General features: G+C 35.4%; 1 protein-coding gene, 1 long non-coding RNA gene and 1 pseudogene across 3 annotated transcripts; all 3 read right to left on the minus strand.

The window, feature by feature from the left end:
- Nucleotides 1-12: 12 nt before the first annotated feature.
- LOC129898551 (protein disulfide-isomerase-like) lies at nt 13-3,800 on the minus strand (annotated as a pseudogene).
- A 3,733-nt stretch (nt 3,801-7,533) lies between these two features.
- Nucleotides 7,534-12,903, minus strand: LOC129898586 (protein disulfide-isomerase-like). The gene is made up of 11 exons (XM_055973179.1): nt 12,705-12,903; nt 11,183-11,213; nt 10,770-11,057; nt 10,503-10,688; nt 10,291-10,416; nt 9,962-10,096; nt 9,747-9,866; nt 9,505-9,622; nt 9,265-9,377; nt 8,628-8,833; nt 7,534-7,778 (listed from the first exon to the last, which is right to left on the minus strand). The coding sequence occupies exons 1-10, from the start codon at nt 12,869-12,871 to the stop codon at nt 8,630-8,632; spliced, it is 1,488 nt and encodes a 495-aa protein (XP_055829154.1). The 5' UTR covers nt 12,872-12,903; the 3' UTR covers nt 7,534-7,778; nt 8,628-8,629.
- A 23,490-nt stretch (nt 12,904-36,393) lies between these two features.
- Nucleotides 36,394-59,643, minus strand: LOC129901618 (uncharacterized). Of its 2 annotated transcripts, XR_008769883.1 has the most exons (4): nt 59,431-59,643; nt 56,500-56,566; nt 37,002-37,064; nt 36,394-36,517 (listed from the first exon to the last, which is right to left on the minus strand). It is a non-coding gene; the product is annotated as an uncharacterized LOC129901618 (long non-coding RNA). The 2 variants fall into 2 exon arrangements; XR_008769882.1 differs by lacking the exon at nt 36,394-36,517 and having other exon boundaries at nt 36,809-37,064; nt 59,431-59,636.
- Nucleotides 59,644-66,798: the final 7,155 nt, after the last annotated feature.

The raw sequence follows: 66,798 nt of genomic DNA on the forward strand, positions 1-66,798 counted from the left end.
AGTACACCACCTTCTAGAGTATTCTTCCTTATATACACACTGCCTTTCTATCTTGGATATTTTACTTAGTTGGCTAAACTAATTACTAACAACTAACTACCATTTACCACAACCAAATAACAACTAACCACTATTTACAACAAACCAATAACAACTAGTAACTAACTAATTAAGTCACAGCCCCTATTTTATCACGTCTTACTTTCATTTTTAATCTGTTTCATAAAGAATATCTCTTTTCTTTTGTAACAGCTCTTTAATTTCAACTTTCCACATGACATGTTTAATAGAATGAGATTAAAGGGCATTTTCATTGTAATTGACGCTTGAAGAAAAACAATCAAACCTCTAAAGTTCATCCTTTGCTGAATTGGCTTTGGCAGAGTCTAACTGAACAGGCTTGTCACGATTCTTCTCGATAAATTCGATGATCGCCTCTTTTGTTCTCTCACCGTTGTACTTTGACAAGTTCCCGGAGGCAGATCTGAAGTACATAGTAGGGAATCCCTGAACGTCGAATTCACCATAGGTCAAAAAAAGAAAACCGCTTTCCATACTCCCAATATACTCTACATTAACTCTGACTTTGTCTTGCAACGTCTCATAACTAGATCCATAACAGGGGAACGTAACAAAATTCTTACCAGTTTTGCAATGAGAACATCCGAATGGCTTTGAAATGATACAGCTACTTCATCCAAAATTGGAGCTAGATTCCTGCAATGGACACACCAAGGTGCATAGAACTCTAACAGTACTGAACAGATCAAAAAAAAAATAATGTAAGTAAACACAAAGAGGCAATAGTATACAAAATGGTGTAACAAAGAAACGACTCTCCCAACCAAAACGCGGAATAATTAAAAGAAATATGACATTTGGATAGACACGAACCATTTTTTTCCGAGTTGAAAACCATATCCTGGAGGGTATCCCTAACAACCACCTTAACAGGTTCGTCGTTGGTTTCAGGTATAGGCTGTGATTTTACATATGGCTTCAGTTTTCCATCCTGTAACGACACGGAAAATAAGAGGACAAATGTTAGCTAGTTAGCCTTCCCTTCAATGTAGAATATTGATCACGATTATTACGTACCTTGTAATCCTTGAACCAAGCAGCAAGAGCATCAGGTTCTACGTGCTCCTTACGGTACTTGTGATCATCAGGACTGTCAACTATTGTGACCACAGGCGCCTGTTCGGGCTTCAGTCCAAAGTACTGCAATCCAAACAATTTTTTTTTGAATGTTACGTTCAATGTCATGCCTTTCTATGTGATCATCGGTAAAATGATAGTTGAAAATTTTAACTAACCTGAAAAGCCTCTTCACTAGCATCAACATCACCCAAGAGAAATCCTATACCGTCCCCCTTATAAAGCGCAGCAACATCATTGTACTCGGACTTAAAAACATCAAGCTCAGTACTAAAGTTCACAAATAGCAATGCCTGTAGATTTGCAAATGTCAAATGGAAAACAAAATAACACAGGTACCAAAATTGTAACTCTAAATTTCATTAGAAAAGCATAGAATTGCTTGACGATGTTGAAATCCAAGGTAAAAATTGCAGCATTACAGCTCGCGGAATCAAGTACCTAGGCATTGGTACGACGAAAGAACTTTATCATATAAGGAAGGCTGTTTGATTCATTGTCTAAAATAGTAACAATAGGAATACTAGCTTCCTTAACGAACTTCACCATTTCATCGACTTGAAAATCCTGCCAATTAAAAGAGTTAAGCCTCATAACCATAATGCAAGGAGTATTCATACACAATTGTACACAGATAAAGGTAATACCTCAAAATCAACAAAGAGTTCATCAAATGGCTTTAGAAGACGAAGAGTGGGCTTATCGACTGGCCAACGCCGAGGTAGGAATTTAGCATCAACAGTGTGAGCAAAATCGATGTCAGCTCGCAGTTTTTCAGCTACTGTTAAATAGTTCTCAAATTTCTCTCCAGAGGGATCTGGAAATATACCAACCTAAAGAAACATAAATAGATTTTAGACGATACTTTTGCTACGAGATTTGTGTTTCATCACTAAAAGTATATGATTCCATAATGATGATGAGGAAAAAATCAAAAGTAACACCAACTTACAACAAAGATCTTTTGCTCATCAATAAGGTTTGCAGCAGCATCCTTGGACTTGATTTCAGGAGATACAGGACCGACTTGTTTCTTCAAATACGCCACGATACCAGTTGCTTCTCGAGGTCCGTTATAGTTTTGAACATTCTTTCCACCATCCCGCAAGATCTTAATACTTCGGAAATCCTTGATCCCGTGTCGTGCTGCAACTTCTCTATTGGCTTCATCACTTGCATCAGACTTAGCTAGAACTATTGAAGGGTCATGACTACTTAGCTCTGAGGCCGCGTTTTCATACTGGAAAGAAACATAATTTACCATAAATCAGTGGAAAATGACAAGAAAAATTTATATAACGACGGAGAAGAATGATCTTTCCCTTCATTAGAGAAGAAAGTAGTACCTCAGGGGCAAGAGTCTTACACGGCGGGCACCTGTTATTGCAAGTATATTATCAGATGCTGATAAAATTGAAAAAAATAAGGAGGCTAGACATTTGTTCATTACGCAATTGCATCTAAAGTTGATACTTTATTTGTTAATACACTCAAAAAATCCAATTGAAGATTTTGTAAGATCTAAAGTCTAAAGTCAAAACATTTTCATGCCAAAGAATAACTAAGTGAACTTTTGACAAAGTTGTATGTCAAGATATGGCATATATCTGGATGTAACTCAATAACAGGAGATAGCTCATGACGGGAGGATTACTCAACTCCATATAAACAAACTACTAGTTCATTCCCCAACCAATGTGGGATTCTATCCCTTCATGTCCAGCTCCAACTGGAGCATGGACCGGGAGTCCAAACTACATGGACTTGGCTCTGATATTATGTCAAGATATGACATCTGGGTCTAATTCAACCTCAGAAGTTAGATCACGAGGGAAGAAATATCCAAGTTCATATAAGGAAGCCACCGGTCCATTTCCAACCAATGTGGAATTCTAAACCCACTCTAGCATTGTATAGCGATGAAAATTGATTATCAATACCATAGAAAAGATTGAACCTAATGTCAAGTTGTTAATCCAACCATCTCAGGCACGTCATGTCCTCAAGTCCTATAATAACTTTGCAATTTTAGTGAACTTTTACTTATAAATTTATGCTCCGTATCAAAAGTACTGAGTTCAGATGAATCTGATACCATAACACTAGATCCGCCCCTCCACATAACTAGAATTTCTATGTAACACGGATGACCAAAGCTTTACCAAAAATGCCAGAACCTACACAAATTATATCTAAAGCTTATAGCAGAACCTACACAACTTGTATCAAACGTTGACACTTTAACTTGATCTCAACTGACAACTAAACACTTCAACTTTGAATATACACTTCCAATTATATGTCATATCAGCGGTCGAATGTCTACGTGACACGGTGAGGATGAATTTGAAAGTTTAGTTAAGGTAAGGTGTATAGAGACATGCCCTCTCAATGCTGGAGTGCATACTTGTCAGCTGAAATCAAGTTAGAGCTTGTGTTTATGAATTATACCGCAAAGAAAAAAGACCATTAACTTACCCAGGTGAATAAAGATTAAGGACAATGAAATTGTGCTTTGAAACAGTATCAGTGAGGTTAGAACGGTCCAAAGTCAACACATACTCCTTCTCATCTGCTGCAACAACACAAACTGCAAGAACAACAAGAGCTGATACAATGACCAAAATGCCCCTATTTTCCATTCTGAATCAAATTGTCTGAACTATGAAGTGATTTGAGTCAAATTTTATTTATATTTATAAAGATAAGAAAAAAAGTGCTCTAATGGGAAGAGTGCCATGTTAACATGTTAATATTACGTGTAAAGTTGTGATTCGTAACAAGCATGTGTTAATACATGTAAGAGTTTGGAATATCAATATGGATTGTGGTGCAGTGGTGTGATTGTTTCACCCATAATTAGAGGTCTCGAATTCGAGACTTGGGTATCTAGAAAATCTTGTTGGGAACATATGCGTTCCAAATTTAATTGAAGCTCCACGGGCTCCGAATATCAAGTAGGAAACTGAGAAAAAAAAAAGAGTTTGGAATATTTGAGGAATACAATACTAGATTTTATATTGATTCCCCTCCTAAGTCCTAACCCACCCCACCCCCCGCATCACACGAGATATTGCCCCCCTTCTGAAGATTTGCTCTTTAATTCCAAGTATCTAAATGAATTAAGTTCTTGTTAAGAACAAATAATAATGTGTCATGCAGAAGCTAGCAAAGCAAACCTTGAATGACCGTGAGTAAGAAGACAAACGAGAAATATACCATAAGAGACACAAACATTTAACGTGGTTCGGTCAACTGACCTACGTCCACAAGAGGAGATGAGCAATCCACTATAAATATGAGAGTACAAATAATCGAGAGAAATAACCTCACACAATTCACTCGGAATAAAAAGAGGTTCACACAAGTGTTAACTTAACACTTGTGTCTCACCGTTTCTCCCCCTACACAAAACTCTCAAAGCCCTTTAGGACTACATTGTGAATGCTACTAAGTTAGAAGGAATAAGCCTCTATTTATATAGTCATTAACTTTTTCCTATAAGAAAAAGGACTAGCCAAATATGAAGATATTGTGTTTTCCTATTAGGAAAAGAAAAACCTAATTATACTAGAAAAGTCAGGGCAAACACCTAACAGTTTTATAGCTTACTGAGGTTAATATATATAATTTAAAAAGACGACAAATTATTAAATGAGGAACTTATGTAGGTAATGGGCACTTGAGAAATGCATGAAAATTTTCTTAATATTTGAATTAGAAGAGTTTGATAGAAACATTTTATCATGTGTTCAATTGATACATACAATAATATTCCAAATATCTAAATGAAATTTATTGACTGATTTAAAGAAATTGTATTCCATCTACTATTTTGAAGTCATACATGTTCTTTTCATAGTATTTTAAGCAGATATATATTTAAGGGGTCGTTTGGTTTGAATACAAGTTATGTTGGGATAAGTTATGCTGGGATAAGTTATGATGAGATTAGTTATATTGAGAGTAATTTTTATTGCTTGTTTGGTTGATCATATTCAAAGTTATATTCATTGCATAATTTCTAAGAATAAGTTGTTTGTCTACGAAAATACCCTCTATCTTATTTAACCTTTTTTTTACATTTTCTTTGCAAGCTTTAGTTATTGATTCCTAAAAATAAAATTTTCATCTTATTTAACGTAAATATTTTTATTTATGCATTTTCATGATTGTGCCACGTGTTTTTAAAATAAAACTTTATCTTATTTGACTTAAAAATAAAACATTCATCTTTTTTAGCTTTAAATAAAATTTTCATCTTATTTAACTTAAATATAAAACTTTCCTCTTATTTAGCTTAAAAATAAAACTTCTATCCTGTTTAGCTTAAAAATAAAACTTTCATTTTAAGTTTATTAAAGTAAAAGAAATTTTGTTATTAAGATTAGCTATATTTTAAAGTTTACATTTTAATTGATATATAAAATATAACTTTTAAGTTAGTAATAAACTATTTAATTAAAAATATATAATTTAGTAGTGGAGTGAATATTTTAAGAGAAATCAAAATATAAATAAACATAAGAATTAGACAAATAAATTCAACTTATAATATATTCATAAATAGAAATTGTATTTATAAAATATAATTTTTTAATAGAAAAATATATTATCATAAAAACAATAATTAATTAAAGTTATGAATGTTATTATAAATGTATTTAAAAATTATATAAATATATGAAAAAGTGGTATATGAAAGAGAGTTTAAAAAGGTATTTTTGTTATTTTACATTTTTATCCTGGAATTAATATTCCACCCCAAGGAGAAATAATTTATCCAAATACTACTTATTAATCCTAAGATAAGTTATTCCAATCTTTACAACCAAACAAAAAATTAAAGACCACTTAAAAATTATTTTAGAATTAATTTCTCTTATCCATCACATCAAACGATCTCTAAGTAATTAACTTATCTAGACAATAAACGCTTGAAAACTCGCTTGATATTAATATGGGAAAGAGTGCCATGCCAACATGTAATATTACGTGTAAAGTGGGGATTGGTTCGGTCATGTATCAATACTAAAATTTTATTTTTGTCTTCTTATGTATTAATGACAATTGATCAAACCTAATTTTTTGCGTTAAAATCGCATCTTCCCTCCAACTTAATAAAATATTTTACATTTTTACTTGTCTATTTTTGAATTTTGTATCCTCTTTGAGAAATAATAATTAATTTCATCTTTTATTATAATATTTATATTAATTAATATATAATTATAAATTTTAAAAAATAATTTTAAAAATAAATAATTAATATTGAAGATAAAATACAAAAAAATAATTATCTTTTCTTTTAGGTTAAATGAAACAAGTAAAAATAAAAAAAATATTTTCAAAATATTAAACAAGTAAAAGTGAATGGAAAAAGTATTACACATTTTAGATTCAAATTTTTGAAAAGCTTTTATGTTTTCAAACACGTAAATAAGTTAATTATATAAAATATGTGTGATCTTTTTACTAATTAGTTGTACACTCTATTTGATATTCATATATGCATAATCAATACATGAAAATTCATAATATTAATTAGTTTTAATGTATGCATTAGCATGATTAAAGACATAATTGTCCCTCAAAACTTTTTCCACATTCTTTCCATCATATTTGGGAGGTAATTTTTTTAAAAAAAATTACGCATCGTATGTTATTTTTAATATACCAAATTAAACACTACATAAAAATAATTTCAACATAACTAATACAACATATTCAGTATCATTCTTATACACTTTACCAAACTTGGTTGGAGACAACTTGTTCTGAAATTAATTATCTCAAAATAAGTTATTCCATTATATATATATAGAATAATGTATCCCATCACTAAAGTATAAATGATGAGATAAATAATTTAATAATTACCTAATATCTCCAACTTAACGCACGATAAAATAATCCTACATTTTATTCTAAAATTATTATACTTTATACCTCACACGAAACGACTCCTTTACATGTTCACAGAACTCCCTAAACTACCGTGAAATTATTGTGCCATCATTTTAAGACTTCTTTCATCTCTCTTATGCCTCCTTACAAGTTACTCCAAACATTTTGCCATATATTCAACCAGGGAGTTTTAAATCTAAAGCAAATTATAGTCTAAGAGGATGACAAAAACCTCCAATAGTTTAGACACGAAACTCGCAAAATGATGATAGTTCACGGAATTTTAGTTCAAGTACGAAACTTGCAAAATGATGATAGTTTACGGGAATTTTAACCTATTTACTCATGCAACTATGCTATGCAAATGACATTTTGTTGTCATGTTACAGCCAAAAGCCATTAGACAAATGTTCCAACTTGTCATGAAAGAAACTGTAAACTTAGAAGAAGCATTCTGGGCAAAGAAGATACTAAAGTTGGAGAACTTCTCAACAGATAATAACTCATAATCCAGCTACATTCGATACAGAGTAGATTACATACAACCGTCTTATTGGCGCTAAAAAACACCAAAAACTAGAAGGGAAGCATCAGAGGACGCGAAAAGTGCATTGGGAGAGCAGCAGTCGGGGAAGGGGGTCGGATAGGAAGATACAGAAACAGCAAATCCCCAACAAAATTTGAATTCACCAGTACACAATGTTCCCAGAGTCCTGAACAAGAGAAGATCAATATACATTACAATTTTTGTTGAACAAAGAAAGAAAAATCATATAAAAAAATAGCACGTGAAGAGTTTGCAAGCTTATGGGCATGTTGTTCAAATTTCCTTGTGGGAGTTGGGGGTAGAGTGAAGGTGGACGGATAAATTTGGCATCCTTCAAATAAACAAGAATAGATAGAGAAATTTCCACTATGTTTCTCCTCTTTATAGGTGACAAATATAGAAGTATTAAGAGATGGGAAAGACCTTTCAAGAGAATTCATCTTCTAGTTGTTGAAACCAAGTAAATCTCTAATCTAGTACACCACCAAGGGGGAACCATTGGTCATTTTAGGGTGTTTGGTAGGAAGGAAATGGATTTCTTACTTATTTTCGGGGGTTTGGTACATAAAAAGAGACTATTGTCCCAAAATCATCTCATCTAATATTATGGGATGGAGATGGAGTGTAGGAGAGCGGGGGTGGAGGTGAGGTCTGTTGGAGGGTGGGGAGAAGACGATTAACGTGGAATGACACTTTGGAACTTGTTTTCCCTACTTCCACTTGGGAAGTCATTTTCTTCATTTTAAAGAACTTGTTTTCCTAATGTTCTCCAAATATTTTGACCAAATGTTTTCCTCTATACCAAACACACCCTTAGACATAGTTATCTTCTGCTAAATCAAAACAGTATTTCTCCCATTTTCTTCAACATTTTCCCTCTTTCGGGATTCCTTCGCTTCCTTAGTTCCCAAAGGATGGACGAGATTGTACTCAACAAGTATGACACTAATTCTGTTGACTATAATATCAATAATTGCAGATATCACAATTGATGCTCTAAGGAAGACAATCAAACCTCTAAAGTTCATCCTTTGCTGAATCGACTTTGGCAGAGTCTGACTGAACAGGCTTGTCACGGTTCTTCTCAATAAATTCAATAATTGCCTCTTTTGTTCTCTCACCATTGTACTGTGACAAGTTACCGGAGGCAGCTCTGAAGTACATAGTAGGGAATCCCTGAACGTCGAATTCACCTTTTGGGAGATCATTTGCGGTTGCGTCCTGTAAATGGGGAGGCAGGTGAGGAAATGACCAATACAACTAATACATGTGCTGTGCATTACAGGTAACCAACTGCTAACGCATTCATCTGTTATTATGGAGACGGATATTTTAGATATCTACACACGTGTTTAAGCCATACAAACCTTCTTTTCTGATGCACTTTACAACCGTATTCTACTCAAAAATCAGTAAACAAAATCTCTCTTCTCTGTGTATCATTTTGTGAATGACGAAATTCATTACACAAAAAAACAAATCAAATGTCCACTCCATTCTTTCTGCTTTTTATGCTAAAAAAGGATTTTAACTCTATACATTTTTTGTGGTTATTATGCCGTTATCTCTCCACTCCATTTATTTAAGATCAGCTAATAAGTAATGTAACAAAGGCTGAAGATACATGCGTCAAATATCCTTGTTTAGCTTACCAGTTTTGCAATGAGAACATCCGGATCACTTTGAAATGATACAGCCACTTCATCCAAAATTGGAGCCAGATTCTTGCAGTGGCCACACCAAGGTGCATAGAACTCTAAAAGTACTGAGCAAACCAAAAGAAGAATAATGTAAGTAAACACCAAAGAGGCAGAACGAAATGGTTCATCAAAGAAACGACTCTCTCCCAACCAAGACATCAAATAAAGATTAGAACATTGATAGACACGCACCATTTTTCCCCGATTTGTAAACCATATCCTGGAGGGTATCCCTAACAACTACCTTAACAGGTTCGTCATTGGTTTCAGGGATGGGTTCTGACTTTACATGTGGCTTCAGTTTTCCATCCTGTAACAATGTGGAAAATAAGAGGACACAGGTTAGCAAGCCTTCCCTTCAGTGTGAGTATTGTTCACAATTGACAACGCTTTTATTCCAAAATATATCCAAGAAAAAGAAGAGGATGCATCACCTTGTAATCCTTCAAATAAGCAGCAATGGCATCAGGCTCTACGTGGTCCTTAACATACTTCTGATCATCACTGTCCATTATGATGATCACAGGTGCCTGTTCGGGCTTCAGTCCGAAGTACTGCAATTCCAAATAAAATGAATGTTGATCATGCCTTTTTATGTGATCATGGGTAAAATGATATGCTAATCAGATAGTTGAAAATTTTAACTAACCTCGAAAGCACCTTGACCAGCCTCAACATCACCCAAGAGAAAGCTCACTCCATTCCCTTTATAAAGCACAGCAACATCATTGTATTTGGACTTAAAAGCATCAAGCTCAGAGCTAAAGTTCACAAATAGTAATGTCTGTAGATTTGCAAATGTCACAAAAATAAAATCAATACCTTAAATTTGAAGTTAATTCTCAAATATTAGTAAATGAAAACAAAATAATACAGGTACCAAAATTGTAACTATATAATTCATGAGAAAATCCTAGAATTGCGTGATGTTAAAATATAAGGTCAAATTGCAGCATTACAGCTCGCAGAATCAAGTACCTTGGCGTTGGTGCCATCAAAGAACTTGTTAACATAAGGATGGTTGATTGGGTCATTGTCAAAAATAGTAACAATAGGAATACTAGATTCTGCAATGAACTTCTCCATAGCATCGACTTGAAAATCCTGCAAGAATATAGGATAAGAGTTAAGCCTCATAACCATAAAGAATGGAGTATCAAAGAAAAACTTTATAAAGATAACCAAGATACCTCAAAATCAACGAAGAGCTCATCAAATGGCTTTAGAAGACGAAGAGTGGGCTTACTAACTGGCCCACCCTGAGGGAGGTGTTTGGCATCAACAGTGTGAGCAAAATCGAACTCACCTCGCAGTTTTTCAGCTAGTGCTAAATAGTTCTCAAATTTCTCTCCAGAGGGGTCTGGAAATATACCAACCTAAAGAAACATAAATAGGTTTTAGACAGCAAGAAGCTATGGCATGCTGAGAATAAATCTCCATAAAATATCACCACTTACAACAAATATGCTTTTCTCATCAATAAGGTTTGCGGCGTCCTCCTTCGACTTGATTTCAGCAGATGCAGGACCCACTTGTTTCTTCAAATAGGATATGATACCAGCTGCATCACGAGGACCGTTATATTCTTGAACTTTCTTTCCTCCATCCCGCAAGATCTTAATAGTTGGGAACCCCTGGATCTCGTACTGTGCTGCAAGTTCTTTATTGGCTTCATCACTTGCATCATACTTAGCTAGAACAATTGGAGGATCATGACTACTCAGCTCCGAGGCAGCTTTTTCATACTGGAAAGAAAAACAATTTATACCATAAGTCAGTGGGATTGGTTGACAATGCCAAGAAAAATATAAACGACGGAGAAAAATGATCTTCCCTCCTTTATTAAGCATTTTAGAGAAGGAAGTAGTACCTCAGGAGCAAGACTCTTACAGTGCCCACACCTGTTATTGCAAGTATATTATCAGATATTGTATAGAGATAAAGTCAAGAGTTTTTCATGTCAAGGAATAACTAAATAGCATTTCGACAACAATATATAACCACGGAAATTGATACCATAGAAAAGATTGAAACTAATGCAAGCTGTTAATACAACCATCTCAAGCATGGCATGTCCTCGATTCATATAGCTTTAACACAAACTCAGTATCCCTTTCATGGATTCATGTCTATTATTTATTGAAATTTTAGTGTATTTTTACATATAAATTTATTGTCCGAGTTGAAACTAGTGGGCTCAGATGAACCTGATACCGTAACATTGGATCCGCCCCTGCACATAACAAGACTATTTGGCATAAAGAAGCACTATGTAACACAGATCACTGGAGTCTATTGAAAAAAATACAAATACACACACAATAATACAAAAAATAGATATTACATTCCAATTAGCCAGTCAGATCAACAAGCAAACATTAACCATTAACTTGCAGTAACACAGAACACATAAACAAATCTTGGACATACAGATACTAAAACCAAAAAAAACAAGCAGCAAACATTGATTAAAAAAAAGAAGCTTTTTACAGAAAAAACTTATAACCTAGAACTCATCAAACAAATCCAGATTATTTTTCTTTTCTAAAATTCTGCATATACAGATTTTAGAACCAAAAAGAGGCAGCACACATGAATTAAAAGAAGAAGCTTTTCACAGAAAAGGCTTAAACCTCAATCAGTCCACAAACCCAAATACATCCTTGATAAACCCTTTCAGACAAATTAAGGTCACCAAAAAAAAAAATTACAGCAAATCGAACTAAAAAAAGAAACTTTTTACAGAAAAAACAAACCTTAAAACCCCAAGAAATCACCCAATCATGAAATCTCTCATCTACTCAAAGATTCAGAAAACAAAAAAAAGATCAGAAACAAAACCCCTTTACAGAACAAAACCTTAAACCCCCCAAAAGAAAACGAATCAATCTTGATTTTCTTCTGCGCATACAGATTCTAAAAGCAAAGAAAGAAGCAAAAAATGAACTTTTGAAAAGAAAAAAAACACCAGAGTAGAGCAAAAAGGGTCCTCAATAAAACCCTTTCAGACACATTAAGGTCAATTTTCAAGAACTGATCTTGATGCATTCCTCACACAGCTTGTGAAAAACAAAAATTACAGCAAAAATTCACTAAAATAAATAAAGAAAAGATCAAAAACAAAACCCCTTTATCCAATCATAGATTTTATTCTACAGATACAGATTCAAGAAGCAAAACAAACAGCAAAAAAAGGAACTTTTTTTCAAGAACATAAACCAAAAATTACAGCAAAAATTCACTAAAATAATAAAAGAAGAGATCAAAAACAAAACCCCTTAATCCAATCACTGATTTACATCCTGTACATACAGATTCAAGAAGCAAAACAAATAGAAAAAAATGAACTTTTTTTCAAGAACTTAAATAAAGGGAAACATCAGATTAATTACCAAGGTGCATAGAATTCAAGAACAATGAAGTTGTGCTTTGCAACTGTTTCAGTGAGGTTAGAATGGTCCAAAGTCAACACATGTTCCTTCTCCTCTGCTGCAAAAACACCACAAACTGCAAGAACAACAAGAGCTGCGACAATTACCAAAATGCCACTCTTTGCCATATTTGTCTGAAAAAGTATTTTCTTGATTCATTGCTCTAAAAAAAATTATTTATATTTATAAAGAAAAAGTTCAGACTGCCATGTCAGCATGTAAATATTACGTGTAAAGTCAGGATTGGTTTAGACATGTGTAACTACGTGTTTGAAAAATATCTGAGGAAAATTTTGCTCTTTTGCCTTAAAAATCACATGTTCGTACACATACATTTTGGTACTACTTGTGAAAGTACCTTTACTTATTTTCTTTCTTTTTTCCTCATTTTTTTCTTTTTTTTTTCTCCATTTATTTTTGTCTTCCTATGTTTTCTTTTCTCTTTGGCTATAAATTGTCATAATTTTGCAATGAAGATTGTACACACAAATTCACTAAAAAATTCTCTTTTTCTCTTACTATTTCTTCTTCTTATTAAATTATTAAGTTAATTTATTTAATAACACGTTATCAGCATGAGCCTCCATTACTTTGAATTATATTTTTAAGAAAGTAACAAAAGGGATAAGAATTTTATTTTCTTAATATGTCTAATATTTCTAAACTTGAATTTATTACTTTTGACATATCTAGAAAAAACTACTCATCATGGCACTAGATGTCGAAATACATCTAGAATTGATGGGTCTGACAGACACCATCAAAGATGACAATACAACATGTAGTCAAGACTGTGCCAAAGCCATAATATTTCTCCACCGCAATCTTGACGAGGGATTAAAATTACAGTACTTTACATTAAATGATCCTCTTAAATTGTGGAAGAATCTAAAAGAAAGATATGACCACCTGAAGTTGGTCATACTTCCACAGGCACATCATTATTGGCTCAATTTGAGATTAACGGATTTTAAAAATATAACTAAATATAATTCTTCTTTGTTTAGAATTATAGCTCAGTTAAATTTATGCGGAGAAGAAATCACTAAGCAAGATAAACTTGAAAAAACATACTCCACATTTTCACCCGTGAATATGCTCCTGCAGCAGCAATATCGCGAAAAGAGATTTTAAAATATTCTGAATTACTTTCTCAACTTCTGATTAATATCGCGAAAAGAGGTTTAAAAAATATTCTGAAATACTTTCTCAACTTCTGATTGTTGAACGCCACAACGAACTGCTAATGAAAAATTATGATAGTCGGCTCGTTGGTTCTTTGTCACTCCCTAAAGTGAATCAGACAAATTATAACCAATGGAAAAGAGGCCATTTCCTCAGTCGTGGTCGTGGTCGTAGTCATGGTCGAAGAAGAAATTATAATCATGATGCTCGGCTGGCACCGAGAAATGATTAGCAGTTCAAATAGAAGAGTGAAAAGACAAAAGTTTTACCAAAAAAAAATTCAGAAAGTATACGTCATAGATGTGGAGGTATGGGGCACTGGTCACGGACCTACCGGTCATCAAAACGTCTAGTTCAGCTATATCAGGCATCCTTGAAGAGGACAGAAAATAATTCAAAGACAAACTTTATCTCTGAAGATAATATTGAGCATATGCATCTGGATGTAGCTGATTTCTTTAATTTTTCAGAAGAAAATATGAATATTGATAAGCCTAATAATATATAAATAATTTTCTTTTTATTTGTGTGTACTAAATAATATGTTTGTATTTTTTAGTCTATGTAAATAAATAAAATTTATATAATGGACCATATTTTAATTATAATATTTACTTTATTTCTTTTTGAAAAAAAATATGGATATGCCTCAAATTTTATTTGGATCAATGATCAATCACGAAGATATTTGAATAATTGATAGTGGAACAACTCATGCCATTTTTAAAGACGAAAAATATTTTTCTAACTTGCTTAGAAAAAAAGAAAATGTTACTACAATTTCTGGTAATTCGAAAATGATTGAAGGCTCCGGAAGAGTTACTATATTTCTACCTAAGTGGACAAAGATTGTTATAAAAGATGCATTTTTCTCTTCTAAATCTCCAAGAAACTTATTAAGTTTTAAAGATATCAGCAGAAATGGATATCATGTTGAGACACAATATGAAATGAATATTGAATACCTTTGTATAATCAAAAGTGTCTCAGGCTAGAAATATATTTTGAAATAATTACCAACTTTGTCGTTTGGCCTATATTATGCAAAAATTAGTGCAATTGAAGCACATATGATCGTAAATCAGAAGTTTACTGATCTAAATACATTTGTGCTATGTCATGATCGAATAAGTCATCCTAAATCAATAATGATGAGACGAATTCTTAAAAATTCAACTAGACATCCGTTAAAGAACCAAAAGATTCATACGAATGATGAATTTTCATGCGTTACTTGTTATCAAGGCAAATTAATTGCCAAGCCATCGACCCTGAAGGTTGGCATCGAATCTACTGGCTTTTTAGAGCGTATACATGGAGATATATGTGGACCTATTCATCCACCTAGTGGATTGTTTAAATATTTTATAGCTCTAATAGATGCATCAGGTAGATGGTCTCATGTGTGCCTCTTATCATCTCGCAACCTAATGTTTTCAAAGATGTTAGCACAAATAATAAGATTAAGGGCGCAATTTCCAGATTATCCAATTAAGACTATTCGCCTTGATAATGCTGGAGAATTTACATTTCAAGCTTTTGATGATTATTGCTTATCAATTGGGATAAAAATTGAACATCCTATTGCTCATGTTCATACTCAAAATAGCCTTGTAGAGTCATTTATTAAGCGCCTACAATTGATAGCCAGACCTCTACTAATGAAAATAAAATTGTCAATTACTATTTGGGGTCATGCTATATTACATGCAGCAGCACTTGTACGTCTCACACCGACACATTATAATAAATATTCTTTGTCACAATTAGTATTTGGTCATGAGCCAAATATAACCCATCTACGAATTTTTAGTTGTGCAGTATACGTGCCTGTAGCACCACCACAACGTACAAAGATGGGCCATCAACGAAGATTGGGCATATATGTTGGGTTTGACTCACCCTCCATAATTCGCTATCTTAAACCATTGATAGGAAACTTATTTACTGCTCGATTTGAAGATTGTCGGTTTGATGAAATAATTTTTCCGCCATTAGGGAGAGAAAAAAAGGACCCCGCAAGAGAAATTACGTGAAAGATTTCATCACTATCTCATTTTGATCCACATACCCACACATGTGAACAGGAGGTCTAGAAGATCATCCACTTACAGAACATAGCAAATCAAATGCCAGATGCATTTATTGATTTAAAACGGATAACTAAGTCACATATCCCTACAGTGAATGTGCTATACGGATTGATGTCCTAAAAGGACCATCTACTAGTATCATAGCTTCTGAATTTTAAATACGCCGAAGCATGGTAGATCATTGGGTCCAAAGGATAAAAATACTAAAAATAGAAGTGTAAGGAATAAAAAAAATGATACTACAAAAGAACCCCCCGAAGAAAGTCAAGATTTGAGTAATCCTGATATTCCTAAAGAAATCAGTAAACATGAGACTCAAGTGAATGAAGAACTTTCAATAAGTTCTACCGGTGATGAGATAAATTTAGATCGATCAAAAATTACGGTGGATAATATTTTTGCATATAATATTGCAATTAACCTCATACGAGATAGTGAAAGTCTTGAGCCTAATTCCGTCGAAGAATGTCGACATAGATATGATTGACCAGAATGGCAAAAGATAATTCAATCAGAATTAGACCCACTTGCTAAATGTGAGGTTTTTGGACCTATAGTCCAAACCCCTGAAGGTGTAAAATCAGTTGGCTATAAATGGATTTTTGTGCAAAAATAAAATGAGAGAAATGAAATTGTAAGATACAAGGCACGCCTTGTTGCACAAGAATTCTCTAAAAGACCCGGGGTCAACTATGAAGAAACATATTCACCTGTTATGGATGGAATAACTTTTCGATATCTCATCAATTTAGTTGTACATAAAAATCTTGAAATACATCTAATAGATATAGCTATAGCTTACCTTTATGGTTCACTTGATAATTAAATTTACATGAAAATCCAGAAGGATTAAAATTGTCTAAATCATGTACTAAGTCTCGGGAGATGTACTTAAATGAAACTGCAAAGATCATTATATGGTCTGAAACAATTAGTGCGTATGTGGTATAATTGCCTTAGTGAGTACTTGATAAATGAAGGTTATACAAAATGATGCCATTTGTCCATTTATTTTTATTAAGAAAATAGAATCAGAGTTTGTTATACTCGCTGTTTATGTTGATGACATAAATCTCATTGGAACCCCTGAAGAGGTACAAAAGGCGATTAAATATCTAAAGAAAGAATTTGAGATGAAAGATCTTGAAAAGACAAAACTTTTTCTAGGTCTGCAAATTGAACATTTAACAGACGGGGTCTTTGTCCACTAATTTGCCTATACTGAGAAAATATTAAAATAATTTTATATGGACAAAGCACATCCATTAAGTACTCCAATGATTGTTCGATCACTTGAAGTGGAAAAAGATCCATTTCGACCTCCAGAAGAGGATGAAGAACTTCTTGGTTATGAAGTACCATATCTCAGTGCTATTGGTGCACTTATGTACCTTGCTAACATAACTAGGCTCGATATAACATTTTCTATTAATTTGCTGGTAAGGTATAGTTCATCCCAACGCGAAGACATTGAAATGGTATCAAACATATTTTGCGATACCTAAAACGTACCATTGATATGGATTTATTTTATACTAATAAAGATTGTTCAGACCTTTTTGGTTATGCAGATGTAGGTTATTTATCAAACCCACATAAAGCTCGATCTCAGACATGCTACACACGGAGGAACTACTATATCATGGTGATCTACAAAACAGTTTATTATTGCTACTTTTTCAAATCATGCTGAACTAATAGCAAATTAATGAAGCAAGTATAGAATGTGTATGGTTGAGATCGATGATACAGTTCATTAAAGAAAGATGCGGCCTGGAAAATGATGTCAAAGAACCGACAGTTATATTTAAAGACAATGTTGCGTGCATAGCTCAATTGAAAGGTGGCTTCATAAAAGGAGACAGAACAAAACATATTTCACCAAAATTATTCTTCACACATGATTGTAACACCCCCAAAATTATTCCCTAAGATTTGGACCTTTCTTGTATACGTGTAGGGTCGAACTCATTTATTGTTAAGTATATGCTTGAGTTAAGATGAGTCCCTGAGTAATTAAAGAGTGTTGGAGGTGATGTGGGGTCACAAAGGACCCCTAGGACCAAGCTAAGTCCAAAAGGTTCGTTGTGGCTAAGTTTTAGGATGAGTTCGTATAAAGGGTCAACTTCTAACGACCCTACCTTTTAAAAGACGACAATCTGGGTGGCCCACGACCTATTAAATTAAAGGTCATCGAGTCTTTTTTCCAACGCCACCAAAAATGTAATTTTTGGAGTTCGGAGTCAAAATATATGACGATCCTAAGAAGAACTAGCTCGAATGGAATGTTAGGCCTGGGTTGCAACTGCTGGGAATCTGGGCTTGGCGCCGTAGTGGTGCGACGTTCCATTATCGCGCCAGGAACATGCCTCAGTAGTTTGGTCCCTTGTGCGGCGTGCCACTATGAGGTGTGTAGGGTTTTCAAGCCTATTTACTCAGAACCCAGAAAATATGGCCTTGGCGCTGTAAGGGCGCGACGCGCCACTATCGCGCCAAGAACATGCCTTAGTAGTTTTTCCTTGGCACGGCGCGCCACTAAAAGATGTGCAATTTTTAGGCCAAATCGACCTGGTGCTGCAATGGCGCGATGCGCCACTATCGCGCCAGGAGCTTTTTAGCCTATTTTTTCAAAATTCTAGAGAAAGGACAATTTGGGAATTCGTCCCAAATTATATATGTATTATCCTTGAACATTTTGAGAATATATTTTTAGCCTCTCTCTCTCTCTAGAAAAGCCCTAGAAAATTTTCCTTTCCTCTCTTCTTCTCCAAATCCTCCTTCAACAAGATTTGCCTCCAAGAGCTTCAAGATTCGAGTTCTCCATTGAAGACCCAACATCAAGATTTTCTTCAAGTCTTCACTAAGGTATGTAAGTCTACTCAAAGCATGTGTTAAGTCCACCCATGTGCCCTACTCTTTCTTTGAGGTCAAATGTCCATAGGAATGGAGTTTCTTGATAGGCCTATGTCTCAATGAGTCTTGTTATCCATTAATGTGATTCTTGTTTTATTGATATTATTGAGACAAGGAATTTCTAGAAAGAACCTTGATGTGAGTATGAGTTGATGAATACGAGTTGTTAAACATGTTTTATTGATTTTCTTAACTATGTGGATTATGATAAAGGATGTTATTTTCCTAATAATGTTGCTTATCTTAAATTGTTGATTTAAAGCCTTGAAGTTGTGTTGAGTATCAAAGATTGATTAAATGGATAGAGGAAATGTTTGGTTATGTTTGCATGTTGCTATAAATGTGCATTTAAATTTACTTTGAAAACTTTGATTGAGATTGATCGGATTGTATGATTGGGAGAGGTTTGATTGTGATAGAGTTGACAAGTTGACAAGGTTGTAATGAGACTTGTCGATATCATTTGATTGAGTTGATTATATGGAGTTTTATGAGCATTGAGTCTTGGGAGGAGTATCGAACACCGAATTGGGCAAGAGTACAGTCCATACTCGAACCCAATAACTACGTCGTCAAACGTAGGAGGGGATTGAACCATTAAAGTCGGTTGCTTCCCCAAAATTATTGTCCTGACATTATAGGACTTGGTTGGATTGGATCCATGATTGGTTGATTCGTTCATACCCTGGCAAAGTATGAACGGACGCGGTAACAACTTCGGTTTGTTATACTTTCACTGGCTCATAAGTGATGGTTGTCCGATAAGAGAAACTCCCACATAGGTCTTGGTAGTACTCTGAGTTGGATTGAGTTGATTTGTATATGATTTGGTCCCGTCTAAACTATATTCTTGCTTAGACTTAGGACGCTTGTTGAGTTGCACTTCTTTCTGAGTTGAGCTTCCCGAGTTGATTTGGTTCTTTCTGATGTTGTTTCATTCGGCCATTTTACATACTCGTACATTCCATGTACTGACGCTATTTGGCCTGCATCATTTCATGATGCAGAGACAGGTACTCGAGATCATCAACTGACGCACCGTTGAAGATCTACACACTCCCAGCTAGTTGGTGAGTCCTCCTAGTTTCCGGAGGATATTGAGATTCTTATATAGTTTTGTATTATTTCCTTCATTTTGATTGTTGGTAGCCAAGGGCTTGTCATTGGCACCTCCCAGATTGTTGATAAAGGCTTCATAGACCGGAGTATAGAAATGTTGGATCGTTCTTTTGAGTAGTTTGAATGAATGTGTGACTGGACTAGGTGGTTTGCTTGGAAGCCAAAAATAGCTTTTGAGTGCCGGTCATGCCTAGGGTACCCCCGAGGCGTGACAAACATAGTATCAGAGCACAAAGTTCAAGAGTCCTAGGGAATCTATAAAGCCGTGTCTAGTAGAGTCTTGTTTATGGGTGTGTAGTGCACCACACTTATAAGCAGGAGGCTCTCTGGATAGGGAGATCGACTTTGGGATTGATGTCCTTCCTAATACCCAGCCTATCTCAATCCCTCCAAATAGAATAGCTCCGGCCGAGTTGAAAGAACAGTTGAAAGACTTGTTAAATAAGAGATTCATTAGGCCGAGTATCTCACCATGGGGTACTCCGGTCCTATTTGTGCGAAAGAAAGATGGGTCCCTTAGAATGTGTATTGACTACAGGCAGCTGAACAAGGTCACCATAAAGAACAAATACCCTCTCCCCAGAATAGATGACTTATTTGATCAACTTCAGGGTGCCACTTGTTTCTTAAAGATAGACCTAAGATCGGGCTATCATTAGTTAAAGGTGAGGGAGTACGATATCCTAAAGACAGCTTTTCGGACCCGCTATGGCCACTTTGAGTTCTTGGTGATGTCCTTTAGGTTGACTAATGCCCCCGCAGCTTTTATGGATCTCATGAATCGAGTATTTAAATCGTACCTAGTTATGTTTGTGATTGTATTCATAGATGATATCTTGGTTTACTCCAAGAATAAGGAGGAGCACGCCCATCATCTTAGAGTCATTTTGCAAACTCTGAAGGACCAGGTATTGTATGCAAAGTTCTCCAAATGTGAATTTTGGCTTGCATCAGTGGATTTTCTAGGCCACATTGTATCTGAAGATGGTATTCAGGTTGATGCTCAGAAGACTGAGGCAGTGAAAAATTGGCCCAGATCCACGTCTCCGACAGAGATAAGAAGCTTCTTGGGTTTGTCCAGTTATTATCGAAGGTTTGTAGAGGGATTCTCGTCCATATCATCACCATTGACCAAACTAACCCAAAAGAAGGCTAAGTTCCAATGGTCCGATGCTTGTGAGGAGAGTTTCCAGAAATTGAAGACCAAGCTAACCACTGCTCCTGTTGTAACCTTGCCCGATGGAACAGAAGGTTTTGTGATCTATTGTGATGCATCTAGAGTTGGTTTGGGTTGTGTGCTGATGCAGAAGGGGAAGGTGATAGCTTATGCTTTAAGACAGCTTAAGGTTCATGATAGGAACTACCCAACTCATGACCTTGAACTGGCAGCTGTGGTATTTGCCCTTAAAATTTAGCGCCACTACTTGTATGGAGTACATGTTGATGTGTTCACTGATCACAAGAGTTTACAATACATCTTCAGCTAGAAGAAACTCAACCTGAGGCAAAAGAGATGGCTCGAGCTACTTAAGGACTATGATATGAGCATCCTCTACCATCCAGGTAAAGCTAATGTTGTTGCTGATGCTCTTTGCAGGTTATCGATGGGTAATACTGCCCATGTGGAGGAGGGAAGGAGAGAATTGGCGAAGGAAGTACATAGATTAGCCCAATTGGGAGTTTGTCTTAAAGAGAGCAATGAAGGCGGAGTTAATGTTCAAGATGGGTCTGCATCCTCACTTGTGGCAAAGGTAAAAGAGAAACAAGATCAGGACCCCGTCCTCCTCCAATTAAAGGAAGTTGTTCACAAATAAGAGGTGATGGTTTTTACCAAAGAGAGAGTTGGTGTGTTAAGGTACCAAAATAGGTTGTGTGTACCTGATGTCGGTGATGTTCGAGAGAGAATTATGGCCGAAGCGCATAGTTCCAGATACTCTATTCATCCGGGCTCTACAAAAATGTATCATGACTTGAGGGAAATCTATTGGTAGAGTAGGATGAAGAGAGATATTACGGAATTCGTTTCCAAGTGCCCGAATTGCCAACAGGTGAATGTTGAGCATCAAAGGCTATGTGGCTTAGCTCAAAATATAGACATTCTGAAATGGAAGTGGGAAATGATCAACATGGACTTTATCACAGGTTTGCCAAGGTCCCGAAAGCAACATGATTCCATTTCGGTGATTGTGGATAGAATGACAAAATTATCTCACTTCTTGGCAGTTAAGACTACTGACACCGCAGAAGATTATGCAAAGTTATACATTCAAGAGATCATCAGATTGTATGGGGTTCCCTTGTCTATCATTTCAGATAGAGAAGCTCAATTCACCTCCCAATTCTGGAGATCCTTCCAGAAGGGACTAGGTTCGAGGGTGAACTTGAGTACGACCTTTCATCCCCAGACAGATGGCCAAGCAGAGCGCACCATCCAGACATTGAAAGATATGTTGAGGTCATATGTGCTTAACTTCAAGGGAAATTGGGATGATCACTTACCTCTCATAGAGTTTGTATATAATAATAGCTATCATGCAAGCATTCAAATGGCTTCTTATGAAACTTTGTATGAGAGGAGGTGTAGATCGCTAATTGGATGGTTTGAAGTTGGTGAAGTTGAGTTGATTGGGCCTGATTTGTTTCACCAAGCCATGGAGAAGGTGAGGGTTATTCAAGATAGTCTAAAGATATCCCAAAGCCGCCAAAAGTCTTACACCGATGTGAGGAGGAGAGACTTAGAGTTTGAGGTAGATGATTGGGTGTATTTGAAAGTGTCACCCATGAAGGGTGTCATGAGGTTTGGAAGGAAGGGAAAACTTAGTCCTCGATACATTGGTCCTTACCAGATTGTGAGACGGATAGGGAGTGTCGCTTATAAATTGGAGTTACCCTTGGAGCTAGCTGCCATCTATTCGGTATTTCATGTCTCGATGTTGAAGAAATACTTGGGCGATCCCTCGTTGGTAGTCCCCATTGATAGTATTGGAGTTAAGGATAGCTTGTCCTATGAAGAGGTTCCGATCTAAATTATTGATCGCCAAATTTGCAAATTGAGGAACAAAGAGATTGCCTCAGTCAAAGTCCTGTGGAGAAATAAATTTGTTGAGGAAGCCACATAGGAAGTGGAGGAAGACATGAAATCTAAATATCCACATCTATTCGTGCCTACCGATGAGAATATTGAAGGTAATGTCCATTTCCTTGACTTGAATTCATTTGTGCATTTTAAGCTTGATTGGTAATTTGTTTGAGAATTTGATTGGTTGAATGACTGAATTCTGATTGTGATTTGTACCTCGATTTCCATTCTTGATTTACTCGTCATTCGAGGACGAATGATCCCAAGGAGGAGATATTGTAACACCCCCCAAAATTATTCCCTAATATTTGGACCTTTCTTGTATACGTGTACGGTCGAACTCATTTATTGTGAAGTATATGCTTGAGTTAAGATGAGTCCTTGAGTATTTGAAGAGTGTTGGACATGATGTGGGGTCACAAAAGACCCTTAGGACCAAGCTAAGTCCAAAAGGTTCATCGTGGATAAGTTTTAGGATGAGTTCGTATAAGGGGTCGACTTCTAATAACCCTACCTTTTGAAAGACGACAATCTGGGTGTCCCATGACCTATTAAATTAAAGGTCATCGAGTCTTCTTTCTAACGCCACCAAGAATGTAATTTTTGGAGTTCAGAGTCAAAATATATGACGATCCTAAGAAGAACTAGATCGATAGGAATGTTAGGCCTGGGTTGCAACTGCTGGGAATCTGGGCTTGGCACCGCAGTGGTGCGACGTGCCATTATCGCGCCAGGAACATGCCTCAGTATTTTGGTCCCTGGTGCAGCGCGCCACTACGAGGTGTGTAGGGTTTTCAAGCCTATTTTCTCAGAACCCAGAAAATATGGCCTTGGCGCTGTAAGAGCACGACGAGCCACTATTGCGCCAAGAACATACCTCAGTAGTTTTTCCTTGGCACGGCACGCCACTAAAAGATGTGCAAGTTTTAGGCCAAATCAACCTGGTGCTGCAATGGCGCGATGCGCCACTATCGCGCCAGGAGCTTTTTAGCCTATTTTTTCAAAATTCTAGAGAAAGGACAATTTGGGAATTCGTCCCAAATTATATATGTATTATCCTTGAACATTTTGAGAATATATTTTTAGCCTCTCTTCTTCTCCAAATCCTCCTTCAATAAGATTTGCCTCCAAGAGCTTCAAGATTCGAGTTCTCCATTGAAGACCCAACATCAAGATTTTCTTCAAGTCTTCACTAAGGTATGTAAGGCTACTCAAAGCATGTGTTGAGTCCACCCATGTGCCCTACTCTTTCTTTGAGGTCAAATGTCCATAGGAATGAAGTTTTTTGATAGGCCTATGTCTCAATGAGTCTTGTCATCCATTAATGTGATTCTTGTTTTGTTGATGTTGTTGAGACAAGGAATTTCTAGAAAGAACCTTCATGTGAGTATGAGTTGATGAAGACGAGTTGTTAAACATGTTTTATTGATTTTCTTAACTATGTGGATTATGATAAAGGATGTTATTTTCCTAATAATGTTGCTTATCTTAAATTGTTGATTTAAAACCTTGAAGTTGTGTTGAGTATCAAAGATTGATTAAATAGATAGAGGAAATGTTTGGTTATGTTTGCATGTTGCTATAAATGTGCATTTAAATTTACTTTGAAAAATATGATCGAGATTGATCGGATTGTATGATTGGGAGAGGTTTGATTGTGATAGAGTTAACGAGTTGACAAGGTTGTAATGAGACTTGTCGATATGATTTGATTGAGTTGATTGTATGGAGTTTTATGAGCATTGAGTCTTGGGAGGAGTATCGAGCACCGAATTGGGCAAGAGTACAGTCCATACTCGAACCCAATAACTACGTCGTCAAACGTAGGAGGGGATTGAACCATTAAAGTCGGTTGCTTCCCCAAAATTATTGTCCTGACATTATAGGACTTGGTTGGATTGGATCCATAATTGGTTGATTCGTTCATATCCTGACAAAGTATGAACGGACGCGGTAACAACGTCGGTTTGTTATACTTTCACTGGCTCATAAGTGATGGTTGTCCGATAAGAGAAACTCCCACATAGGTCTTGGTAGTACTCTGAGTTGGATTGAGTTGATTTGTATATGATTTGGTCCCGTCTAAACTATATTCTTGCTTAGACTTAGGACGCTTGTTGAGTTGCACTTCTTTCTGAGTTGAGCTTCCCGAGTTGATTTGGTTCTTTCTGATGTTGTTTCATTCGGCCATTTTACATACTCGTACATTCCATGTACTGACGCCATTTAGCCTATATCATTTCATGATGCAGAGACAGGTACTCGAGATCATCAGCCGACGCACCGTTGAAGATCCACACACTCCCAGCTAGTTGGTGAGTCCTCCTAGTTTCCACATGATGTTAAGATTCTTGTATAGTTTTGTATTGTTTCCTTTATCTTGATTGTTGGTAGCCATGGACTTGTCATTGGAACCTCCCAAATTGTTGATAGAGGCTTCATAGACCGGAGTGTAGAAATGTTGGATCGTCCTTTTGAGTAGTTCTTCTATAACTCTTTTGTTGATTTTGTAGTTATTTGGCCTTTGGCCCTAAATTTTGAATAGTACTTCATTGAATGAGTCTTCCGTTGAGAGAATGTGTTTGAATGAATGTGTGACTGGACTAGGTGGTTCTCTTGGAAGCCAGAAATGGCTTTTGAGTGCCGGTCACCCCTAGGGTACCCTCCCGGGGTGTGACAATGATCTCCAGAAGAATGGTGATATTGATGTACAACAAGTTCGTTCTAGTGATAATCTTGCAGATTTATTCAGAAAGGCATTAACAAGATCAATTTTTGAGAAGCTAAGATATAAGATTGGAATGCGTCGTCTCCAAAATATCAAATGAAGTTTTCATTAGGGAGAGTAAAATACGCGTTGTACTCTTTTTCTCTTAACCAAGGTTTTTTCCCACTGGGTTTTCCAAGTGAGATTTTTAATGAGGCAACACTCAAGGCGTATTACCAGATGTGTGTACTCTTTTTTCTTCACTAGGCTTTTTCCCACTGGGTTTTCTCTAGTAAGGTTTTAATAAGGCACAATATCTATGGTGTTCAGGACAATTATGTATAATTATTGTAAAGTTTTTAATGAGGCACACTACAAGTGGACATCCTAGGGGGAGTGTTGTGAAAGTGGATGTCCACTTTGTGGACGTGCCTTTCCCTTTCTACTTTTCTTTCTTTTCTCCTCATTTTTCCTTCTCCTTTTTCCTCCACTTATCTTTGTCTCCCTATGTTTTCTCTCCTCTTTAGCTATAAATTGTCATAGTTTTGCAATGAAGATTGTACACACGAATTCACTGAAAATATTTCTCTTTCTCTTACTGTTTCTTACTATTTCTCCTTCTTATTAAATTGCTAAGTTAATTTATTTAATAGTAGTACTAATGTTAAGAGAAAATTATAAAATCAATACTTATGTTAGAGGATAGATTTAAAATATTTCCTTAAGTATACATTTGAATAGTTTTGGTCCCTTAGTTTATCAATAGTTAATATTTATATAGTTTGAGATAAATACTTATCGAATTCTATCATGGAAATGGTGGGATGGAGGGGGGAGAAAAAATTAGCGAGAATTTAATTTGAACAAAAAAAACTTTTGAAAGGTCTCAATATTTTCACAATTTAGAAAAAATTCTTAAGCAAAATTTCCACTTAATTTTTAAAAGAAACTAAGATAATTTTGGTTTAAAAAAGATTCTAACATAATTTTTTTTAAAATAATTCCAAAAGGTCTAAGTAATTAAAGGATTTTTATTAACATTTCAAGAAGATTTTAAGCACATGAAATGTCAGTTAACACACGACTATTCGTCAATTTAACTAAATAACTATTTGCCTAACTTAAAGAATTATTTGTAAAGAATCGTATTTTTAAAATTGTTTCTGAAAAGACGAAATTAGTTTGTTCAAAGATAAACAAGACTTAACTAAAGTTATTTATTAGTTGGAAAATGAAAATAGACGAAGTATATAAAAAGAGTTCCAAGTTTTTTTTGTAATGATAATTAAGTGTCGAAAAATAAAGATTTTATGTAAGGAGAAGCATCCATAACCAAGAAAAGTTAATTTGGATAATTCGACTAAATTAATCAAAATTACCGTTAGTGTCAAATAACAACAAAATATATCAAACTAATGGAGATTAAACGACTTGAATGTTTGACCCAAATCATACTTTAATCAAACAAACCAATTGAAATGGCGGGAGTACTATTTATAGAAAAAATATTCTTTTAATATAAAAAAAGAAATAATTTAAAACATATTAATAACTTTGTATCTTAAAAAAACAGAAGAAAAAACTTTCAATAAAAAAGTATCAAGTATTATTCAAAAGTTTAAGGCCTTCGATTTACTTCGGAAAAAATTATCTAAATACACAACTTATTTTACCATAATCTCTAAAATTCTCTACCATTTGAAAAAATTATAAAAATCCCTACTCTCTCCTATTCTCGGATACATCATTTTACGAGATGTATCGATTGAATACATCACTTTACTTGATGTATCTGGACGTACGTGATGTATCAGGATATTGAGTGATGTGTTCGGAACCGAGACGTGATGTATCAAAATATTGAAGGATGTATCCGGAACCGGGAAGTGATGCATCGAGGCATTTTTGAGATGTATCCGAATTTCACCAAATTTAAGGGATTTTTCTAAGGGAAACTTACGTAAATATACTATATTAAGAAAATATTTATCATTTATAGTGATAATATTTTTTTTCACTAGACACTTATAATACATTTATAATACAGTTTTAATACAATTTTAATACAATTTTAATATATATTAGCGAAAATAATTTATAAAACTCATATAATATAAGTTTTATTGATGGATAATATATTTGTCACATACTTTAATACACTTATAATACATTGTGTCAATTTCTTACCAAACAAGTATAATATATTTTAAAATACTTATAATACATTTTTATTACATGCATAATTTATTTTTAATACATGACAGATATATCATAATATTGTTATGTATTGCTATAAATGGTAATAAATAAAAAATATCGCTAAAATCAGTAATTATTTATTAAAAAATATTTTTTCTGGTAATTTTTCCTTTTTCTAATTTGAAAAAAGAGTAGGAATAAAATGTAATTTGCTTTTAACATTATGAGATTTGTGTAATCCCTACATTTATTTTTGGCTTTAGGCCACCAAAGTGTTTGAGCCGACCTAAAATGGTAACTCCGCTAAAGGCAAGTATTGGTCCCATCGGGCACCAAAATCAATCATACAGGCCCAAAGCATATCCTCCAACACTTGAATGATCCGTTCAGACGGGTCATCGATCTGGGGATCAAATGTCGAACTCATCTCTAGTCGTGTACCCAAACCATGCTGCATTGCCTCCTAAAAGTGAGAGGTGAATACTGAACCTTGATCCGACACAATAGAGATAGGCATCCCATGCAACCTAACAATCTCACGAAGATAAATCCTACCTAATCGCTCCACAATCACCCAAATAGAGTCATACTTACCCAATGCCATAGGTAATCCAGACACAAAGTCCATAGCAATACGCTCCCACTTCCACTCGGGAATAGGCATTCTTTGCATTGGACCACCCAGTTTTTGATGCTCATACTTCACTTGTTGGCAATTTAGACACCTAGCCACAAAATCAACAATTTCCCTCTTCATGACACACCCCAAATAGTGGTGTTTCAAGTCATGAAACATCTTTACTACTCCCGGATGAATTGAATACTTGGAACAATAATCCTCCTCCTATATCATGCGTACTCAATCACCAACCTTAGGCACACAAATGCGACCATTAATCCTTAAAACTCCCTCCGAATCTAGAGAGGCTGATTTTTCTTCACCACTCAACACTTTGTCTTGAATGGCCCTCAACTTGTTATCTTCAAACTGGTGTGCACGAATCTGATCCATCAAAGTTGACCTAGCCTCCATAAAGGCCAAAATGCTATGATGTGTAGAAATATCAAGTTGGATCAACTTCCTAGCCAATGACTAAACTTCCAAAGCCAAAGGCCTCTCATTCGCCTTAAGAAAGGCCAAACTACCCATACTAGGTGCTTTGAGACTCAAGGCATCCGCTACCATATTCGCTTTGCCCGAATGATAAAGAATAGTAATGTCATAGTCTTTCAACAACTCCAACCATCTATGCTGCCTCATATTCATATTTGGCTGAGAAAAGATATGCGTAAGGATATGATGGTGAGTAAAGACCTCACAATGCACACCATAGAGATAGTGCCTCCACAACTTTAGAAAAAACACCATCACTGTCAATTCTAAATCGTAGGTAGGATAGTTCTTCTCATGTACCTTCAACTGTCGAGAAACATAAGCTATAACTCTACTCTTTTGCATCAATACACCACACAAGCCGATTCCCCAAGCATCACAAAATATAATGAAGGCCACACCTTCTTCGGGTAAGGCTAGAATAAGTACTGAGGTCAATAACTCTTTGAAATTTTGAAAGCTCGCCCTACACTCATCAGTCCACTGAAATGCCACAGTTTTTTGAGTTGGCCTAGTCAATGGGGCTGCAGTAAAAGAGAAACCCTAAACAAACCGACGATAACAGTTTGTCAACATAATAAATCTTCGAATCTCGATAGTCGAAGTAGGCCTAACCCAATCACAAACCGCTGCAACCTTAGCCGAATCGACCATAATGCCATCCTTGGTCATCACATGACCCAGAATGCCACAGACTCGAGCCAAAACTCATATTTGGAGAATTTTGCATACAACTTATCCTATCTAAATCTCTAAAGGACTTTTCTCAAGTGACTAACATGATCCGCCTCATTCTTGGAATAAACCAAGATGTCATCAATAAACACAATTATAAATGTGTCCAAATAGGGCTGGAATATGCAGTTCATTGAATCCATAAAAGTAGCCAGGGCATTAGTGTAACACCCCCCCAAACATTTTCCCTAAGATTTAAACCTTTCTTGTATTTGTGTAGGGTCGAACTCTATTATTGTGAAGTATATGAATGAGTTATGATGAGTCCCCGAGAAATTGAAAAGTGTTAGAGGTGATGTGGGGTCACAAAGGACCCCTATGACCAAGTTAAGTCCAAAAGATTCGTCGTGGCTAAGTTTTAGGATGAGTTCGTATAAGGGGTCGACTGCTAATGACCCTATATTTTGAAAGATGACAATCAGGGTGGCCCACAACCTACTAAATTAAAGGTCGTCGAGTCTTCTTTCCAACGCCACCAAGAATGTAATTTTTGGAGTTTGGAGTCAAAAGATATGACGATCCTAAGACGAACTAGCACGACAGAAATTTCAGGCCTGGGTTGCAACTGCTGGAAATCTGGGCTTGGCGCTGCAGTGGCGCGACGCACCACTATCGCGCCAGAAACAAGCCTCAGTAGTTTGTCCCCTGGCGCGGTATGCCACTACGAGATGTGTAGGGTTTTCAAGCCTATTTTCCAGAACCCAGAAAACTTGGGCTTGGTGCTATAAGGGAGCGACGTGCCACTATCGCACCAGGAACAAGCCTCAGTAGTTTGGTCTTTGGCGCGACGCGCCACTAACAGATGTGCAGGTTTTTAGCCTATTCGACTTGGCGCCGCAGTGGTGCGACGCGCCACTATCGCGCCAAGGGTGTTTTTGGCCTATTTTCTAGATTTTTGGAGAAAGGGCAGTTTGGGAATTTTCCCAAATTATATATACACGGCCTTAGAACATTTTGGACCATTATTTTCAACTCCTCTCTCTCTCTCTCTAAAAGCCCTAGAAATCTCTCTCTTCTTCTTCAATCCTTCTCCAACAAAGATTTCATTCAAGAGCTTCAAGAAATTCAAGTTTCCCATTGAAGACCCAACATCAAGGTTTTCTTCAAGTCTTCACTAAGGTATGTAAGGTTACTCAAAACATGGGTTGAGTCCACCCATGTGCCCTACACTTTCTTTGAGGTTAAATGTTCATAAGAATGGAGTTTCTTGATAGGCCTATGTCCAAATGAGTCTTGTCATCCATTAATGTGATTCTTGTTATGTTGATGTTGTTGAGACAAACAATTTCTAGAAAGAACCTTCATGTGAGTATGAGTTGATGAAGATGAGTTGTTAAACATGCTTTATTGATTTTCTTAACTATGTGGATTATGACAAAAATGCTAATTCTCTTAAATATGTTGTTCATTTTAAATTGTTGGTCTAAAACCTTGGAGTTGTGATGAGTTCCAAAGATGTGTTAAATGAATAGAGAAATGGTTGGATATGTTTGTATGATGCCATAAATGTATATTTAAATTTACTCTTGAATGATATGATTGGAATTGGTCGGATAGTATGATTGGGAGATGTTTGATGGTGATAGAGTTGATGAGTTGACAAGGTTCTAAATGAGACTTGTCGATATGATTTGATTGGATGAAGTTTTATGAGCATTGAGTCTTGGGAGGAGTATCAAGCACCGAATTGGGCAAGAGTATAGTCCATACTCGAACCCAATAACTACGTCGCCAAACGTAGGAGGGGATTGAACCATTAAAGTCAGATGCTTCTCCAAAATTATTGTCCTGATAATATAGGACTTGGTTGGATTGGATCCATGATTGGTTGATTCGTTCATACCCTGGCAAGGTATGAACGGACACGGCAATAATGTCGGTTTGTTGTGCTATCACTGGCTCATAAGTGATCGTTGTCGGATAAGAGAAACTCCCATATAGATCTTGATAGTACTCTGAGTCGGATTGAGTTGAATTGTATGTGATTTGGTCCCGTCTAAACTATATTCTTGCTTAGACTTAGCACGCTTGTTGAGTTGTACTTTTTCTGAGTTGGGATTCCTGAGTTGACTTGGTCCTTTCTGATGTTGTTTCATTCAGCCATTTTACATACTTGTACATTCCATGTACTGACGCCATTTGGCCTGCATCATGAGACAGGTACTAGAGATCATCAACCGGCACACCATTGAAGATTCACACACTCCCAGCTAGTTGATGAGTCCTCCTAGTTTCCGGAGGATGGTATCAGAGCATAGAGTTCAAGAGTCCTAGGGAGTTTATGAAGCCGTGTCTAGTAGAGTCTTGTTTATAGGTGTGTTGTGCACCACATTTATAATCAGGAGGCTATAAGACATTAAGAATTGTTTCACTTCTTTCATACTCTGAATTCGTGCGATAGAGTTAAACTCTATAAAACTCCTTTCTAATTCGTGCGTTTATACGTTGCAGACAATTCCACCTAAACATATAGCCAGTTCGAGAAATGTTGATAACGCAGAGATGCCACAGTCAGAGGTGTGCCCATTGAGGGCTAGAGGCCGACCGACGAGGTATGCAGAGGCACCTCAAATGCCTACTACTCCACCTACTCCAACTTTGGAAACAAACTTTAGAGGAGAGATTGCCATGCTCACTCAATTAGTGGCTGCCCAAAATAGTAACTAGAGTTCGCCAACTCTTACCTCTAGTTCCCAAGAGCCGTCTGCTGCTACCAGAATTAGAGACTTTCTAAGAATGAATCCGCCGGCATTCACGGGTTCTAAGGTTGATGAAGACCTCCAAAAGTTTATTGATGAGATGTGGAAAATCTTGAAAGCTATGCATGCTACGGAGATTGAGGGGGTTGAGTTGGTGTCTTACTAGCTCAAGGATATGGCAAACATCTGATATAACCAATGGGAAAGAGGTACAGGTGAGGATGCTGAACCTGCTATGTGGGATAAATTTGAGGGAGCCTTTCTCGACCACTTCTTTCCCCGACAATTGAGGGAAGCAAAAGTGGAGGAGTTTGTGAATTTGAAACAAGAAGGTATGACAGTTAAAGAGTATGGTCTGAAGTTCATCCAACTATCCATATATGCTCTAAAGATAATCCAGATGTGAGGTCGAAGATGAGGAAGTTTGTCTCCGGCTTGGGAAGACATGTGAAGAAGGAGTGCAAAGTGGCATTGTTAATCTCCGATATGGATATTTCAAAATTAATGGTGTACGCTCAACAGGTGGAGGATGAGAAGAGAAAATACAGAGATGAGCATCTGAGCAAGAGGGAAAGATCAGCTGGGCAGGAGAATGAATAGAAGCAAAACAAGGGCAATAGGTCCTTCTTCCAGAAGAGGCCTTCCCACTATGCCTTATCTACCGCTAGTGCACCTATGCCGCAGAACAGGTATGATCAGTAGGGGTAGAGTCTCCAGAACTTCAGACCCTAGGGTTCTCAATCCCAGGCTAGCGTAGGTCAAGGTTCGCAAGAGAAGCCACCATGCTTCAAGTGCGGTAAGCTTCACTTGGGAGAGTGCAGAGCGGGAAGAGTTGGTTGTTATAAATGCAGCCAAATAAACCATTTTCAGAAGAAGGTCTAGCATGGGGGAACAGAGCCCACTATTTTACCACCGCACCACCAGCTAGAGGTAATCAGAAGGGCACTACTTCAAGTACGAACGGAGGTACAAACCATCTATATGCCATGGGTAGTCATCAAGATCAGGAGAACTCTCCAAACGTCGTGATGGATATGATTCGAGTCTCTTCTCTTGACTGTTATATTTTGATAGATCCGGGTGCCACACTATCTTTTGTGACTCCTTACATGGCAAGTAAATTTGATAAAATTCCTGAATGTTTTTGTGAGCCTTTCTGCATAGCTACTCCTGTCGGTGATTCTATCGTAGTTGAGAAAGTCTATAGAGATTGGACTATGTCAATTCATCATAGGAATACCTTGGCTGACTTAGTTGAGTTAGACATGGTTGATTTTGATGTGATCCTTGGCATGGACTGGCTTTATGTCTGTTATGCCTCTATCGATTGTAGGACTCAGATTGTCAAGTTCCAATTCCCGAATGAGGCTATTATAGAGTGGAAGAGTAGTCCTATCGTGCCTAAGGGTAAGTTTATTTCCTACCTTAGGGCCAAGAAACTAATCTCAAAAGGGTGTATTTATCACCTTGTCCGAGTGAAAGATGATAGTATTGAGTCTCCATCCCTTGAGTCGGTTCCGATTGTCAACGAGTTTCCTGACGTCTTTCTTGAAGATCTACTTAAAGTCCCTCCTGATAGGGAGATCGACTTTGGGATTGATGTTCTTCCTGATACCCAGCCTATCTCAATCCCTCCATATAGAATGGCTCCGTCTGAGTTGAAAGAGTTGAAAGAACAGTTGAAAGACTTGTTAGATAAGGGATTCATTAGGCCGAGTGTCTCACCATGGGGGTGCTCCTGTCCTATTCATACGAAAGAAAGATGGGTCTCTTAGAATGTGTATTGATTACAGGCAGCTGAACAAGATCACCATAAAACATATATACCCTCTCCCTAGAATAGACGACTTATTTGATCAACTTCAGGGTGCCACTTGTTTCTCAAAGATAGAACTAAGATCGGGCTACCATCAGTTGAAGGTGAGGGAGTGTGATATCCCAAAGATATTGATAGTACTCTGAGTCGGATTGAGTTGAATTGTATGTGATTTGGTCCCGTCTAAACTATATTCTTGCTTAGACTTAGGACGCTTGTTGAGTTGTACTTCTTTCTAAGTTGAGATTCTCGAGTTGACTTGATCCTTTCTGATGTTGTTTCATTCGGCCATTTTACATACTCGTACATTCCATGTACTAATGCCATTTGGCCTGCATCGTTTCATGATGCAGAGATATGTACTAGAGATCATCAACCGGCGCACCATTGAAGATCCACACACTCCCAGCTAGTTGGTGAGTCCTCTTAGTTTCCGGAGGATGTTGAGTTTCCTATATAGTTTTGTGTTGTTTCCTTTATTTTAATTATTGGTAGCCATGGGCTTGTCATTGGCACCTTCTAGATTGTTGATAGAGGCTTCATAGACCGGAGCGTAGAAATGTTGGATTGTTCTTTTGAGTAGTTCTTCTATAACTATTGGTTGATTTGATAGTTATTTGGCCTTTGACCCTAAATTATGAATAGTACTTCATTGATAAGTCTTCCATTGAGAGAATGTGTTTGAATGAATGTGTGACTGGAGTAGGTGGTTCATTTGGAGGCTAGAAATGGCTTTCGAGTGCCGGCCACGCCTAGGGTACCCTCTTGGGGAGTGAAAATTAGTCAACCCGTAGGACATAGCCACAAACTCATAATGCCCATAACGAGTCCTGAATGTAGTCTTCGAGATATCAGATTTACGAACTCTCAACTGATGGCAACCCGACCTTAAATGAATTACGTGGAGGATAACCATAAATGTCAATACATCCTCTGGAGCTCGAAAAACCACTATAACCAGTCTGACACGGTCTAGATCCACTTGTACCATCTAAGCCCTGAATAGCTGCCTAGACTAGTCTGCCCTGATAACTATGGGTACCTGAACCCGATTACTCTCTACCTCTAAAGAATGGACACCAAATTGACCCTACTGACGGAACCTCTTGGCCCTATCTCGTCTAGCATATCGAATGCACTTAATCATCCTGCCGTGGTCAATAATACTTTAGAAGGTACCACCGGATAGTACAAGAGAAGTTGTAGCCTCTTGAGGATAATCCACGAATCCTTTCACCAGCTTGCGGATCTGCTCAAACTCAGTAGGAATACTAGACATGGCATAACAAGACAACTCATGAAAGAGAGTCTTATACTCAGATACGGATAATGAGCTCTGCTCCAATCTGTCAAACTCAACTATGCGCTGGTCACGGAGGCTATAAGGCACAAACCACTCAAGAAACACCTCTGAAAACTGCTCCAAGTTCATCATAGGGAACCAATAGGCCTATGGGTAATAACTTTTCTCAGCCACTCCTTGGCCACCCCTATAAACTGATACGAAGTGTAGGCTACTCCATGTGCCTCAAGAATACCTAGGTTGAACAACCTATCCTGGCACTTAGTCAGAAAATCATAGGCCTTCTCCTCAGCCATGTCATCAAATCTAGGAGGTGCCAACCGAACAAATCTCTCGAAGCTCTTCTGTTCAACTATCGACATGGAAGCACTAGCAGAAACTGGTGGAGCTGCAAATCTCGAGGGTATGATAGAAGACACAGAAAAAGATCATGGAGTTTGGAACTCAACACTAGGCCCGTAAACTAGTGGTGTAGTACCAATTGCGATAGGAGAGCTGAAGTACATAGGAGAACAACAAGATTCAGAGCACTATCCAATCTAGCCAATAGTCTAACCAATAACTCCTGAAGCATCAGAGTACTATTAGGAACCACGGGAGGCTGGGCTGGCCTTTTCTTTTCAGCCTGCTGCTCATAACCATCCTCGTGCTCATACACCGATTCAGGCGATGACTCTCTAGCTTGTCCGCGAGCAGGTGATGATCCCCTCACTCGGCCTCGCCCCATGACTCTACCACATCTTCTACCTCGCCCACGTACTGGAGCTCGGGCTACAGGTACAACCTCACCCTCGATAACTGTGGCTCTAGTCCTTACCCATATGCACAGAAGAAATATATTAGAGGTATACAACACTTGATATGAATAACTCGCACGAAATAAATCAAAAAAAGGAATTTATCCTAACAAGTATCTTGTAGCCTCTCGAAGATAAGTACAAACATCTACGTACCAATCTGCAAGACTCTACTAGACACCCTTATAAGACCAGTGAACCTAGCGCTCTGATACTAATTTGTCATGATCCAAAATTGAGTTCATGATGGCACATACCCTAAACTCTATCCCGATGTGTAAGTCAAAAAGTAAAACCATATAAGACTCACAAAGGAAAGTCAGGCCATAAATAAATACAAAATAAAGGACAACAACGAGAACATTCCAAAACTTGGTGTCATAAGTCTAAGAGTATCTAAATACAAATATGAGTCTAAATACACAGTTTAAGTTTTCCAGTACAGGAAATACTGTAATTGAAATATGGACTAGAGGCGATCTGGATTCCAAGATCTCACCAATGATCCAATGGGAATGTATCTGCTAGAATCAACTATCGTGCTGGACACCCTGGCTAGTATCTACATCAAAAGGGACAAAAAAATAGGGGTGAGTACAATCCATATGTACTCACTAGGTTTAACCGATTGAGTATAATGAATTAATCAAAAACTATGAAATAAACTAAGGAACGCTTCCACCTGCACGCAAAAAAGTCCCACTCCGACTATGCTATCGCCAATTTATATAGAACGGCGTGAATAAAATAAATAAATAATACAGTTCAATATTACAATTAAAAAGATAGAACATATATCACAGGTATCCATACAATGCAATGCATTATGATAATGAATGATATAATGGTACGGTGGGATCAAGGTTGTCGCACAACCTGTCGTATACACCTGCTGGGCTGTGCTATCAAGCAGAACCCATGGGGGTCTCGCAGACCATATACCTCATCACAATCTTAATATATCAACTATCTCGCCACCCAGTTCGCGGCCAAGGACTCATGATACTAATATCTCATCCGCTTACCACCTACTCATGGTCAAGGATACCAAAGATTTCACATTTTCTTTCTCAAAAGAATTTGCACAGTTCTCAACTTCCCAATGATCAATGATAGTATGAATGAGGATGAATGCAATCACAATATATAAGACATGGAGCTAATATTCAGCTCAACATGTATTACAAGGTTCAAAGTTCTCAAAACTTAACTTAAGCATGATATTCACCCTCAATAGGTAGTAATAGGAAGGAAGTACACCATTTAAGTGTTTACCCCTTTCTCAATAATATCTCACTACTCAGGCATGTTCAAAACCCTCAACTCAACCCCTTAAGCGGCATTACAAGCTAATTAACCTCTTCACATCTCTACTCAGTCAAGTCATAGATTACACAGTCCCAATCACAGATAAAATGTCACATAAGGCCTCCACATGGGCTACACAGCACATAATAGCCCCCACATAGGCATACAAATATTAATTATCAGTCCCAAACTACACTACGGCCCCATCCCAAAGTCTAGAACATGGAATTTAACTAATTACCCCAACTCAGCCCTAAGAAGGATAGCCAAACCTACCTCAATTTCTGAAACCACACTCAAACGCTCTACCGGATGATCAAACTTTGTATTCAATGCCCAAAATGATAACCTAATATCAAGGATGAAACATACACGTCATAAGAAGTTCAATGACACCCATATTGATAGGCTTCGAAATCGAGGGTAAAATAGTCTAAAAATTGATTAATTTTGAAAAGGGTCAAATTTGGAATTTTATTAAAAAATCACGTTCTACTAGTAATAAGGAACTTATGGTTGAAAAACCCATAAAAATAGAATAAAAAATGAGTTAGAAATCACCAATTTCCATAAATTTGGATTAGGGAAGAACAAGAGGTTTCGGAGTTTGAAAGTAAAATTTGGAGTTAAAATCATCAAATAGTTAATGAAAAAGGAAGGTTTTAGGTTAGAAGTCAATTAACCAACGATTTTACTCGAAAACCTCTTCTCAAAATTGCCCCAAGAAGCTTAAGAGCTCAAAAATTGTGAAAGTGAGGTTTCTCCCGAAGTTGAACACTATTCAGGAAAGCATTGTGCATCGCAATCGTGAGCCACTAACTCTCACAATCGCGAAAGGCACGAGTTTTCAAACCACCCCTAGCGATTGCGAAGACATATACCTGACTCATCGCGATTGTGTGGCCTAAGGTCACAATCACGATGAACCAGAGTGCCTGCACCAGAAACCAGCAAAATTCAAAACTTACATTCTCTGATCGAACCCTCAGGATTCATTCGGACTCCTGTATATACAAACCTTACATGCACTTCTATTAAACTCAACGTTCCAGACTCAATGGAACAATCAAAATTTAAATTTGAGGTCTTTTTGATTCGAAAATCGATAAGTCACAAAAAACTAATTTCGGCACTTGAAATATCCAAAATACCCTCGGAACCCCTAAAAATAACAACAAGGACATTCTTAGCGTTAGAATCACCTCCCTCCCCCTCCGAAACCAATGGAACCTTCAGAAATTCAATCAGAGTCTCCGAACTTGATTTGTTGACCAAAGTCAAACTTAACTCCTCAAATTCACATATCAACCCCAAATCTAATTTTGACGACTCCCTAACCCAATTTCCACATTCCGGAGCTGATAGAACTAACAGAATACAGTTCTGAGACTCGTAGCTCCAATTGGTCTCAAAAATTACCTTTTTACCTCTTAACTCTATAAAACTCAAGAATTTGCCAAATTTACTAACTATTAAGACTTTAACACATTAAACTACACAAACTGAACAAATAAATATCCGAGGCACTAATGATAGGGGTAATATGGTAATTTCACATAAATTTTCAAAAATGACCCTCAAGGTCATTACAGATAGATTGAGGGGAAATTAACCTAATAAACTGAGTTATTTGATCTATTTGACTTGGTTGACTAGTTGTGAAGTTCCTTATTGTGATATGAATTGCATATGGTATTGAAATTCATTTTTCTCATCGATTGCATGAATATTCTCATTTGCATTTGGGTTGATGTATATTATTGAGGTCCCAATTGATGAATTCATCAATGTGAAATGGTTCTGGCTGAGTGATAATCAAAGAGGAAAAAAAAGAGGATTCGAGGGACATGCCACGTATCGTGGTTGTTATATTATTGCATCGAGAGACATGCCATGCGCCGTGGTTGTTATATTTTTGCATACGTAGAACGTGGCGTGGTTGTTATTTTAGCATCACATTGGGCATTCATCGCATTGCATTGTATTGCATTGATTTGACTATCTGTATTTGCCCTTCCCTTGTGTGCTATTGAGACTATACTACGGGTGATTTTGATACTATCCAATTGGAGTTGAGGAAACATAACTGACTTGCGTATTACATGAGTTGTATCTGCATATAGAACGGTAGATTGGGTTGTTCAGCTTGTAGGTTGTAGTTAAGGAGGTTCAGATTGTGTGTCAGGAGTACTTGTTCTACTTAGCTTTACATGCATTTATTGTATTACTTGTTGAGTACGGTGTTGTTTGGTGTTCACCTCTTGCTATCTACACCTGTGTATGTTCTGAGTTAGGACAGAGATCCAGACTTCTCCTTTCTTCATCCGTGGGTTTTGGAGTTACTTGAGAGGTAGTTGTTGATGTCGACGATCTCTCTCGTTTCTTTTTACATGCTTTGTTCAATTTGAGAGACAAACGCATTTTAAGACTTATATTTATTTTGTTTCTACTTTAGTAGAGGCTTGTACATGTGACAACCAATCCTTTGGGGTTTTATAGACGATTAAGACTTCCGCATTTTCGTATATAGCTACCTACTTATACTGTTTTCATTTTATTTCTACTTTATTTGGGATCTGGATTGACTATCTCGGTAGATTATGACGAGTGTCATCACACTCGAATTTGGGTCATGACCAATTGATTGTGGCAAATGAACTCATTCTCTTTTCACCAATCAAAGTTAGTTGTTCATGTCGGGCAATTGCCTATTTAATGTTGTCAAACTCAACTTCTTGAATGATTCTCAATGAAGGTATCTCAACCTCATCAGGTATCACTGTTTTATACACTAAAAAATAAACAATTATCTCGATTGATGTTTTAACAATCGTACGATCAAGACCTATGTGTGACCTACATGGCATAGAATGAAGGCGTAGAATGAACATTTTTTTTGTAAGATCTAAATCATGAAAAAGTATATAAACTAATCAAATTGGATAGAAAATAAACATTGTGCCTTAAATTTTAGTTGTGGTATTTAAAAATGATAAGTTCTAGAAATTCATTGAGAAAAAATATTCATAACCTAATTTGATGGTTTATTATGTTATATCTAACAACATGAATTGGATAACCTTGTTTGCAGCTCACAAAGCTTCTTTGTAATTGGTGAATAATTAATCAATTAGCAATGACATATTACCATAGTTAATAATGATTTTGAAAATTGTTATTGAATTATTAGTAAAATAGTAAATTTAACTGTGCTTCGCATGGGCATAAGAGAAAGTTATATTACTTTGTGAATTTTTGTTCTTATAAAGTCAATCTAGACTAATTAATAATTCTTCAACTATAATATGTAAGTTAACTCATAACATTATCCAGTGAAACTTATGTTATAATGTAATCCAAAATGTTATAACAAAAAAAGAGGCTGAAATACATTTTTAAATATGAATCTGTAGATTCATCTAAATACCAAGAACACCTCCTCTATCTTACTTATAAGAAAGATAATACAGAAAAATTTGTCTTTAATAGAAAATGACACGGATATCTATCGAACAAATAACATCATTTAACCTTTTCAAATGAGGCAGTGTAAAAAGTCTAATTCATACTCCCGATTGAAACACGTCTCTTGAACTATACATATTATACTAATTGGAAATAAGAAACACCTTGTACTAATGAAAGCTCAGAGGAATAACACTTTAATCTCTATTTCCTTCTCCTTCAACATATTGTTGTGTTGTTTATTTGTGGTGACAACCACAACACCTTTTTATCATAGTAACCATCAAAGGAAGAAGAGCACCATCCATAGTGATAGGACAAGTCAAAATCTGGTGGAAGAGAAGCATTACAAGAAAGCAAAACATTATGAATCACAAAAAATAAGAGCATATAGATAAACTTAAACCAATATCGAAATGACACAATTTTTGCATTATGATCGACGAAACTGGATTATTCATCATCTTATCCCTTGAAATCAGCAATACATCCAAGACTCAGGTTCAAGAGATAACAATAGTGTCATATTCACAAGCTAAAAAACTTTGCTATCCCTTGCTTCATTCCAATCAGATTCATATTACTCACAATAAGACATCTTGTAGCACTCCCAAATTTATATGTTTTAAGTAGTTATCAAAGAAAATTCTAGTTAACATTTGGAATAGAAACCATTGAAATTATATTGCCATATATAGTCAGTATACTTCTCAATCTGTTTTACACCGATTAGATTGAAGCTAATTTATTAAGTAATAAAGAACTAATGTCAAAATGATTTTTGAGAGATTTTATCTAAGGTATTTTATGTTTCTGTTAGTAGGCTACTTCATTAATAGCTCATGAAGTTGGAAAAATGCATACTAATTGATTAATTAAGTTTAAGTCGTCACAATAAATAGCCATCAAACTGCATCATCCATGAATTAACAACGCAAGCAAACATACTTATCTACAACTGATTTGAGTCTAACTATCAAGTAAACGAAAAGTTTATTTTTTATATTATGCCAGCTTACATAAAAAATTGAAACTAAGGATCTCAACTTACTTCTTTATGGCTGAAGGGAGGACCTGATCTTGCAACTCGGTCTTGGGTGTGCTGGATCCTCTAGTGTGAGTCCAGACATGTCAGCTACACTAATAAGCTCACCCTCACCTGTAGAAGAGTGTCCGGTAGCAATTGTATCAGTCCCTGTAATAGTAGTGTCGTTAGTAACACTCAACTTATACATATCCAACTTTACAAGATCAACTTGAATGCCAAAGTCTTGAACCAAGGCTACTTGGATCCCCAAAAGATTTCAATCATATTATTGAATTGTGTTTGCATCTAGTTATTCCTGATCGTTTGTGACACCTAAAGCTCAAAATCGTGAGCCTCAAGATCTACTCGCAACTGTTAAACTTCACCCTTCAAGGCATTGATGCGATCTCTATTAGACTATCTCTGGACACCTCATCTAAATTCTGGACTGCACATATGTCATGAAATGTCAATTTTGTCTTAAACACCATCTCATCACTTCTCTTTTTCAGCGTGTAGTGAGCTAGCATGGCAGTCAGGGTACGGATGAAGTATAGAGTCCATTTCTTGTTTGTAAGTGTGCTCACAGGGATGTCATCCAATATAGAATAAATAAGGAACACGCGATCCCATATAGCATCCGTCTTATGAGTAACTGATATCCAATAATTGCAAATTCAGTTGAGCAAAGCTTTAGCCTTAATAGAAAATTTTCTATTTAATAAGGAATTTGTAATTAACTCACAGTCTTTTAATATTGTTCATGCCAATCCACAATGAAAGTATTTGCACTCGAAGATCTCAACATCACAGTATCACTTTCTCATAAATAGTTTCATCATCTCCCTACTAAGTATAAGATTTGAAGAGACACATTTTCCCTATGGATACTCAATAAAAAGTGCTTAACATGGTTAAAGTGAAAGAAAGTACTTGTGTATATGTAAAATCCCATCATATTGCTAATGATGGAAGGAGCAAGAATGGGAATGGGCATTAGCTAGTCCAATGAAAGCACCAAGTGCACTTGATAAAAATAAGGATTCCTGATATAAACTTATGAAGAACTACATAAATGAAAGTCTTAAATCATCTCTTTCTTTTTTCAGGTCGTCATGTTTAGCCTATGATATTTTGTCTCAATTCTTCACAATATAGAGAACTTCATAATTATTTCAACACATAAAGATATAAAAATATACAAATAGACTTCAAAGCAGATTAACAGAAGCACTTTTTTCACTTGCAAGTGCGTAAAATTACTGAAAACTCATGAAGGCCTACTGGTGATTATTAAACTCAAATACTTCCTCTACTGTTTACTCACTAACCATTGTACCTACGTAAAAACTACCTTTATGCCGTCGCTCTATAGCTTTGGTGGAACTATAAGTTGACAGCAAAAACTTTGAAATAATACACAACCAGTAAATAAGAATGTCAAGAGACTCAAAAAGTCACACCAATTACAATCGGTTATTGACATATTCCCTTCAAGGTGTAATTTTTCATACAAAATCAGAGTGGATCGATTTGCAAACGAAAAATAACTAAAAGCTATACCTACAGAGGCCATTAACAATAACGCAGCAAGGCTGTGTGAGGGAAAAGAAGTTGAGAAAGATGTTGGAAGAGTAGTTGATAATTATTACAGATATGCTTAGTAGTAATGCTATACAACCTTCTAATTTTGTTTGTTTAATGGAAGAATTACGCATGTTCTTAAGGAGTAAGAGGAAGTGCAGTGGGTCTAAACCATGTTTAAAGAAAAGATATTTCGACTACTTATAGTTCCAAAGAGAAGCCTGCATTGGTAAAATTCTGTTTTTTTGTGAATCTCCATTTCCATGAGCCAATTGTAGGACATAAGACCATCACATAATTTCAATAACTTTAACAAGAATGGTCATTACCACAACAATGTAATATGTGAGGTTTATTTGAAGGATATACTGTTCAGAAAGTAGTCAATATCATGTTTTCTTCTGTTAATTCAAAATTACCATCATGTTTGATCCGTATTATATAACCGTAGGAATTTGCCGTGGCCTTTTGCGTTGCTTCATAGACTGGGTGTGAGAATTGGCAAAAGCAGTAGATTAGATTGATAAAGCATAAAACCTGAATAGAGCGTAGGAATTTTCAGCAGCGTCTTGAAAAGCTTCAATTAAAAAGACTGGGCAAGAGACTCGTAGGTCATAATAATTCCCAGCGACAGGTTGCACAACTTCGAAGACAGGGAGGCAGAACTTGATGGGGCGTAGGAATTTGCAGCAGCATTTTCCAAAGCTTCAAAGAAAGGGCGCGAGGATGTGCATAAGAGATTTTTTAAAGAGGTTGCAAGTGCGAAAGCACTGTTTCAGTTTTGAGACGGGGGACACGAATGGGTAGGTTAACTGTTGATGAGAATATTTAAATTGAGAAAAAGGGTATTCCTCGTTTGTGGTGACGCCACATCACCAGGCGAACAAAATGCAAAACATATTATAAATATTGAATTTTAAGAAAAAGAGGGGGGCCTTTCTGTGTATGCTAAGGATTCTCTTATATATATATAAAAGATTTGTTTTCATTAAATATATGTTAGGCTTGGTGAATAAGGCCTTTTGCTTTGAGCCTAATCAAATAAGAAAAAAATATTTTTTTACACATATTTTAATACCATATTTACTTATATTTTTTATTATATCAAAAAATATTCAAAATTCCTCTTTTTTCTTTCTCTCTCTCTCCCTCACTGATACATCACTCTTCCTCCCTAAATTCTCGCCTAAATTCGCTCCTCTTCATCAATTTTTGAGATTTTGAATTTCTGAGTACATCTGTTACTCAATTTCAAGGTTCTAACTAAGGTATATTTAAGTTTTTCCTTATCTTGAATCTCACTTCATCCTCATTCAATCTAATTTCTCCTAAAATTTGTATCGTTTGATTTTTTCTGTAAATCTTTGAAAAATCTTCTAAAATTGATATCCTTTGCTTTCTTCTGTAAATCTTTCTATTTTTTTAACTCATATCTTCAATGATACATATGGAATCCGTTCATGGTCTCACACAGTTGAATAAAAATCAAGGAATTCTTGTTTCACCTGGTTCTAATTCATCTTGGGAAGGTTATGACGAGGTTACATCCAAACATCGTAACGATCCAGCAATGATGGATAAGCTACGTGAGAAATTAAAGTCAAAAACTGTCACGCCCCAGGAGGGTACCCTAGACATAACCGGCACTCAGAAACCATTTCTGGCTCCCAAGCGAACCACATAGCCTGATCACACATACGTTCATTCATTCAATCAACAGAAGACAAAAACAAATAAAGAGAATATTCGGTGGGCAACTCAAAACGTCAATCTAACTCAAAGAATAAAGGTCATGAGCCAACAAATCAACTCTAATATTTGTCATTTAAAAGTAGTTTGACAAGAATGATTTAAGTAAAGAAATACTCAAACGACCCTTCACTATCTAGTTTATGAAGCCTCTATCACTACTATCTAATTGGTGTCAATGACATGTTCATGGTTACCTCAAATTAAAATAGAAAGGGCTAACTCGACGCAAGAATACATAAGCGGTGTCCTCCGAATGTAGGAAAGGACTCACCAATACGCTGAGTGTGTATAGATCCTCAATGGTGCTTCTATTGACGATCCCTTAAACCTGTCTTTGCATCATGAAATGATGCAGGTCCAAATGGACGTCAGTACATGGAATGTACGAGTATGTAATATGGCAGAATGAAACATACCTCAAGGAAGAATAACGTTGGTTCAAATATCTCTGAATCAGAAAGATAAGAGAGACTCAATCAAAGTCCAAAGTAAGAATACATTTTTAGACAAAGACCAATCATATACCATACCATACAATTCAATCCAATCATGTACAATAAGTTCAATCAAATCATTTACAATTCGATCCCATCCAATCTAATCACGTATCCAATCCAATCCGATCACATACCATCAACTCTAATTCAATCACATATTATCTAATCTAATCCAATCACATATCCAACCCAAACCAATCACATACCCAATCCAATCCAATCCAATCATATGCAATCAACTCAATTCAATAGATATGCAAATTAGAATTATGCAATGTTTTACAATTCAACTTAATCATCTGCAATCACAATCAAACCAATCATATAAAGCACAATCCATTTAATTGGGAGTTTCTCTAACCAACAACTATCACCATATGAGCGAGTGATAGTACAACAAGCCGACGTTGTTGCCGCGTCCGTTCATACTTTGCCAGGGTATGAACGAATCAACCAATCATGGATCCAATCCAACCAAGTCCTATTATGTCAGGACAATAATTTGGGAAACATCCGACTTTAATGGTTCAATCCTCTCCTACGTTGGCGACGTAGTTTATTGGTTCGAGTATGGACTATACTCTTACCCAATTTGATGCTCGATACTCCTCCCAAGACTCAATATGCTCATATCTATCAAGTGAGTAAAATACTCAAAATACTCATTTAGTCTCATTGGACTCTTTCAAATCAACTCATTTAGTCTCCATGGACTCTTTTCAAAACTCAAATCAAATCTGGCCTCATTGGACCTTCTTTCAAATCGACTCATCTCAAATCATCAAACTCTTCTCTTTAAATTGATACCATCTCAACTCAATGGATGTAGAAAATATTATATGCATTTAAAATATAATTCCAACTCCTCAACTCCACCTCAAAATAGACATTTTTATGTAAAAATATTCAACTCATTTATACTCAAAATACTCATGTTCAAAATAATTAAAAGACTTCTCAAACTCAACTCATGCTTAAACTCTTTTTAAATCGTAGATGAAAATAATCATCCTTTAAAACTCAAAATAGTATATGAATAGTTTATGCAAAAATGCTCACAATCATTTATTTAAAACTCCTTCTCAAAAGATCATTTATTTTCAAAATGCTCATAAGACTCAAATCAAATCAAATTATGCAATTCACATATCACATAATCGCATTAGACTCCAATCTACTTCATCACACAACATTCTCATCCACATAACCTCTTCATTCACATCATCGTCAAATATCATCATTCACATCATCATCAAATATTCATTATTCACATCATCATCAAACATCATCATTACATCATCATCAAACATCTACTTCAAAATCCTTATTTAATTTCTACATTCCATTTATAGAAACAAAAGTGACATTCTAGCTCTACCAATGTTTCAATTCTTTTTATGTCATTCACATTCATAATAATTCCAATTCATTCTTTTCATTCCAATCAACACATATACACAAACCATCCATCTCAAAATCAAGACAAATTATGACCAAAAAAAATCTCATCTTGGGTTCATGTGAATGAAACATAAATCCATACTCTCAACAAACTCAACTCAAGAATATCGTCAATACCTATAAATCTATATAGTAACTCAAGTTATTAAAAACATCAATCAACCAATAGTATCTAAAAACATTCTATAGTTTAGGAAAACTTTTAAGAAAACCTTCTTAGAAGGTTCAACTCTTTCACAATTCCTATCCAACACATCTATGGACATATGGAAGAACTCAATCCATATTTTAGGTTAGACTTACATACCTTGTTTGAAGACTTGAAGAAACCTTGATGTTAGGTCTTCAATGGAACGCTTGAATCCTTGAAACTCTTGTAGGCAATCTTTGTTGGAGAAGGATTTGGAGAAGAAGAAGAAGAAGAGAGGGAAAATATTAGGGTTTTTAGAGAGAGAGGGGGGACTGAAAAATGGTCCCAAAACGTCCAAGTGAAGATATATATAATTAGGAAAAAAGTCCAAGTTGCCCCTCTTCAAAAATCTAGAAAATTGGGCAAAAATCTTGCTGGCGCTATAGTGGCACGTCGCGCCAAGCCAAAATAGGCTTAAAACCCTGCACATCTAATAGTGGTGCATCGCGCGAAGGACCAAACTACTAAGTCTATTTTCTGGCGCTATAGTGGCGCGTCGCGCCAAGCCTAAATTTCCTGCAGTGGTCACCCAGGCCTAAAATTCCTACAGTACTAGTCTGTAGTAAAATGGTCATAACTTTTGACTACGAACTCCAAAAATTGCAATCTTGGCGGCGTTGGAAAGAAGACGCAAAGAACTTTAATTTGGTAGGTCGTGGTCCACCCAGTTCATTATATTAAAGGAGATATGGTCATTTGAAGTTGACCCTTATACTAACTCCTCCGAAAACTTAATTGATTGGAAATCTTTGGACTCGGTTTGGTGTTAGAGATCCCTTATGACCCCTAAACACATCTAAAACACTTCAAATACTTAGGAATTGATCCTAACTCACGTGTAAAATTACAAGTCCTCCGGTCCGAGTCTACACTCACTTGGAGAAATGTTCGAATCTTAGCAAAAAATTTTGGGGGTGTTACAAAAGCTCCAGTTAAACATGCACCCAAAGAACTAGACAACAAGATTGAAAGGGTTACAACACGCCCTAATCTCTCAAAGCTATGAGATCAATTAATTTTTTTAATGCCATTTTTATGAAGGTTTTTTGATTCTGATACATATTGTTTATGTATCAGATTCTCATGTATCAAGCGTTAATGCTTCTGATATGTAGTGTTTTTTTAAAATATCATTTTTAGTGATTTACTACTTCTGATACATCGTGTTTAAGTGTCAGTTTCTATTGTATCAAGTTTTAATGATTTTGATACATCTATATTTATGTATCAGATTATAATTTATGAAGCTTTACTGCTTCTGATACATCTTCTATATGTATCAGATTCTCATGTATCAAATATTTTAATGCATCTGATATATCGTATTTATGTATAAAGTTCAAGTTGTATTTAACTATTTTTTATGTCAATGCAGGGAATGAAGTACGTTATCAAGAAGATTATAATCATTTTTTTATAATAGTAAACATTTTAGATGTATCTGCTGTTTTAATGTATCTGATACATTAACTGTAATGTATCAGAATCAGTAAGCAACTGAAATGTAATAATCTTTCCATATATCAATTGAAAAGATTTGTATGTTTTGCTCATCTGTCAAACTTGAATATAAAATCAAAGTTTATGTATCATATTCTAATGTATCAAACTTGACTGCCCGGGGCATCTTGCTTATGTATCACAATAACATTTACCATTTTTTAATGAATCTGATACATATACTTTTGTATCACATATATGTAATAATTAAACTTCACATATATGTATCAGTACTTATGTATCAACTATACAACTAATGTATTTATACTGATGTATCAGTATATAATTAGAACATGTTATACCTAACTGATTAATCAACAACCTGCAGAAAATAAACTTCACATATATGTATCAGAACTTATGTATCAATTGTAGAACTGATGTATCATAACTAATGTATCAGTATTTAATTAGCACATATTATACCTAACTGATGAATCAACAACCCGCAGGATATAAATTTCACATATATGTATCAAAACGTATGTATCAACTACAGAACTGATGTATCAGTATTTAATTAGCACAAGTTATACCTACCTGATGTATCAAAAAACTGCAGAAAATAAACTTCACACATATGTATCACAACTGATGTATCAACTACAGATTTGATGTATCAGAATTGATGTATCAATATTTAATTAGCACAGTTTATACATAACTGATGTATCAAAAACCCGCAGGAAATAAAATTCACATATATATATATATATATCAGAACTTATGTATCAACTACAGAACTGATGTATCAGTATTTAATTAGTACAGGTTATACCTAACTGATGTATCAAAAAACTGCAGGAAATAAACTTCACACATATGTATCACAACTGATGTATCAACTACAAATCTGATGTATCAGAATTGATGTATCAGTCTCTAATTAGCACAGTTTATACATAACTGATGTATCAAAAATCTGCAGTACATAATTGATGCTCTGTTTTTGGCTTGAAACTTCATGTACATAATTGTTGACTTTTTTAACCAATTAATCTCATTAATTAGATCAATAATTGATTTAAAGAGCCAATCATACCTTATCTCAATCTACTATCCATAAATAGCTGATGTGCATTAACTATTCTATAGCTAAAGTTGATGTATCATATACATAACTTATGTATCAGCAAAACTGGAAAAAAAATTAAAATAGACTTTTGTTTGAATTGATGCTCTGTTTTTTCCATTGGAGACGATGCTCTATTTTTTGGCTTGAATCTTCATGTACATAACTTTTTCTTTTTTTTAACCAATTAATCTCATTAATTAGATCAGTAATTCATTTAAAGAACCAATCATACCTTATCTCAATCTACTATCCATAAATAGCTGATGTGCATTAACTATTCTACAGCTATTGATGTATCAGATACATAACTTATGTATCAGCAAAACTGGAAAAAAATTGAAATCGACTTTGGTTTGAATTGATGCTCTGTTTTTTTCATTCGAGATGATGCTCTGTTTTTTGGCTTGAATCTTCATGAACATAACCGTTGCTTTTTTTAACAAATTAATCTCATTAATTAGATCAGTAATTCATTTAAAGAACCAATCATACCTTATATTAAGATACTATCCATAAATAGTTGATATGCATTAACTATTCTACAGCTAAAGATGATGTATCAGATACATAACTAATGTATCAGCAAAACTGGAAAAAAAAATTGAAATCGACTTTGGTTTGAACTGATGCTCTGTTTTTTTGCTTGAATCTTCATGTACACAACCGTTGCTTTTTTTAACCAATTAATCCCATTAATTAAATCAGTAATTGATTTAAAGAACCAATCATACCTTATATTAAGATACTATCTATAAATAGATGATCTGCATTAACTATTCTACAACTAAAGTCGATGTATCAGTTACATAACTAATGTATCAGCAAAACTGGAAAAAAAAGGAAAAATCGGATAATTTTAGTACAATGAGGGATGTATAGTAATTAAATTTTTCCATTATGGGATTTAGATAAAGTCTACATCAAATAATGCACAAAAGTTCTTATTCACCGAAACTTGTCTTGTCTCGAAAGAAATCTTATTTATCAAAATAAAATTAGTTGGTAGCAATAAGTAACCAATTAAACTTCTAATTAATTTAACTAAAATTAGATGATCTTCAGTTTTAAGTTTCTTATTTTTTTAATTACTCCCTCCATCTCATTTTATGTAGAGCACCGTTTAACTTGACATGGTATTTAAGAAAAAAATGAAGACTTTTGGAATTAGCAGTCTAAAATAATTCTTAGATATTTATGTGGTTGTACATCATTTTATTAAGGATAATTTTAAAGTTAAATTAGTTCTAATTATCGTAAGGTGATAATCTTTATGGGATGGACTAAAAAGAAAAGGGTGACACATAAACTGAAACGGATAGAATATATTTTTTATTATGTCAATATAAATATCACCTAGAAATTAAAATTAGAAGTTGTGTACTTCAAATCCTTAAAATGTTGTATTAAAATACTTTTTCAAAATTTCTCTGTACTGTGATAAATCTAGTTAAATTGATTTAGCACTTAATAATTATTAAATTTGAAATGAAAACAGACCTAATATTTCCTTATGCAAAAGTAAATCTCCAAGGAAGCAAATGAATCTTGAAAACACAGTAACTATTATTTATAATAAAATTATTGTAAGGGAAAAAAAAATTCACCTATTGATGAACAACAAAACATCTAAGCTATTCATTGCCCATAACAAAAGTTTTACAGAGGCAAATTTAGAATTTAAATTTTATGTGCTCAATTTTTAATAGTTTTAATGTTAATTCATTATATTCTTAAAGTTATAAGTTTATATTTACTATTTATTATAATTAAAATATTTTTTCTTTGGGAATTTTAAAACTTTGTGTGTGTGATAAAAATGTCCCTATCATCTTTATTAATTAAGATCATCTTCTCAATTCTCTTGCTTCTCCTTGCTAGAGCACTAATCAAGTTCTTTGTTGCATGGAAATCTTGAAAAGTCAAGATTTTATCAACAAATATCTTGAGATGTTGCAACAGGTAGAAACTACATTTTTTATGTGTCGATCCAAAGCAAGCTTGAAAAATTTTCACTATGAGTCTTTATTATGAGCCCCCTTTGACTTATCACACATGTTGAATTGTATTAATGTTGCGAGTTCAATTAATGATCTCCATTATAATACACAATGATATATATGTCAAGGCTAATTACTAATTTGATTCGATTTTATTGAACTAACAATTTCATACACAAAATGTATGTAGTATCAAAGTTATGATTTTTTTTTCTTCAGACTTATTAAGTTCCATTCTTGACCAAAGCAAGTTAGAATAAGGGAAGAAGCAATTTAAATAAGAAGAATTCAAACTGAAAGAGCTTCTAGAACATGTTGTCAACATCAACTAACCGACGGGGCAATGAAGAATGTCAACTAAATTTATGTCAGAGGGACATATTAGTCTTCGTGCTTATCTAAAAAATCTGATTTTGATCAAAGTCACAATCTTGCTCTAAATAGAATGCATTCGAAGAAAGATTGAAACTTAAATCAAACTCAGGTATTCTAGTCAAGCACGATGAGCAATGTATCATTCTGAGATAAATTTAACTGCATTATACAATAAGTTACTCAATACTCTTTTTATTGCTCCATTGGAATAATTGATGTTGAATACATGTTCTAGTAGCTCATCCATGTTGAATTTTTCTTCTTTAAGTTGCTTCTTCTTTTTTTTCTAACTTTTGTTGGTTAAGAATTAAACTCAATTAAGAGTGAAGAAAAAAAATTTATTACTTTGATATTACATACACTTTATTATGAACTAACTAGTTCACTAGAGCAGATCAAATTAGTAATTAGTCTTGACATACATGTCATGTCGATTATAAGAAAAATCATTTATTAAACTCAAATATTACAATTTAACAAGCTTGATAAATCACAGGAGACTCTTAATAAAGATTCATAGCAAAAAATATTGTAATTAGGCAAAGTAAAGATTTTTTTTCAGACTTGTTATATTTGAGGTTTCAAGATGTTACTTCACAAAATTTTAACTTTTTTTATCATGGCATATCAAAATTTGTGTGCAATAAATAACTTGATTAGTGCCAAATATATAACTTTGTGTGTGTTTGATAAAAATGTCCCTATCACCTTTATTCAATAAGATATCTTCTCAATTCTCTTGCTTCTCACTAAGGCTGTACAGGGCAAACCGATAAACCGCACCAAACCGACAAACCGAACCAAACCGGAAAAAAACCCGACTAGTGGTTTGGTTTGACTTGGTTTGGTGTTTAAAAAAAAAACCCGACCATTATAGGGTTGGTTTGGTTTTAACTAAAAAAAGTCAAACCGAACCCAAACCGACCCGATTATAAATATACTATTTTTAAATTATGTTATACATAAAAATATTTATTAAAATATAATTTATAAATATTTTTAAAAAAAATTTCATAATTTTTGTTTTCTTTCTTACATTTAGATTTGGACTTGAGAAGCCCATCTAAATAATTTACAAAAAAATCCATCTTATAAAGTTATATTATAAAGTTAAAACTTCAAACGGTGTTCTCCTCCATCTTATATGTTGATATTTTGTACTAGAACTCTTTTTAAGAAGCGTTGCTCTGTGCTTTTTATTAGATACTATGAAAAACTCGAGAAACCCAAAAAAACCCGAGAAACCCAAAAAACCCGAAAAACCCGAGAAAAATTGATATCGAAAAACCCGACTTTTATTGGTTTGGTTTAGTTTATAGATTTAATAACCCGACACAAATGGTTTGGTTTGGTTTGTAAAAAATCCGAACCAACCCGGTCCATGTACACCCCTACTTCTCACTAATCAAGTTCCTTGTTGCATGTAAATCTTGAGAAGTCACTATCTTATCAAGAAATTAAATATCTTGAGATCTCAGTCGCAATAGGTAAAAACTGTATTTTTACGTGTCGATCCAAAGCAAGTCTTACGTTGCTTTGGATAGACACATAAAGAATGTAGTTTTACCTATTGCATCTCATGAGGTTTCAAGATGTTTCTTCACAAAATTTTAACTTTTTATTTGGCATACCAAAATTTGTGTGCAACAAATAACTTGATTAGTGCTCTAGTAAAAAGAAAAAAAGAGAATTGAGAAGATTTATCTCAAAGGGTAAAGATGGTAAGACATTTTAGCGCACACACACATAGTTTGAAAATTTACAGAAGAAAAATATCAAAATTATAATTAATACCTATAACTTTAAAAATATAATGAGTTAACGGTAAAACTATTAAAGGTTAAACCATAAAATTGTAATTCTAAATCTCTCTCCATAAAGTGTCTATTATAGGGCAATGAGAAATTTAGACATTTTTTTGTTCATCAATAGATGAATAATTTTATTTTCTTTACCAGTATTTCAACATAAGTACTAGTTGTTGTCTTTTCAAGATTCATTTGCTTTATCGATGATTTACTTTTAGATAAGGAAATTCTAGGTTAATTTTAGTTTAAACTTAATGATAATTAAATGCTAAATCATTTTCTAGAATGCAATCAGCTTAACTAGAAAAATTTTGAAAAAATATATTTCAATATGACACTTTAAGGATTTAAAGTTTATAATTTCTAATTTTAATTATTAGGTGATTTTAGTTTGATAAGAAGTTACGAACTAGTTACTAACTACCACAAACTAATTTTATTTTAGAATAAGACCTTTTGCTTTGAGCCTTTTTCGATAAGGCCTTATTCACTAAGGTTTTTCAACATATTTTAATAGGGATAATACATAAATACCTTCTAAATTATGATCGAAATTCAAGGACACGCGTCAATTTAGTTAGGATCATATTACTCTCTCAAATTATTTTAAAATAGAATAAACACACCATAAATGCTGACGTGGCATAGAGAGTGTTCACACTCTCTTGAATGCAAGTGATGAACTGAAAAATTGGACACATGTCCTTTTTTAATTGGTTATTTTATAATTAATTAGTACATATAATTATTCATATTAAAACTTATATATATATATATAATTATTTTCATTTCTTTCTTTGTAAAATATTTATTTTAATGTCTTCCTCACTTTAAACTTTTTTTTCTCTTTCATTAATTTTGAATCTTTTCACTTTAATTATTTTTTAAAAATTATGTGTAATTGTTTTAAAAATATATTAAAAAGTGCCCTTTAACTTTAACGTTTTAAATTTTTTATTCACTTATTTTGATATTCGTAAGAAATTAACTTATTTTAAATAAAAAATATTTGGAATTAAATTTACAATCAAATCAAAAGAAAAGGCAAAGAAAATAAAGAGAATAAATAAAATCAATAGAAGAAAAAGAGAAAAAATAATGAATGAAGGTAAAATAAATGAAGAAAATAAGTTTAAATACAAGGCAATTTTTTTTAAATAACACGACTAAAATTTAAGATACAATCCTTATTTTCTATCCAATTTTGTCCAACAACATGTAGTTTGATGATATTGGATTTTTAATCAATTCCTTTCAATACTTTCAAGCTTAGCTTGGATTGTTAAAGTATTAATCATTTTTTATTTTGTATTTCCTTTATGTCTTTTTCTTTTTGATGAAAACTCTTAGACAAGCGATTTAAAATTAAATTATGATGAATTTAGTGAAATTCACTCTATTTTCCTTCCTAATTGTAGTTTTAGTAATTTTGTTTATAAGGGACATTGTTGTTAGGGATGACAATTGAGTGAGTTGAGTCAAATTTAGATGGGCAAAAATGGGTCAAGACAACAAATGAAATCCAACCCAACCCAAAATTTTTTGGGTCAAAACGGATCAAGTAATGGGTCATAATTCAATTTCCTCAATTTTTACTATGTTTTAATCATTTTATTTGTTCTTTAAAATATTTTAGTACTGAATAAATTATTATTATTTTTTATTAGGACTATGAATAACATATTAAATCAAAAAATATTTTTCTTTTCAAGATTTCTCATTAGTCATAATTTGGGCTACATATCAATCCAATTTTTAATGGGTTGAGCTAATCAATGGGTGGATTAATAACCCGCCAGACCCTTAAACGGGTTGGATTTGATTTTTCTGCCCTAATTGTTACAGTAGTTAGAGTGAGAGTGTGTGTTAGGAGAACATCACTAGTTCGAATCCTACTACAAATAAAAGTGTGATTACTATTCCAAAAAAAAGAAGAGACAAATGTACGGAATACTTACCTTTTGTGGCGATATTCCGTAGAGTTGTTCCATCAAATCTTTCACTTAGGCCTTGAACTAGAAAATCCTGAAAACGAGATTAAAACTCAAATCGACATGGTTAAATTTAAAATAGAGATGAACTATGATCAGGGGTGGGCGTTCGGTATTCGATTCGGTATTTTCAAAATTTAGATTCGATAATTCGGTAATCGGTAATTCAAAGTATATACCAAATACCGAACTTTCAAACTTCGGTTCGGTAATTCGGTAATCGGTAAATAAAAATTCGGTTCGGTACGGTATTCGGTAATACCCAAATTTCTGCATCTTATAAGATCAACACAAATGCAAGCACTTTTTTTTACAAGATAAGTAGCCACAAACCATCTTAAAATAAAACCTAAAACTAAAAGGCAACAACAGGCAACAACAACAAAGTGCTTCAGCCTTCAGCTGCAACACACAACAACTAACAACAATACAACATAAGCTGCAACAATACACCAAGCAGCAGCACACTACACACAACACCACCACCTCCTGCAGCAGCTCCCTACAACACCTGCAGGCTGCACTGCAGCAACAATAAGCCAATAATTGGCAGGAGCAACAACAGTCAACAGCACCTGCAACAGCATACAACATGCAGCAACAGCTACAACATGCAACAACAGCTACACACAACACCACCACCTCCTGCAGCAGCTCCCTACAACACCTACAGGCTGCACTGCAGCAACAATAAGCCAATAATTGACAGGAGCAACAACAGTCAATAGCACCTGCAACAGTATACAACATGCAGCAACAGCTACAACATGCAACAACAGTTACACACAACAACAACTAACAACATAAGCTGCAATAAGCTGCAACACTACACCCAGCAGCAGCACACTACACACAACACCACCACCTCCTACAGCAGGTCCCTACAACAGCCACCAAAACAAGCAACAACCAGCAACAACAACACCTGCAGGCTGCACTGCAGCAGCAATAATCCAATAATTGGCAGGAGCAACACAACAACAGTCAACAGCACCTGCAACAGCATACAACATGCAACAACAATAACAAAATGATTCAGTTGCAACACACAACAACAACAACAACAACAAACAACATAAGCTGCAACACTACCTGCAGCAGCAGCACACTACACACAACAACAACACCACCTGAAGCAGCTCCAAAATCAGAAGTCAGACATAGTAGCAGCAGAGGAAATAGAGTCCAAAATTTGCTTTTACTATTTTTCAGCTTGAACAATGCAAGTCAATATCATCCATAGCTAAAAAGAATTTAAAATGTGTCAACAATTAAACAAAGTAAAAAAATATAAAAATAAGGAAGCAAGAAACAAAGCAACAAAGAAGGGTACTTTGATCAGGTAATGTAGATTCAATCTCATTCTTCATTTCTTCCTATCATAGCATAATACATACACTGGAAAATGCAGTATTCAATACTTTAAAGTTACAAACTGAAAAATAGAGAACCAAGAATGCTGCTATATGATTTTTCCATTAACTTATAATTACACCACTTAACTTCTTTTCCTTGTGAACACAGAACAGGAAAAATGCATAAATAAAACTCTTCTAAAAGTCAACTTTCTAACAACAAATGCTATCAGAAGTCAGAACACAGTCCAAAATTTCTCTATACTTAAACAATCTATCAAGTAACTAGTCTAGAAGTCTAGAACCACATACTTTTTCTCACTTCATCTACGCCCAAAAGCAAAAAGCCCGTGATTTTTAAGTTCTAACTTCTAACTGAATTAAAAGTTCAAATTTAACAAATTAAACTGCTTAGAAATGCTGAAATTGCACAGAAAAATAAATCAACAAATTACTTACCAACGAGAACCAAACTGAGTTTAGCGCAATTGTAAACTTGCAGAAAAGCCGAAAAGATCAAAACTTTAGATTTTTTTCATTTTCTTCATACAAAGAGCAATGTTCAACAGATATACAAATAACGCTGGTGGAGGAAAACTTGCCTGAGCTTCAAAAAAATTCAGCTCGTCTAAATCAGCCACTAACTCCCAAGACACTAATTTCTTATACCAATTTTATTTCGCCTTCAGAACCTCTTCCCGATAAACTCCAAAGACACTAATTTCTTATACCAATTTTGTTGAAGAACATTCAGCCATAACCAAAAAAGCTTTTGCTTTCCTGTGAAGCTACTTTTTTTTTTTACTTTCCCATGAGACGATGACTGTCGACTGATGAGTGATGACTGATGACGAGTTGATGATGAGAACTGAGAAGTGAGAAACTGAGAAGAAGTGAAGAAGAACTGAAGAAGTGAAGAACTGAAGAAGAAGAAGAAGAAGTGAAGAAGAGAGAACTGAGAAGAAGAGAAAGTGAGAAACAGAAATAAAGAATAACATTTAACCCTAGCTAAATGGATTTTTGTTGTAAACTTGTAATGTTGTTGGACTGGGTTGTTGTTATTGGGTTAGGGATTTGGGCTGCCCTAAAATATTTCATAAAGGGCTTAGGCCCAACACATATAATAGACTATTAATAGTGGACTAGTCATATTAATTACGGTATTCGGTATTTACCGAAATACCGAACAGGAAAAAAATAAATATCGAAACCGAAACCGAATATCGAAATTGTGGACTTTTGGTACCGATTATCGAACCGAATTACCGAATACCGAATACCAAATACCAAAATACCGAAATAGCCGGTTCGGTTCGATATTCGGTTTTCGATATTTTATGCCCAGCCCTAACTATGATAACTGACCTATATATGGTGGCAGATCTGAGAGTTGTTGGCGGAAGGCTTTAGATTGAAGCCTTAAAATAGAAAATAATAAAAATCAAAGATTAGATCTCTGATCGTCATCCTTAAATGTTTGACACATTCATAGGCCATCAAAACCAAAAGAAAGATCAAAGATGGCAAGATAGAAGATTCATACCCTTTATTTTATTAGAAAGGATGCAAGGGGAGTGAGCAAAAAATTCATGTGAGAGTTCAATTACAACTATGAATTGGATGAAAGATGAAAATAATAGATGCATATACCAATGCATAGTGAAATTGATTGAACAGGAGCGGCTGCTAGGGTTTTCGATGAAGTTGAATTTTATAGACTCTAACAATGTTATCAATTTTACTAAAATACCTTTATTAACTCTAAAATTTGTCAAAAATCTTAGATATTAACAAAAAGGTCTCTGAATGTGTTGTAGATGACGTGTATTGACATCATGTTCACGTCTATCTTTGACACGTGCAAACCATAATCTTTCATAAAGTAAATATATTGTGTTTTCGTGTCTTTTTTCGGACTACTAAAACTGTATTTGATAGTTGAGTTTTTCATGACTTTTTTTTTCATCAGAAAGCAAGCCCTGTATTTAATAGTTGTGTTAGTTTGCCTCTCAACATAACTAGTGGTTGCCCCTCATTGTTTGCAGAAATGGAGAATGATGTCTGATTGAAAGAAGAAGATTTGTTAGCCAACCAACTCCACAATATGAGAAGAACACTTAATAGCTTGCAAGTCACTAGAGAAACCAAAAGTCTAGATTATGATGACTTATGCATTCATCCAGACATCAACATGTCGTTGGGGTAACATTCACCTAAGATTGACATATTTGATGGGATGGGTGACTTCATGCACATTTGAGAGTTTGAAACATCTCAGAAGTTCCTAAGTCCTTATCATATCTTAAACAGTTTAGAAAATTCAAGTATGCAGAATTTTGGGATTTATGCACACTATCTATTAGCCATATATGGAACAACATGCCGTAGATGGGAGCTGTAGATAAAACTTCAAGAAACATGGAAAGCTGGTCTGAATTTTACGAATTGAGTTTATGGTTCGTAGTCTCCTTACTGTGTCATAAACTTGATTCGTACATCGACTTCAGAGACTTAAACTTTCAGCTGAACAAGACGGGCGAAGTCTACAAGTCATAAATCCATTTACGGACCATAGATTGAACTCACAAAGAATTTCTTGAAACTTCAAATTTTCCTAAATTTTATGAACCATATTTATGTTTTGTAGAATAAACTAAGGCTCGTAAACATGCTTCATAGATCAAAGTTCAAATGATGAGAACATTTGTCTGATTTTTGTGAGAGACTTTTACGATCGATACATCAATCCACGGACCGTAGATGTTCTCATGGAAGCTGCCAAACTCAGTTTCAGGGATAATGTAACCGGAGGGACATGAAATGAACCCTGAAGGGAAGCCACAGGAGCAGGAGTGGAGAGTAAGCGAAAGAGGAAAGGTGCTTTCTAGGGTAGTTTTAGTCTTTTCTCACTTTTTAATCTCTATACTATGTCATTTTAGCCTATTCTAAGTGAGATTACGGGTAATTTAGTGATCTAAACCCCCCACTCTCACGCGCAACTCCCCAATTAAAAAATTTCTCTCAAGATTCCTCTCATGCAAGAACTAGGGTTTCAAAACTTCAAGTCTCAATTCAAGGATTCAACTAGTGTCTTTAGCCTAGGTATGTGGGATTTCAACAATGAGTATCCTTTTACCTATTGATTCCCAAAGGAACCTTAATTTTCAATCTATGATTTCTACAAAATCTAGGGTTTTATGATTAAGCATTTATAGAGCTGTCAGAATGGGTTGGCCCAACCCTAAAGGCTAGCGAGTTAAATGAGTTAAAATGGGCTGACCCTTGTAACTAAAGGGTTTATAAAATAATAGCCCAACCCAGCCCTAGTGGGCTATGGGTTAAGAAGGTTGGCCTTTCAATCAAAAGATGGACAACATTGACCTCTTAGAAAGACTATTGAAAATTGATGAACACAACACCAATATATCAAAAATTCACATGTTCAAATTTTGAATGATATTTCCATAAATCCTCAAAATAAATGTATTTTTTATGTTTCAGATACATACTTCAGATTATGAATTTCATAATTTAAATTGTTGTCAGATAAAGTATCTCTCAGATATTTTCAGTATTTATCAATTATCATAATTCATGAGCTACTCAGTATTTATCAGTTATCAACATGATTTAGTATTATCATATTATTACTGTCTTCAATTTATTTTCATGTTTCCGTAAGGAGTTTACTTAGCACCGAGCGGACCTAGGGATGAAGGCTCACCTGTTAGTTGAAGCATGAGACTTTTAGTAGAAATACTTAAGTCCTAGAACTACATGTCACCGTAGGATTATAAGGGTCACCGATTAGTTGAGACATGTCTCTTTAGTCTTTTACATACATTATCTTAGTGATCCACATTAGGTCAGAGCAACCTTTATACTCTGAAAAAGTATATTGGACCCTTTTGATGGAGATTATACATAAAATTCTATATAGTAGCTCACACGATTATATGTCGATTTTAGTATCTCTCACAGTTCATCAGTCTTTCAGTTATTACATGACCATGACTTTTTGTATTTCAGTTTAGTACATCTCAGTTTCATGTTATTTACTTGGTCTATACATCAACTCATGTCATTACAATTCAACATGTTCAATACTTAGCTTTATCATGCATGTCTTATATGCTCAGTACATTCAAAGTATTGATCGCATACTTTTTGCCTATATTATTTGATAATATAGGTCCGGACGTTCAGCACTCAAGCCGCGATTAATACAACTCCGATTAGATTAGTAGCCTACTTGGTGAGTCCTCATCTTTCGAGGACGACCTTTATGTTTACATTCAATTGGTTCTATTTCAGTTTTTAGACAGTTGGAGTTAGCTAGGGGATTGTCCTAGCAACTCATTTAGTAGAGACTTTCAGACAGTCAAACATAGATTCAACTTATGTTTAATCTTTCATATTTCTGCCTATTTCAGTATTTTTGACTTTTGTAGACTATTTAAGATTTAGCTTCTATATCAGCGTTCCAATTTTTTATTGTTCATGTTAATCTTAGTGTCATGCTAGTCCATGGGTTAGTTTGGGGTCATTTGTGGCTCTAAGCACCGTGTCGTGACTGGGGTAGCTTCGGGTCGTGATAAATTTGGTATCAGAGCATTAGGTTCAATGTGTCCTAGGGTGTCTTAAAGCCACGTTAAGTAAAGTTTTGTTCATGGGTGTGAAGCGCTTCACATCCATGAATAAGTGACCATGAGGCATTTTAGAAAATACTTCACTTCTATCATACTCTCAATCGTACGATAGAGTGCAACTCTACAGAATCTTCTTCTAATTAGTGCTCTACATATTTATAGAATCATGCCTCCCAAAAGAGCCTATGTCATAAGGAACATAAATGAGGAACAACCAACACCACCAGCACAACCAGCTCCAGTAGACCCCTTGAATGAGCAAGTGTCTCATGTCGAATTTAAGGTTGCATTTCAGCTACAAGCCCAGGCCACAACCACTTAGGTCAATCAACAGGATGTTGCCTAAGATAACCCAAATAGGAACACAATGGGAGAAAGGGTTCGAGAAATCACTCGGATGAATCTTCTAAAATTCTGGGGTTATAAGACGGAGGAGGACCCGCAAGAGTTTATTAAGGGCATTCAAAAAATTACTCAGATTATGAGTGTCACTCCAGTTGAGAGTGAAAATTAGCTTCTTATCAGTTGAAAGGAGTGGAACAAATTTGGTACAAACAATGGAAGGAGGACAAAGCTATTCATGCAGGCCCAATTGATTGGGACAATTTGAGGTCGCATTTCTTGATTGGTTCTTTTCGCTTGAGATAAAGGAAGCTAAGGTTCAGGAATTCATCAATCCAAGATAAGGTAACATAACTGTGAAGGAGTACTCTCTGAAGTTTACTCAAATTTCGAAGTATGCTCAAACTATGGTGGCCGGATCTAGGGTCCGCATGAGTAAGTTTGTCTCTGGTTTCTAAGATGGTGGTGAAGGAGTACAGAACACTGATGTTGATTAAAGAGATGACTATCTCCTGTTTGATGACTCATGCTCAACATATTGAGAAGGAAAAGGTTAAGGAAAGTGCTAAAGATAATAAGAGAGCTCAGACAGATAATGTAGACTACTCTCAGTAGAAATTAGGAGGTGGTAGTTCCTCTTAGTTCTGCCAGAAATATTAAAATCCAGCCCCATTCTATGCTAGTACTCTAGCCCAAGTACAAACAGAAAAACAAGGATAGAATGCCAGACTCTAAGTCACAAGGCAGCGTTACTAGAGGTCGTACCTTTCTGATTTATCAAAAGTGTGGTAAGAATCACCTAGGAGAGTGTATGACCAATAGTGGTGGATATTTTAGATGTGGAAAAATAGGTCAAAGAGTGAGGAATTTCCTAGCGGTTTCAGGTAGAGGCAGGGATGTTCGTCAGCAGGCTCAGCCTAACACCTCAGCGGGTCACCTGACTCAGCAGGGTAGCTTATCTAGTACTGGTGGCGGACAACGACAAGATAGGTTCTATGTTCTTCAGACTCGATGGAATCAGGAGGATTCCCCTAATGTAGTCATTGGTATGTTACGAGTCTTTTAGTTTGATGTTTATGCATTGTTAGATTCAAAAGCCACACTCTTTCGTGACTCCCTATATTGTAGAGAATTTAAATGTCAGTCCCAAATATTGTTAGAACCTTTCCTAGTCTCTACTTCGTTGATGAATCAGTCTGAGCTAAGCGGGTATACCAAAATTGTGCAGTCTCTATCTTCTAAAAAATCACCTCAGTTGATCTACCAAAGCTAGACATGCTTGATTTTGATATCATTCTTGGCATGAACTAATTATATTCTTATTATGCCTCATTCAACTATAGAACCAGAGTCCTTAATATTTCAGTTTCCTAATGAACCCTTGAACTAAAAAGAAACCCTTGAACTAGATACAGACTTGACTCCCATAGAGGGATATACAGGCAACCTAAAAAGGTTTTGGTCATATTCTTAGGAAAACCTTTCATTTGTATTACATCTTCATAGTATGAACGATCTCGTCACTAAAAGTCCCTACAATATCTAAAAAAAAGTTGAATAAGCGTCATCAGGAGGGATATCTACATAAAAATAACGTCTAGATACAGTCAACAAAAGGGAGATACTTGATGGATTTCGAAACATGTCACAATCTAAAGATAGAGGATTATATATATATATATACATACATATACGTAATATATACATAATATAATTTTTCCAAAATCATATTATTCAAAACATATATCTAATTTTTCACGTGTCGAGTCTCTAAGACATAAATCACATGTAATCAAGGAATTCAAAGGACTATGGATCGCAATCAACACAAATCAACACTCTTTCTCAAACCAAGAATTTTTCACCAAAAAATACACATTTAATTACTAGTTCCACTAAGAATTTTCTATAAGTTTAGGCCTTGAGTATTCTTCTGATTTTGAGAGTATAGTTTGTCAAATCTGTTTAATCTTTCTCATGTTTGTGTATGTATTTCTTCCGGTTCACAAAAAAATCAAGAAATATAACTTTCTTCAAATAAAATGGCTAGAAATGTTGTCTAAAAGGGGTTGTTTATCCTAAAGTTTTTATTCTCAAGTATGCTTACAAGTTACATGAGTTATGTCTAGAAAAGTAGGTATTAGTCTTAAAAGTAAGTTTACTTTACAATGTAAATTTCTTTTTCATCATTCTTTAGGGACTGTTTTCCTTCTATGTTGTGCTTCTTAATTCCTAGATAATAAATCTTAGGATCATTAATAAGGTTAAATCATGTCAAGACTTTAGTTGTATTTTCACATGTTTAGTCATGGTCATGTCAACATAAGCTATTGGTCATGGACTTGGACATAAGAAGAAAGAAGAAGAAGAGGGTCGTGGATGACTGATCGATGATTAGGTAGGGTCGTTTGACTTTGTCTAGTGCCCTAGAGATGGGGGAGAAGCTGATGGCTATGGGGGCGTGGGATAGTAGGGGAGATGCGAGTAGTATTTGGGATAGGATGGCCAACTGCATTAGGGAAACAGCTAGAGAGGTATGGGGGGTCTCACAAGGCCGCCATGGTGGGCACCTAGGGGATTGGTGGTGGAATGGAGAAGCCCAAGGAAAGGTAGAAGCAAAGAAGCAGGCATATGTAAATTTGGTAGATAGCAAGGATGACGAAGAGAAGAGAACGAACAGGGAAAAGTATAAGATGGCAAATAAGGAGGCGAAGATGGCAGTTTCGACGGCTAAAATGGCAGCCTTTAAATGCCTTTATGCAGAACTAGAGGACAGAGACGGGGATAAGAAGCTATTTAAGCTTGCCAAGGTGAGACAGAGGAAGGCACGCGACTTGGATCAAGTGAAGTACATCAAGGATGAGGATGACCAAGTACTGGTACAAGAATCCCGCATTAGACAGAGATGGTAGTCATACTTTCATGAACTCTTGAACGAAGGAGGGGACAGAGACTTTGTGTTGGGAGACTTGGAGCACTTGGATAGGAGTCACGACTTTGGGTATTGTAGGAGAATAACGGTTGAGGAGGTTAAGGGAGATGTTCGTAGGATGTGTAGGGGAAAGGCGATCGGACCTGACGAGATCCCTGAGGAATTTTGAAAAAATACAGGTAGGGTAGGATTGGAGTGGCTGACTACGTTGTTTAATGTCATTTTCAAGACATCAAAGATGCCGGAAGAATGAAGATGGAGTACAATCATTCCCTTGTACAAGAATAAGAGAGACATTCAAAGCTGCAACAACTATAGAGGTATCAAGCTGCTAAGTCACACTATGAAAGTGTGGGAAAGGGTGATGGAAATGAGGGTGAGGAGAAGTGTGTCTATTTCAGAGAACCAGTTTGGATTCATGCCGGGGCGCTCGACTACAGAAGCCATTCATATTGTAAGGAGATTGGTGGAGCAGTATAGGGAGCGAAAGAGGGACTTACACATGATATTCATTGACCTAGAAAAGGCCTATGACAAAGTGCCAAGAGAGGTCCTATGGAGATGCTTGGAGGCGAAATGTATACATGTGGCGTACATTAGAGCGATTAAAGACATGTACGACGGAGCTAATACTAGGGTAAGGACGGTAGGAGGGGACTCAGAGCACTTTCCTGTCATGATGGGGTTGCACCAGGGATCGGCTCTTAGCCCGTTTCTATTCGCCCTGGTGATGGATCAATTGACAAGAGAAATACAAGGTGAGGTGTCTTGGTGTATGTTGTTTGCGGATGACATAGTCCTGATTGATGAGACTCGCAATGGAGTTAACGACAAGCAGGAGGGCTAGAGACAGACGTTGGAGTCTAAAGGATTTAAATTGAGGAGGACCAAGACAGAATACTTGGAGTGTAGGTTTAGTGGTCTGCCTCGTGAGGCTGACGGGGAAGTGAGGCTTGGTACCCAGGCCATTCAAAAGAAAAGAAGCTTC

This window comes from Solanum dulcamara, chromosome 8 (assembly GCF_947179165.1).
Source record: "Solanum dulcamara chromosome 8, daSolDulc1.2, whole genome shotgun sequence".
In the NCBI taxonomy this organism is placed as follows: Eukaryota; Viridiplantae; Streptophyta; class Magnoliopsida; order Solanales; family Solanaceae; genus Solanum; species Solanum dulcamara.

Excerpts from the sequence above, each read along its gene's own strand:
- LOC129898586 (XM_055973179.1), bottom strand. The coding sequence starts at position 12,871 with ATGGCAAAGAGTGGCATTTTGGTAATTGTCGCAGCTCTTGTTGTTCTT. Across the intron at positions 11,214-12,704 it reads CTTGAATTCTATGCACCTTG|GTGTGGGCACTGTAAGAGTC; the intron begins GTAATTAATCTG and ends TTGCAATAACAG. Across the intron at positions 11,058-11,182 it reads GTAAGAGTCTTGCTCCTGAG|TATGAAAAAGCTGCCTCGGA; the intron begins GTACTACTTCCT and ends TTTTCTTTCCAG.